The following is a 72,089-nucleotide window of genomic DNA, read 5'->3' on the forward strand; positions in this document are numbered from 1 at the left end:
GATTCACTCAGTCATCCAACCTGCTGTCACACCAGCGAGTTCACACTGATGAGAGACCTTTTAAATGTTCTGACTGTAAGAAGAGGTTTAAAAGCAAAATTGAACTGCTGATACACCAACGCACTCACACTGGGGAGAGACCGTTCTCCTGCTCCGTGTGTGGGAAGGGATTCACTCAGTCATCCAACCTGCTGACACACCAGCGAGTTCACACTGGGGAGAGACCTTTTAAATGTTCTGACTGTGAGAAGAGGTTTAAAAGCAAATTTAATCTGCTGACACACCAACGCACTCACCAGCGAGTTCACACTAGGGAGAGGCCGTTCTCCTGCTCTGTGTGAAAGAAGAGATTCACTCGGTCATCCCTCCTTCTGTCACACCAGCGAGTTCACACTGAAGAGAGACCTTTAAATGTTCTGACTGTGAGAAAAGATTTAAAATCAGAAATGATCTGCTGAGATATCGACGCACTCACACTGGGGAGAGACTGTTCACCTGCTCCGTGTGTGGGAAGGGATTCACTCAGTCATCACACGTGCTGAGACTCCAGCGAGTTCACATATGACTGCAGGGGTTGGATTCTGCTGTTAATCCCATCCTGGACTGAACCATGTTCATTCTGACAGTTGGGGTTTGTTTCTCCTGATGTTAATAACCCCTATAACTGGGCTGGAGTTTAATATTCTGGATATCTGTTAAATAAATCAGCTTTGTTTTAAACCCTTGTTGTAGATTTTGGTCTTTCCCACCTGAGTGTTTAGCATCACCTGACTGGAGCTCAGAAAGGACAATCAGGGGGGAGGATCGTCCGGAGGGAACAGAACTTCAGCCTGGACACAGTCCTTCAGGGCCACACTGAGAGGGGCAAACGGCACTTTGGTCTTTCTCGTCTCTCTTCACTGACAGCAAAGTCACCGTGCGGCGTCCAGTTTAAAAATGACTGTGGTAATTATTCTATGAAGATTTAACCTGTTTGTGTGACAGTCCTGAGTCTACCATTTAAGGCAGGCATTGACTCATTTAAAATAAACCCATTTAAAATAAATGATTTAAAGTCTGAATTAAAATAGCAGAGGGAGGAGTTCCCAGGAGCCTGTTAACTGCTGGTACAATTATACAACAGTCATTTGATCTCCAGATAAAGAAGGACCTGCAGTGTGTTTCCAGAATTCCCGGTTTTATTGATGTGCGCGTGTTAGACACCAGGATCACTAAAAATACACGATCTGGACCATCCACAGGGTGGGAGCGATCCCGACAGTTACTCTGGGATCACTCCCACTGCGGAACTCCACCACTGACCCTGCTGAAGGTTGTAGGCTCAGGGAGTGGGGCCTCCAGGAGTGGATTGTAAGATAGCTGACAAAGATATGCTGAGGTACCAGAGGAATCCTTACGAAGGAACCGTCTGGGGTTTTACCTCTCAGTGTGGGTCCAGCGGTGAATGATTCCTGACTCCCCGAACTGTCTTACATTTAACCCAGATCGGATCAGGATGAATTCAGTTTGCAGGAGAATTGGGTCAAATATCACCCACAATCGAGGGAGACAAAAGCAGCCATTAGAGAAGCTCAGAGATCTTTGGAAAAGAAGATGGTACACAATTCTGAGAATAATAGCAAATGTCTCTCCAGCTACGTCAGGAGTCAGAAGACCATTAAAGATGCTTTAGGGCCACTGAAAGACAGTTCAGGACAGATTCCCGGGCGATGGCAGAGCTGTTGAATGACTATTTCTCATCAGTCTACACTCCTGTGGATGATGTTCAGATTCCAGCTGTGGGATGTGCTGTCAACAATAACATCATAAATATTAAAATAGAATGGGATGTCACTTTGGATAAAATATGAACTCTCAAAATGCATTGTGCTCCAGGTCCAGATGATATCCACCCCTGGGTGTTTAAAGAGATGGGACGGGTGCTCTGTGAGCCCCTTGCCTGTATCTTCAACAGCTCAATAGAGTCAGGGATTGTCCCCTGAGATAGGAAGGGAGCTCATGTAGTTCCCATTTTCATTAAAGGGGACAAATCAGAGCCGGGGAATGACAGGCCCATCAGTGTGACCTCGATCAGAGGGAAGATGCTTGAAGGGATCCTAAGAGATGCTGTTTATGATCACGGGGAAAGAGAGGGAGCCATTGGAGATACTCAACACGGCTTCTGGGAAAGAAAATGGTGTCTTACAAACTTGCTTGAGTTTTTTAAAGAAGTTGCTGGGTTAGTGGATGAGGGTAATCCGGTTCACATTGTCTCTCTCAGGGATGTCAAACTCATTTCCTATGGTGAACCTGACCCGATATACTGGCACTTGGCCTGGGCCACATTCAGCAAAAGTTATTAAACTAGAAATAGATGAAGATGAACTGTATTGGTATTTACTTACATTTAGATTTTATTTACAGCGACTGCTGCTCCCGATACCTGGCACCTCTGAGCTTGAACTATTGCACCAACATTTAGAGTAAATGACTGGGCTGAGGCCTGTCTTGGATAAAAACATGAGGACCACTTGTCATTACAGAACTGTGTGCCCCAAACACTAACCGTGGAAGTGAATTCCACAGACTGCCTACTCCCTATGTAAAGAAGTTTCTCTTGACGACTGCTCTAAAACAGAGAGTGGGGTTAATTGTAGCGACTCACACTGTATAAGGTGGAAAGTGGGGCTCCACAAGGATTGGTTCTGGGACCACTGTTCACAATTCACATCAACGAATTGGACTCGGGAATCGGAAGTACAATTTCAAAATTTACAGATGACACCAGATTGGCGGGGTGGGGTGGAGTTTGGATAATATTGATGAAGATTGCGACCAAATACAAAATACATCAATAAACTTGCAAAATGGGTGTATAATTGGCCGATGAATTTTAATGCAGATGACAGTGAAGTGGAGCATTTTGGTAGCAAGAATTTGGAAATTGTGCCCTGTATCCCCAAGTCCAAGTCATTAATGTATATCAAGGAAAGCAGTGGTCCCAGCACCGACCCTTGGGGAACACCACTGTACACCTCCCTCCATTCCGAAAAACAACCGTTCACCACTACACTCTGTTTCCTGTTATTTAGCCAATTCTGTATCCATGCTGCTACTGCCCCTTTTATTCCATGGGCTTCAATCTTGATGACAAACCCATTATGCGGCACTTTATCTGACGCCTTTTCGAAGTCCATACACACCACATTAACTGCATTGCCCTCATCGACTCTCTGTTGCCTCATCAAAAAACTGTATCAATTTAATTAAACACGATTTGCCTTTATCAAATCCGTGCTGGCTTTCCCTAATCCTTGTCCAATTGACTGCTAATTCTGTCCCGGATTATCGTTGCTAGAACTTTCTCCACTACCGAGGTTAAACTGACTGGTCAGTCGTTGCTGGATTTTTTCTTTCACCCTTTCTTGAACAGGGGTGTAACATTTGCAATTCTCCAGTCCTCTGGCATCACCCCCATATCTAAGGATGTTTGGAGGTTTTTTGCCAGTACCTCTGCAATTTCCACCGTTACTTCCCTCAGCAACCGAGGATGCATCCCATCCGGACCAGATGACGGATCTACTTTAAGTACAGCCAGCCTTTCCAGTACCTCCTCTTTATAAATTTTTAGCCAATCCAGTATCTCTACAACATCTTCCTTTACTGACATTCTGGCAGCGTCTTCTTCCTTGGGAAAGACAGATGCAATGTATTTATTTAGTACCTCCGCCATGCCCACTGCCTCCCACTGCTACTAATTCGTTATAATCTGGGCCAGTGGTGCAATGGATAACGCATTAGGTTCGATTCCTACCTGGCTTGGATTTTTTTATGCAAAATTTTATGACCTTCAATACCTTGCAAGCTGTCCGACTTGGTGGTGCTGCCTGGCTCCACACCTGGTAAGTGCCTTCTCAGTGCAGCAAGCAGTGCATCAGTGTCATAATCTGAAGGTCCTGAATTCAATCTTCAGAGAAGGCATCAAGGATTACGAAGCTTTTTTTCCATCTCTCACCTCATCTTTCCATCTTTGCTGCATAGCAAAATCAAGAACTTTTGCTTACTGCAGCACATCAAAAGATTTGCTGCCCCTTGATCTCTCTGTACCCAAACACACAGTGAAGTTTCGGAAGTCCATGGGCGATGGACTCACTGACAACACTCTTGTTTCTGTATAATTGCCCCAAGACAAACGGTGAGTGGAGAATATAATCAACGATCCCGCTACTTCTCACAGGCCAAGTGAGCGCTCCACCAGTTGAGCTAATTCCTCGTTTGCTGTTTGTAAATCACCCCTCACAGTTCCTGCCTCTCACTCGCCTTCAAGCTGCTCGAAGACCATCAGAGAAATCTTGCCTTGGGTTGCCGCTCCCTGAATATATTAAATACTTTGCTCCAATCGGCGGTATCGAGCATCAGCAAGTGAGGAACAGCAGAACGGGAAGCCACAGTAATCATGAATGATGCTGAGAAGAGCCCGAGCCTGCGGAAGGAAGACGAGGTCACCGGAAAGCAACAGCCGCCCGAGCTCGAGGAGCAGCGAGAGCCCTGACTGACTGACTGATCGAAGACCATTTTGCCTGAAATTGAGGGCGATTTGAAGTGTTGCTGCTCAAAGGCACTCCCTGCTGGTGAGCAGAGGGAAATGCTCGAGTGAAACAGCCGTGCTCGGTCAGACACAGAAAGCTTTTCGGTTTTGGAAAGGAGAAGAGGTGTCCTGTGCCTGAGTGGCAACATGTTAATCTGTGAGCTGCCTGTGAAGTTCAGAGAGCGACCTTGAGGTAATTGCTGCTTGTTCCAAAATCACACTCACTCCTTCGAGCCGGAATTGAACCAGCGACCTAAGGATGACTTTATTTTGTTTTATTCACTACAGTCCTCCGCTCTACCAGCTGAGCTATCGAAGGGAAGTGATAAACAGTGCTGTCTTTGGTGATTGTTCACCGTGCGCCTGTTGACACGTTCAGACTCGTGGAGTCCGGTGCTGATCGAAGACTTCTTTTGCCTGAAAGCGAGAGCTGAGTGTTTTGAAGTATTGCTGCTCAAAAGCGCTCCCTGCTGGTGAGCAGAGGCAGAGCAGCCTTGTTTGGGCAGACACAGAAAGTTTTCAGGTTTGAGAAAGGAAAAGAGGCGTCCTGTGCCTTCATGGCAACATGTTAATCTGTGAGGTGCCTGTAAAGTTCAGAGAGCGACCTTGAACTTATTGCTGCTTATTGCAAAATCACACATTCTCCTTCGAGCAGGAATTGAACAAATGACGGAAGGATGACTTTGTCTTATTTTCCACGACAGTCTTGTCGCTCGACCAGCTGAGGTATCGAAGGGAAGCGGAAAAATGTTTCACTTTGGTGATTGTTCACCGTGCACCTTTGACACACCCGGACTCGTGGATTCCAGTGCTCATGACTGAGGCTAACTCGGTACCTGCTCATACCGCAGTGCTGTGGGAGTGGGAGCTGCTCCGTGTTCTCCACAGCCTGGGCCAGTGACACAATGAATAATGGGACTGATTATTGATCTGGAGATTGGGGGTTCAAGTTTACGGAGGGTGTAAAGTGGAAGGCCGGGCCTGGAGAGCATTGGAATAGTCGAGTCTGGAGGTAAACAAAGGCACGGATGAGGGTTTCAGCAGCAGAACATCATTCTGGAAGTTGGGATTTGTTTCTGCTGATGTTAATAACCGCTATAACTGGGCTGAAATTCAATATTCTGGATCGATGTCAAATAAATCAACTTTGTTTCAAACAGAATGGGTCAATTACTTGATGAATTCAAGATAAGAGACTAATTGATGTCCTCATTACCGATTATTTTGCCTTTTCTCCTTTCTCACTGTAGATTATTTCAGTTCTCATCCCTTCAATTACTCTCATGGCCAAGTCCCAGCTCCCCGGTCCTTCCCGAGTGCCTCTCCCAGCCTTGGGATCCAGGGAAGGTATCAGTAATGTACCCGGGATCACTAAACACAAAACCCAGTCTGTGAATCACTTTCAGCGACTGGACTTATCGTGTGTCCCACAGCATCTCTCTCACCTTCGATGTGTGAATAGAGCATCAGGCCTGGGAATCTTGTCTTCAATTTAAATACACTCAGCAAATGTATTTAACAAAATACAAACAAGTAAACACATCACGGCCCAATAATCCAGCACTAAATTCAAAGGAGTAAGTCTGTTATCAAACTCCTTGAGTGGACAGAATAAAGAAAAATCCCAACTCTAAGATCCCCTCGAATCCTTTGCAAATACCTTACAAATCTTGACAATAATCAACAAGTCTAATTGAATGTTGACCTTTATCTCGAGTGGGGTTGGAATACAGAAGTGATGCTTCAGTTGTAATGAACCTTGGTCAGACCCCACCTGGAGAACTGGGCACCGAACCGAGGGAGAGATAAATCGGCCTTAGAAAAGGTCCAGTGCAGATTCACCAGAATGATGCCGGGGTTAAAAGGGTTAAATTATGAGGATAGGTGGCATAAACTTGATTTTTATTCCCATGAGTTTAAAACATTGAGATGTGACCTCATCGAGGTGTTTAAAATAATAAAATGATTCAATAAGGTCAGGCTGGAGTCATACCTAGCACAAAGGAAGATGGTCGTGGTTGTTGGAGGCCAATCATCTCGGCCCCAGGACATTGCTGCAGGAGTTCCTCAGGGCAGTGTCCTAGGCCCAACCATCTTCAGCTGCTTCATCAATGACCTTCCCTCCATTATAAGGTCAGAAATGGGGATGTTCGCTGATGACTGCACAGTGTTCAGTTCCATTCGCAACCCTTCAAATAATGAAGCAGTCCGTGCCCACATGCAGCAAGACCTGGACAACATCCAGGCTTGGCTGATAAGGGGCAAGTAACCTTCGCGCCAGACAAACACCAGGCAATGACTATTTTCAAAAAGAAAGAGTCTAACCACCTCCCCTTGACATTCAACGTCATTACCATCGCTGAATCCCCCTCCATCAACATCCTGGGGGTCTTCATTGATCAGAAACTCAACTGGATCAGCCACAAAAATATTGTGGCTACAAGAGCAGATCAGAGGCTGGGTATTCTGCGGCGAGTAACTCGCCTCCTGACTCCCCAAAGCCTTTCCACCATCTACAAGGCACAAGTCAGGAGTTTGATGGAACACTCTCCACTTGCCTGGATGAGTGCAGCTCCAACAACACTCAAGAAGCTCGACACCATCCAGGACAAAGCAGCCCGCTTGATTGGCACCCCATCCACCACCCTAAACATTCACTCCCTTCACCACTGGTGCACTGTGGCTGCAGTGTGTATCACCCACAGGATGCACTGCAGCAACTCACCAAGGCTTCTTCGACAGCACCTCCCAAACCTGCGATCTCTACCACCTAGAAGGACAAGAGCAGCTGGCACATGGGAACAACACTACCTGCACGTTCCCCTCCAAGTCACACACCATCCCGACTTGGAAATATATCACCGTTCCTTCATCGTCGCTGTATCACAATCCTGGAACTCCCTTCCTAACTGCACTATGGGAGAACCGTCACCACACGGTCTGCAGCGGTTCAAGAAGGCGGCTCACCACCACTTTTTCAAGGGCAATTAGGAATGCGCAATAAAATGCTGGCCTTGCCAGCGTTGCTCACGTCCCATGAACGAATAAAAAAAATGCAGAAAAATGATTTCTTCTGGAGGGGGAATTCAGAACAAGAGGGAATAAGAAATAGGAGCAGGAGTGGGCCATATGGCCCCTCGAGCCTGCTCTGCCATTCAGTAAGAACATGGCTGATCTTCTACCTTGACTCCACTTTCCTGCCCGATTGTTTGATTCCCTCGGTGTCCAAAAATCTCTCGATCTCATTCTTGAATATATTTAATGACTGAGCATCCACAGCCCTCTGGGGTAGAGAATTCCAAATATTCACAACCCTCTGAGTGAAGAAATTTTTCCTCATCTCAGTCCTAAATGGCCGATCCCTTATCCCGAGACTATGTCCCCAAGTTCTAGATTCTCCAGCAAGGGGAAACAGCCTCTCAGCATCTACCCTGTCAAGCCCTCCAAGAATTTGAGACATTTCAATGAGATCACCTCTCATTCTTCTAAACTCCGGAGAATATAGGGCCATTCTGCTCACTCTCTCCTCATACAAGAACTCTCTCATCCCAGGAATCAATCTAGTGAACCTTCGTTGCACCCCTTCTAAGGCAAGTATATCCTTCCTCAGGTAAGGAGACCACAACTGTATACAGTGCTCCAGGTGTGGTCTCACCAAAGCCCGATATAATTGCAGCAAGACTTCCTTACTCTTAGACTCCAACACCATTGCAATAAAGGCCAACATGCCATTTGCTTTCCTAATTGTTTGCTGGACCTGCATATTAACTTTCTGTGATCTGTGTACAAGGACACCGAAATCTCTCTCAACAACAACATTTCTTAGTCTCTCACCTATTCAAAAACTATTCTGCTTTTCGATTCTTCCGACCAAAGTGAAAACATTCACATTTCCCCACATTATACTCCATCTGCAAACTTCTTGATGATGTTAAAATGAGAGCTGGGTCATTTAAGAGCAAAATAAGGCAGCAATTTTTGACACAAAGGGTGGTGGAAATTACAAACTCACTTCCCCGAAAGGCTGTGGATGCTGGGGCTCGATTGAAATGTTCAAGATTGAGATTGATAGATTTGTGTTGTGTGAGGGTTGAAAGGGACATGGAGCAAAGAAGAGTAAATGGAGTTGTGGCACAGATTAGTCCTGATCCAATTGAATGGCGGAGCAGAATTGAGGGGCTAAATTGTTAATTCCAGTTCCTGAACCCAGTCACTGACACCAATCTCCTCCACTCTGATATAAACCAACCCCACAGTCACTGACACCAATCTCACTGAATGGTGGAACAGGCTCGAGGGGCTGAATGGCCTACTCCTGTTCCTAATGTTCCGATGTCACACTGAAGTTTCTAACATTCCTCTTCACAGTTCTTAATGCTCCCTATCTTGGTGTTGTCAGGAAATGTTGATCTTATGCCCTTGTACCCAAGCCCAGGTCATTGCTCTGTATTGAGAAGAGCAATGGTCCCAACACTGCCCCTGGGGGACACCACTGTTTACATCCCCACAGTCTGAAAAACATCCATTAACCAATACTCTGCCCTTCATCAAACTTCCCATCCACACTGACCCACTCCCTGTAATACCGTGAGCTTTAATCTGATCAACAAGCCTCCTGTCCGGCATCTTATCAAACACTTTTTAACAATCCATCTTCAAAACATCCATTGCATTTTATCCGCACACTGTGTTATTTCCTCCAATAATCCCTGCTGTCTGTCCTGAATTAATCCATTTTATCCCTACACTGTGTTATTCCCTCCAATAATCCCTGCTGTCTGTCCTGAATTAATCCATTTTATCCCTACACTGTGTTATTCCCTCCAATAATCCCTGCTGTCTGTCCTGAATTAATCCATTTTCTCCCTACACTGTGTTATTCCCTCCAATATTCCCTGCTGTCAGTCCTGAATTAATCCATTTTATCCCTACACTGTGTTATTTCCTCCAATAATCCCTGCTGTCTGTCCTGAATTAATCCATTTTATCCCTACACTGTGTTATTTCCTCCAATAATCCCTGCTGTCTGTCCTGAATTAATCCATTTTATCCCTACACTGTGTTATTTCCTCCAATAATCCCTGCTGTCTGTCCTGAATTAATCAATTTTATCCCTACACTGTGTTATTTCCTCCAATAATCCCTGCTGTCTGTCCTGAATTAATCCATTTTATCCCTACACTGTGTTATTTCCTCCAATATTCCCTGCTGTCTGTCCTGAATTAATCCATTTTATCCCTACACTGTGTTATTTCCTCCAATATTCCCTGCTGTCAGTCCTGAATTAATCCATTTTATCCCTACACTGTGTTATTTCCTCCAATATTCCCTGCTGTCTGTCCTGAATTAATCCATTTTATCCCTAAACTGTGTTATTTCCTCCAATATTCCCTGCTGTCAGTCCTGAATTAATCCATTTTATCCCCACACTGTGTTATTGCCTCCAATATTCCCTGCTGTCTGTCCTGAATTAATCCATTTTATCCCTACACTGTGTTATTCCCTCCAATATTCCCTGCTGTCTGTCCTGAATTAATCCATTTTATCCCTACACTGTGTTATTTCCTCCAATATTCCCTGCTGTCTGTCCTGAATTAATCCATTTTATCCCTACACTGTGTTATTTCCTCCAATATTCCCTGCTGTCAGTCCTGAATTAATCCATTTTATCCCCACACTGTGTTATTGCCTCCAATAATCCCTGCTGTCTGTCCTGAATTAATCCATTTTATCCCTACACTGTGTTATTTCCTCCAATAATCCCTGCTGTCAGTCCTGAATTAATCCATTTTATCCCCACACTGTGTTATTGCCTCCAATAATCCCTGCTGTCTGTCCTGAATTAATCCATTTTATCCCTACACTGTGTTATTCCCTCCAATATTCCCTGCTGTCTGTCCTGAATTAATCCATTTTATCCCTACACTGTGTTATTCCCTCCAATATTCCCTGCTGTCTGTCCTGAATTAATCCATTTTATCCCTACACTGTGTTATTTCCTCCAATATTCCCTGCTGTCTGTCCTGAATTAATCCATTTTATCCCTACACTGTGTTATTCCCTCCAATATTCCCTGCTGTCTGTCCTGAATTAATCCATTTTATCCCTACACTGTGTTATTCCCTCCAATAATCCCTGCTGTCTGTCCTGAATTAATCCATTTTATCCCTACACTGTGTTATTTCCTCCAATAATCCCTGCTGTCTGTCCTGAATTAATCCATTTTATCCCTACACTGTTATTTCCTCCAATAATCCCTGCTGTCTGTCCTGAATTAATCAATTTTATCCCTACACTGTGTTATTCCCTCCAATAATCCCTGCTGTCTGTCCTGAATTAATCAATTTTATCCCTACACTGTGTTATTTCCTCCAATAATCCCTGCTGTCTGTCCTGAATTAATCCATTTTATCCCTACACTGTGTTATTTCCTCCAATAATCCCTGCTGTCTGTCCTGAATTAATCCATTTTATCCCCACACTTTGTTATTTCCTCCAATATTCCCTGCTGTCTGTCCTGAATTAATCCATTTTATCCCCACACTGTGTTATTTGCTGCAATAATCCCTGCTGTCTGTCCTGAATTAATCCATTTTATCCCTACACTGTGTTATTTCCTCCAATATTCCCTGCTGTCTGTCCTGAATTAATCCATTTTATCCCTACACTGTGTTATTCCCTCCAATATTCCCTGCTGTCTGTCCTGAATTAATCCATTTTATCCCTACACTGTGTTATTCCCTCCAATATTCCCTGCTGTCTGTCCTGAATTAATCCATTTTATCCCTACACTGTGTTATTTCCTCCAATATTCCCTGCTGTCTGTCCTGAATTAATCCATTTTATCCCTACACTGTGTTATTCCCTCCAATATTCCCTGCTGTCTGTCCTGAATTAATCCATTTTATCCCTACACTGTGTTATTCCCTCCAATAATCCCTGCTGTCTGTCCTGAATTAATTCATTTTATCCCTACACTGTGTTATTTCCTCCAATAATCCCTGCTGTCTGTCCTGAATTAATCCATTTTATCCCTACACTGTGTTATTTCCTCCAATAATCCCTGCTGTCTGTCCTGAATTAATCCATTTTATCCCTACACTGTGTTATTTCCTCCAATATTCCCTGCTGTCTGTCCTGAATTAATCCATTTTATCCCTACACTGTGTTATTTCCTCCAATATTCCCTGCTGTCTGTCCTGAATTAATCCATTTTATCCCTACACTGTGTTATTTCCTCCAATATTCCCTGCTGTCTGTCCTGAATTAATCCATTTTATCCCTACACTGTGTTATTCCCTCCAATAATCCCTGCTGTCTGTCCTGAATTAATTCATTTTATCCCTACACTGTGTTATTTCCTCCAATAATCCCTGCTGTCTGTCCTGAATTAATCCATTTTATCCCTACACTGTGTTATTTCCTCCAATAATCCCTGCTGTCTGTCCTGAATTAATCCATTTTATCCCTACACTGTGTTATTTCCTCCAATATTCCCTGCTGTCTGTCCTGAATTAATCCATTTTATCCCTACACTGTGTTATTTCCTCCAATATTCCCTGCTGTCTGTCCTGAATTAATCCATTTTATCCCTGCACTGTGTTATTTCCTCCAATATTCCCTGCTGTCTGTCCTGAATTAATCCATTTTATCCCTACACTGTGTTATTCCCTCCAATAATCCCTGCTGTCTGTCCTGAATTAATCCATTTTATCCCTACACTGTTTTATTTCCTCCAATATTCCCTGCTGTCTGTCCTGAATTAATCCATTTTATCCCTGCACTGTGTTATTCCCTCCAATAATCCCTGCTGTCTGTCCTGAATTAATCCATTTTATCCCTACACTGTGTTATTTCCTCCAATATTCCCTGCTGTCTGTCCTGAATTAATCCATTTTATCCCTACACTGTGTTATTCCCTCCAATAATCCCTGCTGTCTGTCCTGAATTAATCCATTTTATCCCTACACTGTGTTATTTCCTCCAATAATCCCTGCTGTCTGTCCTGAATTAATCCATTTTATCCCTACACTGTGTTATTTCCTCCAATAATCCCTGCTGTCTGTCCTGAATTAATCCATTTTATCCCTACACTGTGTTATTTCCTCCAATATTCCCTGCTGTCTGTCCTGAATTAATCCATTTTATCCCTACACTGTGTTATTTCCTCCAATATTCCCTGCTGTCTGTCCTGAATTAATCCATTTTATCCCTACACTGTGTTATTTCCTCCAATATTCCCTGCTGTCTGTCCTGAATTAATCCATTTTATCCCTACACTGTGTTATTTCCTCCAATATTCCCTGCTGTCTGTCCTGAATTAATCCATTTTATCCCTACACTGTGTTATTTCCTCCAATAATCCCTGCTGTCTGTCCTGAATTAATCCATTTTATCCCTACACTGTGTTATTTCCTCCAATATTCCCTGCTGTCTGTCCTGAATTAATCCATTTTATCCCTACACTGTGTTATTTCCTCCAATATTCCCTGCTGTCTGTCCTGAATTAATCCATTTTATCCCTACACTGTGTTATTCCCTCCAATATTCCCTGCTGTCTGTCCTGAATTAATCCATTTTATCCCTGCACTGTGTTATTCCCTCCAATAATCCCTGCTGTCTGTCCTGAATTAATCCATTTTATCCATACACTGTGTTATTCCCTCCAATAATCCCTGCTGTCTGTCCTGAATTAATCCATTTTATCCCTACACTGTGTTATTTCCTCCAATATTCCCTGCTGTCTGTCCTGAATTAATCCATTTTATCCCTACACTGTGTTATTTCCTCCAATATTCCCTGCTGTCTGTCCTGAATTAATCCATTTTATCCCTACACTGTGTTATTTCCTCCAATATTCCCTGCTGTCTGTCCTGAATTAATCCATTTTATCCCTACACTGTGTTATTTCCTCCAATATTCCCTGCTGTCTGTCCTGAATTAATCCATTTTATCCCTACACTGTGTTATTCCCTCCAATAATCCCTGCTGTCTGTCCTGAATTAATCCATTTTATCCCTACACTGTGTTATTCCCTCCAATAATCCCTGCTGTCTGTCCTGAATTAATCCATTTTATCCCTACACTGTGTTATTTCCTCCAATAATCCCTGCTGTCTGTCCTGAATTAATCCATTTTATCCCTACACTGTGTTATTTCCTCCAATAATCCCTGCTGTCTGTCCTGAATTAATCCATTTTATCCCTACACTGTGTTATTTCCTCCAATATTCCCTGCTGTCTGTCCTGAATTAATCCATTTTATCCCTACACTGTGTTATTTCCTCCAATATTCCCTGCTGTCTGTCCTGAATTAATCCATTTTATCCCTACACTGTGTTATTTCCTCCAATATTCCCTGCTGTCTGTCCTGAATTAATCCATTTTATCCCTACACTGTGTTATTTCCTCCAATATTCCCTGCTGTCTGTCCTGAATTAATCCATTTTATCCCTACACTGTGTTATTTCCTCCAATAATCCCTGCTGTCTGTCCTGAATTAATCCATTTTATCCCTACACTGTGTTATTTCCTCCAATATTCCCTGCTGTCTGTCCTGAATTAATCCATTTTATCCCTACACTGTGTTATTTCCTCCAATATTCCCTGCTGTCTGTCCTGAATTAATCCATTTTATCCCAACACTGTGTTATTCCCTCCAATATTCCCTGCTGTCTGTCCTGAATTAATCCATTTTATCCCTGCACTGTGTTATTCCCTCCAATAATCCCTGCTGTCTGTCCTGAATTAATCCATTTTATCCATACACTGTGTTATTCCCTCCAATAATCCCTGCTGTCTGTCCTGAATTAATCCATTTTATCCCTACACTGTGTTATTTCCTCCAATATTCCCTGCTGTCTGTCCTGAATTAATCCATTTTATCCCTACACTGTGTTATTTCCTCCAATAATCCCTGCTGTCTGTCCTGAATTAATCCATTTTATCCCTACACTGTGTTATTTCCTCCAATATTCCCGGCTGTCTGTCCTGAATTTATCCATTTTATCCCTACACTGTGTTATTTCCTCCAATATTCCCTGCTGTCTGTCCTGAATTAATCCATTTTATCCCTACACTGTGTTATTTCCTCCAATATTCCCTGCTGTCTGTCCTGAATTAATCCATTTTATCCCTACACTGTGTTATTCCCTCCAATAATCCCTGCTGTCTGTCCTGAATTAATCCATTTTATCCCTGCACTGTGTTATTTCCTCCAATATTCCCTGCTGTCTGTCCTGAATAAATCCATTTTATCCCTACACTGTGTTATTTCCTCCAATATTCCCTGCTGTCTGTCCTGAATTAATCCATTTTATCCCAACACTGTGTTATTTCCTCCAATAATCCCTGCTGTCTGTCCTGAATTAATCCATTTTATCCCTACACTGTGTTATTTCCTCCAATATTCCCTGCTGTCTGTCCTGAATTAATCCATTTTATCCCTACACTGTGTTATTCCCTCCAATAATCCCTGCTGTCTGTCCTGAATTAATCCATTTTATCACGAAACTGTGTTATTTCCTCCAATATTCCCTGCTGTCTGTCCTGAATAAATCCATTTTATCCCTACACTGTGTTATTTCCTCCAATATTCCCTGCTGTCTGTCCTGAATTAATCCATTTTATCCCTACACTGTGTTATTCCCTCCAATAATCCCTGCTGTCTGTCCTGAATTAATCCATTTTATCCCGACACTGTGTTATTCCCTCCAATAATCCCTGCTGTCTGTCCTGAATTAATCCATTTTATCCCCACACTGTGTTATTTCCTCCAATAATCCCTGCTGTCTGTCCTGAATTAATCCATTTTATCCCTACACTGTGTTATTTCCTCCAATAATCCCTGCTGTCTGTCCTGAATTAATCCATTTTATCCCTACACTGTGTTATTTCCTCCAATATTCCCTGCTGTCTGTCCTGAATTAATCCATTTTATCCCTACACTGTGTTATTCCCTCCAATATTCCCTGCTGTCTGTCCTGAATTAATCCATTTTATCCCAACACTGTGTTATTCCCTCCAATATTCCCTGCTGTCTGTCCTGAATTAATTCATTTTATCCCTACACTGTGTTATTTCCTCCAATATTCCCTGCTGTCTGTCCTGAATTAATCCATTTTATCCCTACACTGTGTTATTTCCTCCAATATTCCCTGCTGTCTGTCCTGAATTAATCCATTTTATCCCTACACTGTGTTATTCCCTCCAATAATCCCTGCTGTCTGTCCTGAATTAATCCATTTATCCCTACACTGTGTTATTCCCTCCAATATTCCCTGCTGTCTGTCCTGAATTAATCCATTTTATCCCGACACTGTGTTATTTCCTCCAATATTCCCTGCTGTCTGTCCTGAATTAATCCATTTTATCCCTACACTGTGTTATTTCCTCCAATATTCCCTGCTGTCTGTCCTGAATTAATCCATTTTATCCCTACACTGTGTTATTCCCTCCAATAATCCCTGCTGTCTGTCCTGAATTAATCCATTTTATCCCTGCACTGTGTTATTTCCTCCAATATTCCCTGCTGTCTGTCCTGAATAAATCCATTTTATCCCTACACTGTGTTATTTCCTCCAATATTCCCTGCTGTCTGTCCTGAATTAATTCATTTTATCCCTACACTGTGTTATTCCCTCCAATAATCCCTGCTGTCTGTCCTGAATTAATCCATTTTATCCCTACACTGTGTTATTCCCTCCAATAATCCCTGCTGTCTGTCCTGAATTAATCCATTTTATCCCCACACTGTGTTATTTCCTCCAATAATCCCTGCTGTCTGTCCTGAATTAATCCATTTTATCCCTACACTGTGTTATTCCCTCCAATATTCCCTGCTGTCTGTCCTGAATTAATCCATTTTATCCCTACACTGTGTTATTCCCTCCAATATTCCCTGCTGTCTGTCCTGAATTAATCCATTTTTTCCCTGCACTGTGTTATTCCCTCCAATATTCCCATCTGTCTGTCCTGAATTAATCCATTTTATCCCTACACTGTGTTATTCCCTCCAATAATCCCTGCTGTCTGTCCTGAATTAATCCATTTTATCCCTACACTGTGTTATTCCCTCCAATAATCCCTGCTGTCTGTCCTGAATTAATCCATTTTATCCCTACACTGTGTTATTCCCTCCAATAATCCCTGCTGTCTGTCCTGAATTAATCCATTTTATCCCTACACTGTGTTATTCCCTCCAATATTCCCTGCTGTCTGTCCTGAATTAATCCATTTTATCCCTACACTGTGTTATTCCCTCCAATATTCCCTGCTGTCTGTCCTGAATTAATCCATTTTATCCCTACACTGTGTTATTCCCTCCAATAATCCCTGCTGTCTGTCCTGAATTAATCCATTTTATCCCCACACTGTGTTATTCCCTCCAATAATCCCTGCTGTCTGTCCTGAATTAATCCATTTTATCCCTACACTGTGTTATTTCCTCCAATAATCCCTGCTGTCTGTCCTGAATTAATCCATTTTATCCCTACACTGTGTTATTCCCTCCAATATTCCCTGCTGTCTGTCCTGAATTAATCCATTTTATCCCCACACTGTGTTATTTCCTCCAATAATCCCTGCTGTCTGTCCTGAATTAATCCATTTTATCCCTACACTGTGTTATTCCCTCCAATATTCCCTGCTGTCTGTCCTGAATTAATCCATTTTATCCCTACACTGTGTTATTCCCTCCAATAATCCCTGCTGTCTGTCCTGAATTAATCCATTTTATCCCTACACTGTGTTATTCCCTCCAATATTCCCTGCTGTCTGTCCTGAATTAATCCATTTTATCCCTGCACTGTGTTATTTCCTCCAATATTCCCTGCTGTCTGTCCTGAATTAATCCATTTTATCCCTACACTGTGTTATTTCCTCCAATATTCCCTGCTGTCTGTCCTGAATTAATCCATTTTATCCCCACACTGTGTTATTTCCTCCAATAATCCCTGCTGTCTGTCCTGAATTAATCCATTTTATCCCTACACTGTGTTATTCCCTCCAATAATCCCTGCTGTCTGTCCTGAATAAATCCATTTTATCCCTGCACTGTGTTATTTCCTCCAATAATCCCTGCTGTCTGTCCTGAATTAATCCATTTTATCCCTACACTGTGTTATTTCCTCCAATAATCCCTGTTGTCTGTCCTGAATTAATCCATTTTATCCCTACACTGTGTTATTTCCTCCAATATTCCCTGCTGTCTGTCCTGAATTAATCCATTTTATCCCTACACTGTGTTATTTCCTCCAATAATCCCTGCTGTCTGTCCTGAATTAATCCATTTTATCCCTACACTGTGTTATTCCCTCCAATATTCCCTGCTGTCTGTCCTGAATTAATCCATTTTATCCCTACACTGTGTTATTTCCTCCAATATTCCCCGCTGTCTGTCCTGAATTAATCCATTTTATCCCTACACTGTGTTATTCCCTCCAATATTCCCTGCTGTCTGTCCTGAATTAATCCATTTTATCCCAACACTGTGTTATTCCCTCCAATATTCCCTGCTGTCTGTCCTGAATTAATCCATTTTATCCCTACAATGTGTTATTCCCTCCAATAATCCCTGCTGTCTGTCCTCAATTAATCCATTTTATCCCCACACTGTGTTATTCCCTCCAATATTCCCTGCTGTCTGTCCTGAATTAATCCATTTTATCCCTACACTGTGTTATTCCCTCCAATATTCCCTGCTGTCTGTCCTGAATTAATCCATTTTATCCCGACACTGTGTTATTCCCTCCAATAATCCCTGCTGTCTGTCCTGAATTAATCCATTTTATCCCTACACTGTGTTATTCCCTCCAATATTCCCTGCTGTCTGTCCTGAATTAATCCATTTTATCCCCACACTGTGTTATTCCCTCCAATATTCCCTGCTGTCTGTCCTGAATTAATCCATTTTATCCCTACACTGTGTTATTCCCTCCAATAATCCCTGCTGTCTGTCCTGAATTAATCCATTTTATCCCCACACTGTGTTATTCCCTCCAATAATCCCTGCTGTCTGTCCTGAATTAATCCATTTTATCCCTACACTGTGTTATTTCCTCCAATAATCCCTGCTGTCTGTCCTGAATTAATCCATTTTATCCCTACACTGTGTTATTCCCTCCAATATTCCCTGCTGTCTGTCCTGAATTAATCCATTTTATCCCCACACTGTGTTATTTCCTCCAATAATCCCTGCTGTCTGTCCTGAATTAATCCATTTTATCCCTACACTGTGTTATTCCCTCCAATAATCCCTGCTGTCTGTCCTGAATTAATCCATTTTATCCCTACACTGTGTTATTCCCTCCAATATTCCCTGCTGTCTGTCCTGAATTGATCCATTTTATCCCTGCACTGTGTTATTTCCTCCAATAATCCCTGCTGTCTGTCCTGAATTAATCCATTTTATCCCTACACTGTGTTATTTCCTCCAATATTCCCTGCTGTCTGTCCTGAATTAATCCATTTTATCCCCACACTGTGTTATTTCCTCCAATAATCCCTGCTGTCTGTCCTGAATTAATCCATTTTATCCCTACACTGTGTTATTCCCTCCAATAATCCCTGCTGTCTGTCCTGAATAAATCCATTTTATCCCTACACTGTGTTATTTCCTCCAATATTCCCTGCTGTCTGTCCTGAATTAATCCATTTTATCCCTACACTGTGTTATTCCCTCCAATAATCCCTGCTGTCTGTCCTGAATTAATCCATTTTATCCCTGCACTGTGTTATTTCCTCCAATAATCCCTGCTGTCTGTCCTGAATTAATCCATTTTATCCCTACACTGTGTTATTTCCTCCAATAATCCCTGTTGTCTGTCCTGAATTAATCCATTTTATCCCTACACTGTGTTATTTCCTCCAATATTCCCTGCTGTCTGTCCTGAATTAATCCATTTTATCCCTACACTGTGTTATTTCCTCCAATAATCCCTGCTGTCTGTCCTGAATTAATCCATTTTATCCCTACACTGTGTTATTCCCTCCAATATTCCCTGCTGTCTGTCCTGAATTAATCCATTTTATCCCTACACTGTGTTATTTCCTCCAATATTCCCTGCTGTCTGTCCTGAATTAATCCATTTTATCCCGACACTGTGTTATTTCCTCCAATATTCCCTGCTGTCTGTCCTGAATTAATCCATTTTATCCCTACACTGTGTTATTTCCTCCAATATTCCCTGCTGTCTGTCCTGAATTAATCCATTTTATCCCTACACTGTGTTATTTCCTCCAATATTCCCTGCTGTCTGTCCTGAATTAATCCATTTTATCCCTACACTGTGTTATTTCCTCCAATATTCCCTGCTGTCTGTCCTGAATTAATCCATTTTATCCCTACACTGTGTTATTCCCTCCAATAATCCCTGCTGTCTGTCCTGAATTAATCCATTTTATCCCTACACTGTGTTATTTCCTCCAATATTCCCTGCTGTCTGTCCTGAATTAATCCATTTTATCCCTACACTGTGTTATTTCCTCCAATAATCCCTGCTGTCTGTCCTGAATTAATCCATTTTATCCCTACACTGTGTTATTTCCTCCAATATTCCCTGCTGTCTGTCCTGAATTAATCCATTTTATCCCTACACTGTGTTATTCCCTCCAATAATCCCTGCTGTCTGTCCTGAATTAATCCATTTTATCCCTGCACTGTGTTATTTCCTCCAATATTCCCTGCTGTCTGTCCTGAATAAATCCATTTTATCCCTACACTGTGTTATTTCCTCCAATATTCCCTGCTGTCTGTCCTGAATTAATCCATTTTATCCCTACACTGTGTTATTCCCTCCAATATTCCCTGCTGTCTGTCCTGAATTAATCCATTTTATCCCTACACTGTGTTATTTCCTCCAATATTCCCTGCTGTCTGTCCTGAATTAATCCATTTTATCCCTACACTGTGTTATTCCCTCCAATATTCCCTGCTGTCTGTCCTGAATTAATCCATTTTATCCCTACACTGTGTTATTCCCTCCAATAATCCCTGCTGTCTGTCCTGAATTAATCCATTTTATCCCTACACTGTGTTATTTCCTCCAATATTCCCTGCTGTCTGTCCTGAATTAATCCATTTTATCCCTACACTGTGTTATTTCCTCCAATAATCCCTGCTGTCTGTCCTGAATTAATCCATTTTATCCCTACACTGTGTTATTTCCTCCAATATTCCCTGCTGTCTGTCCTGAATTAATCCATTTTATCCCTACACTGTGTTATTTCCTCCAATATTCCCTGCTGTCTGTCCTGAATTAATCCATTTTATCCCTACACTGTGTTATTTCCTCCAATATTCCCTGCTGTCTGTCCTGAATTAATCCATTTTATCCCTACACTGTGTTATTTCCTCCAATATTCCCTGCTGTCTGTCCTGAATTAATCCATTTTATCCCTACACTGTGTTATTTCCTCCAATAATCCCTGCTGTCTGTCCTGAATTAATCCATTTTATCCCTACACTGTGTTATTTCCTCCAATATTCCCTGCTGTCTGTCCTGAATTAATCCATTTTATCCCTACACTGTGTTATTTCCTCCAATATTCCCTGCTGTCTGTCCTGAATTAATCCATTTTATCCCTACACTGTGTTATTCCCTCCAATATTCCCTGCTGTCTGTCCTGAATTAATCCATTTTATCCCTGCACTGTGTTATTCCCTCCAATAATCCCTGCTGTCTGTCCTGAATTAATCCATTTTATCCATACACTGTGTTATTCCCTCCAATAATCCCTGCTGTCTGTCCTGAATTAATCCATTTTATCCCTACACTGTGTTATTTCCTCCAATATTCCCTGCTGTCTGTCCTGAATTAATCCATTTTATCCCTACACTGTGTTATTTCCTCCAATATTCCCTGCTGTCTGTCCTGAATTAATCCATTTTATCCCTACACTGTGTTATTTCCTCCAATATTCCCTGCTGTCTGTCCTGTATTAATCCATTTTATCCCTACACTGTGTTATTCCCTCCAATAATCCCTGCTGTCTGTCCTGAATTAATCCATTTTATCCCTGCACTGTGTTATTTCCTCCAATATTCCCTGCTGTCTGTCCTGAATAAATCCATTTTATCCCTACACTGTGTTATTTCCTCCAATATTCCCTGCTGTCTGTCCTGAATTAATCCATTTTATCCCAACACTGTGTTATTTCCTCCAATAATCCCTGCTGTCTGTCCTGAATTAATCCATTTTATCCCTACACTGTGTTATTTCCTCCAATATTCCCTGCTGTCTGTCCTGAATTAATCCATTTTATCCCTACACTGTGTTATTTCCTCCAATATTCCCTGCTGTCTGTCCTGAATTAATCCATTTTATCCCTACACTGTGTTATTCCCTCCAATAATCCCTGCTGTCTGTCCTGAATTAATCCATTTATCCCTACACTGTGTTATTCCCTCCAATATTCCCTGCTGTCTGTCCTGAATTAATCCATTTTATCCCGACACTGTGTTATTTCCTCCAATATTCCCTGCTGTCTGTCCTGAATTAATCCATTTTATCCCTACACTGTGTTATTTCCTCCAATATTCCCTGCTGTCTGTCCTGAATTAATCCATTTTATCCCTACACTGTGTTATTCCCTCCAATAATCCCTGCTGTCTGTCCTGAATTAATCCATTTTATCCCTGCACTGTGTTATTTCCTCCAATATTCCCTGCTGTCTGTCCTGAATAAATCCATTTTATCCCTACACTGTGTTATTTCCTCCAATATTCCCTGCTGTCTGTCCTGAATTAATTCATTTTATCCCTACACTGTGTTATTCCCTCCAATAATCCCTGCTGTCTGTCCTGAATTAATCCATTTTATCCCTACACTGTGTTATTCCCTCCAATAATCCCTGCTGTCTGTCCTGAATTAATCCATTTTATCCCCACACTGTGTTATTTCCTCCAATAATCCCTGCTGTCTGTCCTGAATTAATCCATTTTATCCCTACACTGTGTTATTTCCTCCAATATTCCCTGCTGTCTGTCCTGAATTAATCCATTTTATCCCTACACTGTGTTATTCCCTCCAATATTCCCTGCTGTCTGTCCTGAATTAATCCATTTTTTCCCTGCACTGTGTTATTCCCTCCAATATTCCCATCTGTCTGTCCTGAATTAATCCATTTTATCCCTACACTGTGTTATTCCCTCCAATAATCCCTGCTGTCTGTCCTGAATTAATCCATTTTATCCCTACACTGTGTTATTCCCTCCAATAATCCCTGCTGTCTGTCCTGAATTAATCCATTTTATCCCTACACTGTGTTATTCCCTCCAATAATCCCTGCTGTCTGTCCTGAATTAATCCATTTTATCCCTACACTGTGTTATTCCCTCCAATATTCCCTGCTGTCTGTCCTGAATTAATCCATTTTATCCCTACACTGTGTTATTCCCTCCAATATTCCCTGCTGTCTGTCCTGAATTAATCCATTTTATCCCTACACTGTGTTATTCCCTCCAATAATCCCTGCTGTCTGTCCTGAATTAATCCATTTTATCCCCACACTGTGTTATTCCCTCCAATAATCCCTGCTGTCTGTCCTGAATTAATCCATTTTATCCCTACACTGTGTTATTTCCTCCAATAATCCCTGCTGTCTGTCCTGAATTAATCCATTTTATCCCCACACTGTGTTATTTCCTCCAATAATCCCTGCTGTCTGTCCTGAATTAATCCATTTTATCCCTACACTGTGTTATTCCCTCCAATATTCCCTGCTGTCTGTCCTGAATTAATCCATTTTATCCCTGCACTGTGTTATTTCCTCCAATATTCCCTGCTGTCTGTCCTGAATTAATCCATTTTATCCCTACACTGTGTTATTTCCTCCAATATTCCCTGCTGTCTGTCCTGAATTAATCCATTTTATCCCCACACTGTGTTATTTCCTCCAATAATCCCTGCTGTCTGTCCTGAATTAATCCATTTTATCCCTACACTGTGTTATTCCCTCCAATAATCCCTGCTGTCTGTCCTGAATTAATCCATTTTATCCCTACACTGTGTTATTTCCTCCAATAATCCCTGCTGTCTGTCCTGAATTAATCCATTTTATCCCTACACTGTGTTATTTCCTCCAATAATCCCTGTTGTCTGTCCTGAATTAATCCATTTTATCCCTACACTGTGTTATTTCCTCCAATAATCCCTGCTGTCTGTCCTGAATTAATCCATTTTATCCCTACACTGTGTTATTCCCTCCAATATTCCCTGCTGTCTGTCCTGAATTAATCCATTTTATCCCTACACTGTGTTATTTCCTCCAATAATCCCTGCTGTCTGTCCTGAATTAATCCATTTTATCCCTACACTGTGTTATTCCCTCCAATATTCCCTGCTGTCTGTCCTGAATTAATCCATTTTATCCCTACACTGTGTTATTTCCTCCAATATTCCCTGCTGTCTGTCCTGAATTAATCCATTTTATCCCTACACTGTGTTATTGCCTCCAATATTCCCTGCTGTCTGTCCTGAATTAATCCATTTTATCCCTACACTGTGTTATTCCCTCCAATATTCCCTGCTGTCTGTCCTGAATTAATCCATTTTATCCCTACACTGTGTTATTCCCTCCAATAATCCCTGCTGTCTGTCCTCAATTAATCCATTTTATCCCCACACTGTGTTATTCCCTCCAATATTCCCTGCTGTCTGTCCTGAATTAATCCATTTTATCCATACACTGTGTTATTCCCTCCAATATTCCCTGCTGTCTGTCCTGAATTAATCCATTTTATCCCTACACTGTGTTATTCCCTCCAATAATCCCTGCTGTCTGTCCTGAATTAATCCATTTTATCCCTACACTGTGTTATTCCCTCCAATATTCCCTGCTGTCTGTCCTGAATTAATCCATTTTATCCCCACACTGTGTTATTCCCTCCAATATTCCCTGCTGTCTGTCCTGAATTAATCCATTTTATCCCTACACTGTGTTATTCCCTCCAATATTCCCTGCTGTCTGTCCTGAATTAATCCATTTTATCCCTACACTGTGTTATTCCCTCCAATAATCCCTGCTGTCTGTCCTGAATTAATCCATTTTATCCCTACACTGTGTTATTCCCTCCAATAATCCCTGCTGTCTGTCCTGAATTAATCCATTTTATCCCTACACTGTGTTATTCCCTCCAATATTCGCTGCTGTCTGTCCTGAATTAATCCATTTTATCCCTACACTGTGTTATTCCCTCCAATATTCCCTGCTGTCTGTCCTGAATTAATCCATTTTATCCCTACACTGTGTTATTCCCTCCAATAATCCCTGCTGTCTGTCCTGAATTAATCCATTTTATCCCCACACTGTGTTATTCCCTCCAATAATCCCTGCTGTCTGTCCTGAATTAATCCATTTTATCCCTACACTGTGTTATTTCCTCCAATAATCCCTGCTGTCTGTCCTGAATTAATCCATTTTATCCCTACACTGTGTTATTCCCTCCAATATTCCCTGCTGTCTGTCCTGAATTAATCCATTTTATCCCCACACTGTGTTATTTCCTCCAATAATCCCTGCTGTCTGTCCTGAATTAATCCATTTTATCCCTACACTGTGTTATTCCCTCCAATAATCCCTGCTGTCTGTCCTGAATTAATCCATTTTATCCCTACACTGTGTTATTCCCTCCAATATTCCCTGCTGTCTGTCCTGAATTAATCCATTTTATCCCTGCACTGTGTTATTTCCTCCAATAATCCCTGCTGTCTGTCCTGAATTAATCCATTTTATCCCTACACTGTGTTATTTCCTCCAATATTCCCTGCTGTCTGTCCTGAATTAATCCATTTTATCCCCACACTGTGTTATTTCCTCCAATAATCCCTGCTGTCTGTCCTGAATTAATCCATTTTATCCCTACACTGTGTTATTCCCTCCAATAATCCCTGCTGTCTGTCCTGAATAAATCCATTTTATCCCTACACTGTGTTATTTCCTCCAATATTCCCTGCTGTCTGTCCTGAATTAATCCATTTTATCCCTACACTGTGTTATTCCCTCCAATAATCCCTGCTGTCTGTCCTGAATTAATCCATTTTATCCCTGCACTGTGTTATTTCCTCCAATAATCCCTGCTGTCTGTCCTGAATTAATCCATTTTATCCCTACACTGTGTTATTTCCTCCAATAATCCCTGTTGTCTGTCCTGAATTAATCCATTTTATCCCTACACTGTGTTATTTCCTCCAATATTCCCTGCTGTCTGTCCTGAATTAATCCATTTTATCCCTACACTGTGTTATTTCCTCCAATAATCCCTGCTGTCTGTCCTGAATTAATCCATTTTATCCCTACACTGTGTTATTCCCTCCAATATTCTCTGCTGTCTGTCCTGAATTAATCCATTTTATCCCTACACTGTGTTATTTCCTCCAATATTCCCTGCTGTCTGTCCTGAATTAATCCATTTTATCCCTACACTGTGTTATTCCCTCCAATATTCCCTGCTGTCTGTCCTGAATTAATCCATTTTATCCCTACACTGTGTTATTCCGTCCAATATTCCCTGCTGTCTGTCCTGAATTAATCCATTTTATCCCTACACTGTGTTATTCCCTCCAATAATCCCTGCTGTCTGTCCTGAATTAATCCATTTTATCCCTACACTGTGTTATTCCCTCCAATATTCCCTGCTGTCTGTCCTGAATTAATCCATTTTATCCCCACACTGTGTTATTCCCTCCAATATTCCCTGCTGTCTGTCCTGAATTAATCCATTTTATCCCTACACTGTGTTATTCCCTCCAATATTCCCTGCTGTCTGTCCTGAATTAATCCATTTTATCCCTACACTGTGTTATTCCCTCCAATATTCCCTGCTGTCTGTCCTGAATTAATCCATTTTATCCCTACACTGTGTTATTTCCTCCAATATTCCCTGCTGTCTGTCCTGAATTAATCCATTTTATCCCTACACTGTGTTATTCCCTCCAATATTCCCTGCTGTCTGTCCTGAATTAATCCATGTTATCCCTACACTGTGTTATTCCCTCCAATATTCCCTGCTGTCTGTCCTGAATTAATCCATTTTATCCCTACACTGTGTTATTCCCTCCAATATTCCCTGCTATCTGTCCTGAATTAATCCATTTTATCCCTACACTGTGTTATTCCCTCCAATATTCCCTGCTCTCTGTCCTGAATTAATCCATTTTATCCCTACACTGTGTTATTCCCTCCAATATTCCCTGCTGTCTGTCCTGAATTAATCCATTTTATCCCTACACTGTGTTATTCCCTCCAATATTCCCTGCTGTCTGTCCTGAATTAATCCATTTTATCCCTACACTGTGTTATTCCCTCCAATATTCCCTGCTGTCTGTCCTGAATTAATCCATTTTATCCCTACACTGTGTTATTTCCTCCAATATTCCCTGCTGTCTGTCCTGAATTAATCCATTTTATCCCTACACTGTGTTATTCCCTCCAATATTCCCTGCTGTCTGTCCTGAATTAATCCATTTTATCCCTACACTGTGTTATTCCCTCCAATATTCCCTGCTGTCTGTCCTGAATTAATCCATTTTATCCCTACACTGTGTTATTCCCTCCAATATTCCCTGCTGTCTGTCCTGAATTAATCCATTTTATCCCTACACTGTGTTATTCCCTCCAATATTCCCTGCTGTCTGTCCTGAATTAATCCATTTTATCCCTACACTGTGTTATTCCCTCCAATATTCCCTGCTGTCTGTCCTGAATTAATCCATTTTATCCCTACACTGTGTTATTCCCTCCAATATTCCCTGCTGTCTGTCCTGAATTAATCCATTTTATCCCTACACTGTGTTATTTCCTCCAATATTCCCTGCTGTCTGTACTGAATTAATCCATTTTATCCCTACACTGTGTTATTCCCTCCAATAATCCCTGCTGTCTGTCCTGAATTAATCCATTTTATCCCTACACTGTGTTATTCCCTCCAATATTCCCTGCTGTCTGTCCTGAATTAATCCATTTTATCCCTACACTGTGTTATTTCCTCCAATATTCCCTGCTGTCTGTCCTGAATTAATCCATTTTATCCCTACACTGTGTTATTTCCTCCAATAATCCCTGCTGTCTGTCCTGAATTAATCCATTTTATCCCTACACTGTGTTATTTCCTCCAATAATCCCTGCTGTCTGTCCTGAATTAATCCATTTTATCCCTACACTGTGTTATTCCCTCCAATAATCCCTGCTGTCTGTCCTGAATTAATCCATTTTATCCCTACACTGTGTTATTCCCTCCAATATTCCCTGCTGTCTGTCCTGAATTAATCCATTTTATCCCTACACTGTGTTATTCCCTCCAATATTCCCTGCTGTCTGTCCTGAATTAATCCATTTTATCCCTACACTGTGTTATTTCCTCCAATATTCCCTGCTGTCTGTCCTGAATTAATCCATTTTATCCCTACACTGTGTTATTTCCTCCAATAATCCCTGCTGTCTGTCCTGAATTAATCCATTTTATCCCTACACTGTGTTATTCCCTCCAATAATCCCTGCTGTCTGTCCTGAATTAATCCATTTTATCCCTACACTGTGTTATTCCCTCCAATATTCCCTGCTGTCTGTCCTGAATTAATCCATTTTATCCCTACACTGTGTTATTCCCTCCAATATTCCCTGCTGTCTGTCCTGAATTAATCCATTTTATCCCTACACTGTGTTATTTCCTCCAATATTCCCTGCTGTCTGTCCTGAATTAATCCATTTTATCCCTACACTGTGTTATTTCCTCCAATAATCCCTGCTGTCTGTCCTGAATTAATCCATTTTATCCCTACACTGTGTTATTCCCTCCAATAATCCCTGCTGTCTGTCCTGAATTAATCCATTTTATCCCTACACTGTGTTATTCCCTCCAATATTCCCTGCTGTCTGTCCTGAATTAATCCATTTTATCCCTACACTGTGTTATTCCCTCCAATATTCCCTGCTGTCTGTCCTGAATTAATCCATTTTATCCCTACACTGTGTTATTCCCTCCAATAATCCCTGCTGTCTGTCCTGAATTAATCCATTTTATCCCTACACTGTGTTATTCCCTCCAATAATCCCTGCTGTCTGTCCTGAATTAATCCATTTTATCCCTACACTGTGTTATTCCCTCCAATATTCCCTGCTGTCTGTCCTGAATTAATCCATTTTATCCCTACACTGTGTTATTCCCTCCAATAATCCCTGCTGTCTGTCCTGAATTAATCCATTTTATCCCTACACTGTGTTATTCCCTCCAATAATCCCTGCTGTCTGTCCTGAATTAATCCATTTTATCCCTACACTGTGTTATTCCCTCCAATATTCCCTCCTCTTTGTCCTTTATTAAAGTCCAGTTTTTTCCCTCGAGTTTGACATCAATCAGGTTTAAAATTGATGCAGAGTTTCAGCCAATGAGGGAGATCCGGGCTCAGCCCCGCCCACTCGGTGCCGCAAGTCCCGCCCCTCACCCACTCCCATTGGTTGGAGGACCAACCGCCCGCTCGGTCCTCCAGCCCCTCTCCGCTCTTCCTATTGGTCCGGAGCTCCCGTCAATCACCCGGGCAGTGTGAGCTGAGCATGCGCGGCGGGCGGGGAGTGAGGCCGAGATCGTGTCGGCAACAGGTGAGAGATGGGCGGGGGGAGCGGGTTAATAAACCCCGGGGGAGGGGGCGGGGGCTTCACAAACCCCGAGTGCGGCCCCGGGCCCGAATATCAAACAGTGAACATTCTCCTCTCTCTCTCTACACTCCGGGGGCTCCGGTTTAGATCAGACCCGAAACTCAACACACGGCCCGCGGCCTCCGAGCATGCGCAGTGTCAGCGTCAAACCTCGTGACTCATCGAATCAGGGAGCGTCTGTAAATGAAGGAGAAATGGTGATCGGTCAGGGAGCGTCTGTAAATGAAGGAGAAATGGTGATCGGTCAGGGAGCGTCTGCAAATGAAGGAGAAATAGTGATCGGTCAGGGAGCGTCTGCAAATGAAGGAGAAATGGTGATCGGTCAGGGAGCGTCTGTAAATGAAGGAGAATTGGTGATCGGTCAGGGAGCGTCTGTAAATGAAGGAGAAATGGTGATCGGTCAGGGAGCGTCTGTCAATGGAGGAGAAATGGTGATCTCTATATCTTCAGTCATCCAGGGAGCTCGAGCTTTGGATGCCGTTGCTTTCCTCCTCGTGAGAATCTGTCTACTCTGTACCCAAACCAACTCCTCCTTGTTCAATAACTGTTCTGCCTGCCAATTTTTGATTCCAATCCACACGGACAAGATCCCTTTTTAACTCACTGGAATTAGCCCTCCTCCAGTTAAGAATTTTCACATTTGACTGTCCCCTGTCCTTTTCCATAAATATTCTAAACCTAATGAGATTATGATCACTGATGCCCCAATGAAATATGCTCCACCTGCCCCACTTCATTCTCGATGTGGAGATGCCGGTGATGGACTGGGGTTGACAATTGTAAACAATTTTACAACACCAAGTTATAGTCCAGCAATTTTATTTTAAATTCACAAGCTTTCGGAGGCTTCCTCCTTCCTCAGGGAAACATTTACCTGAGGAAGGAGGAAGCCTCCGAAAGCTTGTGAATTTAAAATAAAATTGCTGGACTATAACTTGGTGTTGTAAAATTGTTTACCACTTCATTCTCCACACCGAGCGCACTGCTGTACTCACACTCACTCTCTCACACTCATTCTCACACTCCCTCTCTCACACTCTCTCTCACCCTTTCACTCATGGTTTCGGGCCACTGAAAGATGATGCGATGGGTTTGGATTTCAGCACAGGGAGGAGGGAGAGTGTGTGGGATGGGGATTTTCAGCTTTGAGGAATGAGAGAGGAAATAATGTTCCATAGAAAGTAGAGCTATCTGATCTGAATTTCTATCCTGTACTTTCAGTGATAACTTTTATAAACTCCTTTTACAGGGGAGGATTTACAGAGGGAAACTCAAACCAAAGATCACGCCAAGATCTGACAGAGTCTCTCGATTCATCAGGACCTGAATATCATCGGCCTTTGAATGTGGAAGGAGAAATGTTTGTCTGTTCTATCTGTGGGAGAAGATTTCAAACATCAGTGTGAGTGGGAAAGCACCGAGACACAGACCGAGTGAGAGTGTTCCAGTGCACTGACTGTGGAAAGAGCTTTAACCAGTTACACAGCCTGAAAAAACATCACACCATTCACAGTGGGGAGAAACCGTACACGTGTTCTGTGTGTGGACGAGGCTTCAACTGATCGTCCAACCTGGAGAGACACAAGGACACCCGGACCACGGAGAAACCGTGGAAATGTGGGGACTGTGGGAAGGGATTCAATTACCCTTCAGAGCTGGAAACTCATCGACGCCGTCACACTGGGGAGAGGCCGTTCACCTGCTCCGTGTGTGGGAAGGGATTCGCTGAGTCATCCGGCCTCCTGACACACCAGCGAGTTCACACTGGGGAGAGACCTTTTAAATGTTCTGACTGTGAGAAGAGGTTTAACTGCAAAAGGAATCTGCTGGAACACCAACGTACCCACACTGGGGAGAGGCCATTCACCTGCTCCGTGTGTGGGAAGGGATTCACTCAGTCATCCAACCTGCTGACACACCAGCGAGTTCACTCTGATGAGAGACCTTTTAAATGTTCTGACTGTGAGAAGAGCTTTAAAAGCAAAATTGAACTGCTGAAACACCAACGCACTCACACTGCGGAGAGGCCGTTCACCTGCTCCGTGTGTGGGAAGGGATTCGCTCAGTCATCCAACCTGCTGACACACCAGCGAGTTCACACTGATGAGAGACCTTTTAAATGTTCTGACTGTGAGAAGAGCTTTAAAAGCAAAATTGAACTGCTGAAACACCAACGCACTCACACTGCGGAGAGGCCGTTCACCTGCTCCGTGTGTGGGAAGGGATTCACTCGGTCATCAAACTTTCTGTCACACCAGCGAGTTCACACTGGGAAGAGGCCGTTCACTTGCTCAGTGTGTGGGAAGGGATTCGCTCATTCATCCACCTTGCTGACACACCAGCGAGTTCACAATGGGGAGAGGCCGTTCTCCTGCTCCATGTGTGGGAAGGGATTTACTCAGTCATCCAACCTGCTGACACACCAGCGAGTTCACACCGATGAGAGACCTTTTAAATGTTCTGACTGTGAGAAGAGCTTTAAAAGCAAAATTGAACTGCTGAAACACCAACGCATTCACACTGGGGAGAGGCCGTTCACCTGCTCCGTGTGTGGGAAGGGATTCACTCAGTCATCACACTTTCTGTCACACCAGCGAGTTCACACTGGGAAGAAGCCGTTCACTTGCTCAGTGTGTGGGAAGGGATTCGCTCATTCATCCACCTTGCTGACACACCAGCGAGTTCACAATGGGGAGAGGCCGTTCTCCTGCTCCATGTGTGGGAAGGGATTTACTCAGTCATCCAACCTGCTGACACACCAGCGAGTTCACACTGATGAGAGACCTTTTAAATGTTCTGACTGTGAGAAGAGCTTTAAAAGCAAAATTGAACTGCTGAAACACCAACGCACTCACACTGGGGAGAGGCCGTTCTCCTGCTCCGTGTGTGGGAAGGGATTCACTCAGTCATCCACCCTGCTGAAACACCACCGAGTTCACACTGAGTGACCTTTAAATGTTCTGACTGTGGGAAGAGATTTAAAATCAGAAACGAACTGCTGAGACATCGACGCACTCACACTGGGGAGAGACTGTTCACCTGCTCCGTGTGTGGGAAGAGATTCACTCGATCATCCCACCTTCTGAAACATTAACTTGTTGACACTATTGAGTGACCTTTTCATGCAGTGACTGTGAGAAGAGCTTAAAAGTAGAAATGAACTGCTGACACATCAACGCATGCCCATTGGTTGAGAGACTGTTCACCTGCTCCGTGTGTGGGAAGGGATTCACTCAGTCATCACACGTGCTGAGACACCAGTGAGTTCACGAAATGAGCAGGTCCAACGAGCCGGTCTGTAACACAGGCCAATGACTCAGTGCAGCTCGTGACCCAGTCACTGGGCTCCGTTATAGCCTCTCCTGTCAGTAACACACAAAGAGAAATTGTAAATCTGAAACAGAAAGAGATAATGTATAACACTTCATATCAACCACCAGTTTTTCCCTCTTTCCGGCTTTTAAAACAATCTGTTTCACAGTTTGTCAAACCCGAAACAGCCTCTGGGATTTGCTGATTGAGAATTTCAGTGGAAATTGGGACCGTCATTAAGTATCGGAACAAAAATACCCGCTGAGGTTTCGGGATTGTTACTGGTTTATTTATATCAGTGAGTGACCAATTTTAAACTAGGTGAGGGTCTAAACCTAAGGTAAGAGCCTGGGATAGACAAGAGATTCTTCAATGTATCAAGTTAAATTACACTGATTCCACCAACACTGGACATCACATCCCTCAAACATTGTTACCTGTTACTGTATAAAACTGGTGAGGGTGGAAATGGGAAATAACTGCAAAAAACTTCATTGTATCAAAGTTAATTCTGATCATTATTATTGTACAAACATTCTACAGCCGGTCCCTTAAAAAGGACCCAATATCAAACCAGTCCCCAGTCCTTGGGCCTGTGCCTATGTTGTGATTTGCACCCGCTTCTGACTGACTTGGTATCAGACGCACTCCCGTCAACAGTAAACGGATGGAGCCGGATCCATAAGAGAAAAATGAGGACCGAGCTCCGCGGTTCTCCCAGAGTGCGGGAGGCGGAGTAACAGCAGCAGACAGAGAGATCTCTCTAAACCAGCCGCTGCTGCCGGAGAGAAGCGAGTCCCGTTCCGAGCCGTGTCTGTCAGGCGCCCGCTGACCCTCTCTTCACTGAAGGGGACCGATTCAGCACCAACTCACACACCCACCATTGGATCATTGAATCACCTTCAACACCTGAATTACATCACCACTTAATCCTCGATACACGAGGAAATACAAACCTTGTCCACGCAACTTGCCCTCATAATGTAACCATTTTAGCCCCGGTATCATTCTGGTCTTTCTGCGCTGCACCTCCTGCAAGGCCAATATATCCTTCCTGAGGTCTGGTGCCCAGGACTGAATGCCGTACTCTAAATGTGGCCTTAGCAGAGTTTATAGAATTCTAACATAACTTCCACCCTTTTGAATTCCAGTTCCCTTGAGATAAAGGCCGATATTCCATTAGCCATTTTAATTATTTTTTGCACCTGTCTGCCAACTCTTCGTGATTTCCCGAAGTATCTCTGCTCACCCACAGTTCCTGGCTTCTCACCATTTTGAAAATACTCTGATTTATCTTGCTTAGGGCCAAAGTGGATGGTCTCACACTTCCCCAGATTGAAACTTTGTACAGTCTGGGGCTCTTTTGTATCGAAAATAGAAGTCCTGATATGGGACTTTAAGATTATGCAAGGGTTTGATAGGTCAGATGTCGATAAGGTGTTTGTACTTTTGGGAGTGGGGACGTCAGAACTTAGGGCCATGAATATAATAGTCATCAATCAATCCAATCTGGCATTCAAGAGAAACATATTTATCCAGAAAGGCGTTAGAATGTGCAGCTCGCCACCACAAGGAGTAGTTAATGCGAATCGCATGGATGCATTTACGGTGAAGCTGGATAAACACATGGAGGAGAAAGGAATATTCGGGTTTGCTCATAGGGTTAGATGAAGAGGGGTTGGAGGAGGCTCGTCTGCAGCATAAACACCGGTATAGTCTAGTTGGGCCGAATTGCCTGTTTCTGTGATGTACATTCTATGTAATTCTATGTAAGCTCCATCTGACACAGTTTTACCAACTCACTGAATCTATCAATTTCCCTTTATAACTTTATGCTCCCATCTACACTGCTCACTGCGCCTCCTAACTTGGTGTCGTCAACAAACCTGGATATACCGCTCTCTATTCCTTTATCTGCCTCATTTATACAGATCCCTGGGGGACACCACTAATCAAATCCTGTCAATTTGAGTACATACCCATTAACCCTACTCTCTGTCTCCTACCTCCAAACCAACTCCCTCCCCATGTCAATGGGTTGCTATAAATTCCACGTGCTCTCATTTCTGTTCACAGTCTCTGATGTTAAACCTTATCGAATGCCTCTGGAAGTCAATATACACATAACCCCCAGAGACACTCCATCATTTACCACGTTAGTTACATCTTCAAAAAGTTCAACTAGTTTCGTTAGACTTGACTTACACTTTACAAATCCATGCTGACTCTCTCTGATCAATTCATGTTTATCCAAGTGCTCAGTCATTCCTTCCCCAATAACAGATTCTGGTAACTTCCCCACAACAGACGTCAGACTAATAGGTCTATAATTTCCTGTTTTATCTCTCCTACCCTTCATATAAAACGGAATGACATTGGCAATTTTTTCAATCCATGGAACAATTCCTGAATCAAGAGAGTTTTGAACGATCATGACAAAAGCATGTACAATTTCCTCACCTATTCCCCTTAGTCCCCTGGAATGGTAAACATCAGGCCCTGGAGATTTGTTTATCTTTAGTCTAATTGTTTTCTCCAATACCATTATTTTACTTACACTGAATCCCCTTGATTTATTTTCAGTTTTCCTCGTGTCTCTGGTATATTGTCCTCATGCTTTTCTGTGAGTATCAGCAACTCTGCCATTTCCTGATTTTCAATTACAATATCACCTCCATCTGTCTTTAAGGGCCCACGTTATTCTTAGTCACCCTTCTTTCTCTTAATGTACGTGTGAAAACCTTGAAAGTTGTCCTTAATTTCACTCACAAGTTTTTCTCGTTTTCCCTCTTTGCACCTTTTACGATTTTTTTAGTTTCAGCACCAAAATAAACAACACTTCACTGTGAAATTTGCTCAATTAGTTCTTCAGTGTCAGAGCGAGAATTGTCCATCCCGAATTTATTTAAAGTAACAAACAGAAGCACAAATATTCATTCGTGTATCAAAGCACTGATGGACACAGAAAGATAAACACAGCTTGAAATGCAGTCAGTATCGGGATTCACAGGGAAACGGGCAAGCGAAATAAACAAAGATAAAACAGTCTGAATCACCAACAGAATGTGACGTGGAGCTGATAGATATCAATGAGAGGAGGTGGGAAACGCTCCCATGAATTGGCTCCGTGGCTTAGTTGGTTAAAGCACCTGTCTCGTAAACAGGAGATTCTGGGTTCAACTCCCAGCGGTGCCTTTGTGTAATTCATGGTGTTTCGTGAATTTGAGAAGCACACAGTGCTGTGTTTTGTTCAGGATCCAACACGGAACTGATCAGGAGGTCTCTTCAAAAATGCCTTTTCATGAAACAGTCAGCCCTCTCATCGAATGTGTCCGTGATACGTTCTTGTTTCTGGGCTCGTTAAGGTCGGGGTATAATTCTCGATTCGAGGTTCATACCCTGGAGAAGCCCTAATTTGGAACTAGACTTTTGATCCTTGAACTGCGGTTCAGACTTTTGCAAAGAGAGAAAAGAAGTCCCCAAATCACTCCACCTGAATCTCACGCGGTCTCGGAAGAAGTTCAGTTCAAACAATCAGGACTTTAAAGGCACCTCAATGACCTGCACTTTCATTGATCGAGCTTTGCTTCCAATTGCATTCGACCTTGAAACCGCTCTGGGCTTTCATCTCACTGAAGCAGATTGTGGCCGCTCTGTATCTGTGAGCATGTCGGTGACGAGGTTAGCTCTGATATTGGTCGCTTTCAATTTTTAAGATCTCACCAAGCTCAGGGAAAAGAAACCGGGAATCGAATTGTCCCTGTAAGTGATGAATTGAAGGGATTGGTGCTCCAAGCAGATCTGGAAAATGCGCAGTGCGGTTGCTCAGGAATTCCAAATCCACCCTCTCACCACTCGGCGATCATATTAACTGAGCTTTCCTCTGGCCCAGTGTCACCGCGCTGAAATCGAGTATTTCTCCGGCACGTTTCTCTTAACTTCACAGTTGCTGGTTTAAGAGTGAAGACCGGCTCGTTGGATTTTCACTCCTGCAAGTTTCAACCATTCATTTTGCAAAAGTGAACTGATAGTCGACAGCTGTTATATGGGCTCCTGCAGTCTCAAGGTTTAGCTCATGGAATTACACATTTAGCATCGGGCTTTTCCGCTTGTCTCGGTGGTGTGAAAGTTTGATGATTCGAGTCCTTATTATATTTTTCCTCAGGATTCATCGCCTCAAAGTTCCAGGGTTTCAATGTGTGTTTTGTCTGCAAGAAAATGTACCGTGATCATTGCCGGCTGAGCAGGGCTGATATTTCACCATTTACCCTGTGGTCGGAAATCAGGCACATGAATCATATAAAGGAATGGAACATTGGCTTCACAGAAATCACAATTCATCTTGAGACAAGCCCCCGAAAGGCCCGAAGGGAGGTCACACTCGCAGTAGGAGAGCTGGTTCGCTGTGACAGAGAGATTTCTGCAGTGAGTGAGACCAGACTGTTTCTATTTTCAGAGGATAAATGTCACACCCTTTATTTTGGAAAAGCAAAACGGTGGGGATTTTTATCACAGCCCGATGCCTTTCGTGTTGGATCAGATGTTCCCCGTTGCGTTACTTTCATCTTCATCGGAGAACCGGTTCGGGCGTTCCTGTGATAAGCGGCAACAATTGCCTGTTAATGTTAAATTTAACAACGGCTACACTGAGCTTTCAATCCCACTCTTAAGATGCAGTCTGTAAAATGATGAAATTTCATCACATGCAAAGCACAAAAATCTTATTAAAGTTTTGACTGACTCTCGGTAACCACGTCAGCATCTCCTTCAGTCTGAAATAGAACGTTATTGGTTGATTAATGGTGATTAAAACAGTCATTCAACTACGAACAGGGTTTAATTAGCTTCATGTAATTATTTATTAAGTTCATAACTCTTGTTAAAGTTAATTCCCTGATTGGGAATGGAACCACTCGGCGGTGGGAGCACTGAATTTTCTCCGACAGGATTGCGCACGGGACACCTTGGGACACTGATTCTCTGATAGTTTACTGGGTAAAGGCCCTGATCCCTGGTCTGTGCTGATTCTCTGATAGTTTACTGGGTAAAGGCCCTGATCCCTGGTCTGTGCTGATTCTCTGATAGTTTACTGGGTAAAGGCCCTGATCCCTGGTCTGTGCTGATTCTCTGATAGTTTACTGGGTAAAGGCCCTGATCCCTGGTCTGTGCTGATTCTATGATAGTTTAGTGGGATTCATTCCGTATCTGTCAGTCTCTGGTACTGTGTGAGAGTGTGGGATTCATTCTGTATCTCTCAGTCTCTGGTACTGTGTGTGAGTGGGATTCATTCTGTATCTCTCAGTCTCTGGTACTGTATGTTAGTGTGTGATTCATTATGTATTTCTCAGTCTCTGGTACTGTGTGAGAGTGTGGGATTCATTCTGTATCTCTCAGTCTCTGGTACTGTGTGAGAGTGGGATTCATTCTGTATCTGTCAGTCTCTGGTACTGTGTGAGAGTGTGGGATTCATTCTGTATCTGTCAGTCTCTGGTACTGTGTGAGAGTGTGGGATTCATTCTGTATCTCTCAGTCTCTGGTACTGTGTGTGAGTGTGGGATTCATTCTGTATCTGTCAGTCTCTGGTACAGTGTGTGAGTGTGGGATTCATTCTGTATCTGTCAGTCTCTGGTACTGTGTGTGAGTGTGGGATTCATTCTGTATCTGTCAGTCTCTGGTACTGTGTGAGAGTGTGGGATTCATTCTGTATCTCTCAGTCTCTGGTACTGTGTGCGAGTGTGGGATTCATTCTGTATCTGTCAGTCTCTGATACTGTGTGTGAACTTGGGATTGATTCTCTATCTTGTCAGCAGTGTGTGTGAGAGTTTGTGATTCATTCTTTATATGCAGTCTCTCATACTGTGTGTTAGTGTGGGATTCTTTCGGTATCTGTCAGTCTCTGTTTCTCCATGTGAGTGTAGGACTCATTCTTTATATACAGTCCCCAGTACTGTATGTGGGAGTTGAATTCATCCTAAATATGCAGTTACTCATACTGCATGTTAGTGTGGGATTCATACTGTACCTATCAGTCCCTGGTACTTGATGAGAGTGTGGGATTAACTCTGTGTCTGTCAGTCTCTAGTACTGTATGTGAGTTTGGGATTCCTTCTGTATCTGTGAGTGTTGGATTCATTCTGTGTCTGTGTGTCTCTGGTACTGTATCTGAATGTGAGTTTCATTCTGTATCTGTACGTAATTATTCTCTCAGATTACATTATTGCGTTCAATACTTTAGCTTTAATATCTTAATGTTTGAAGAGTTTTACTCCTTATTTAATTTGTAAATATGGACGAACTTTAGGATTTAATGTTGGAGGTTTTAATCAGATAATTTGTGTGCTTTTTGGACTACTATTAAATCTGCATCTCTGTGAGTAATATTGTGGATGATAATGACTCTTTCAAACTGATAAGGTGACATTTTTGAATTGGTTTGTAATGTGTAGATCAGTCTGTAGAAATGGAATACTGTATCCTTCAGTCTAATATTGTATGAGATTTTTGGACTGGTATATAATGTGTATCTCAGTCTGCACTAATAGAATTGATACTCTATCTTTAAATTTCATTCAACGAGTGCATTCTGAACAGGTATCTAATTTGCTTCTCAGGTTTGCTATCTTTCAGTATTTCTCAATCGATACTGTACGTGAGGTTTGGATTTGTCTGCAATTTGTAGCAAATGGTTCACTTTTCGAATGGATATTGCATGTATTAAAGTCATATGTGAGAGAGTTCTGGGATAGTATTCAATTGGAATCTCGGGTACATTATTGGGATTCATTCTGTCCCTTTCAATCGGATACCATGTGTGATTTCTCTCTGGTATTTAATTCGTAGCTATGTTGCCCGATTGTGAGATTGACACAGTGCCTTTCAATCTGAGAGTGTGATTTTGGACTGGGATTTTTGTATCTGCCTGTCAGCGGGACAGAGTTCGGGGCAAATGGAACAGTGTCTGCCTCACCCGCTCTGTTTGAATGTTGGATTGAAATTGTGTCTCTGGAACTTGGGATCAGTGTGGGACTGACTACTTCTACTGTCTGAGACTGTGGAACTGATGACCTGTCTGTGTCTCTGTGCTCTGTGGGTGATAATGTACCTCCTGTGTGTGAGAAGGAGCTGGCTGCACTCCTCCTTGTGCCTCGGGTGGAGGAAACATCACATTCATTCTGGATCATTCAAGGATTCGCCTGTGGAAAGAAAATGATCTCTTGTAACTCAAGAAACGGTGAGGTTGAAAATGGAAAAGTGATCAGTTTAATATCTCTGCTAATGATCATTTTGAATATCCACAAATGAAAACCAGTGATACAAACAGTGTCAGTGTCTGACTCCACTGCAGCACTCAGCTTCTGCACACCAGGTGTGTTGGGCTGTTTTACAACAATTTAGTGACATCCAGACACAACCCAACCCCTGCACTGATCCATGAATGGGACCACCCGATGGGGCAGGGACCTTTGTCCAGGTCAGGTTTCTCATCCCCTCTCCCATGGGACTAACCGTTCAACCGAAACCAAACAGCCGCTGTTTAAATTGTGTCCTTCACACTTCTCACCTGGTGCCTGCAATAGATGCTCTTTGTATAACTCCCCACTTCCTTACTGTCCGGCTCTGTTTCCACTCTTCACTGTCCAATAACAATAAACAGGGTGAGACTGGAACTAAACCAGGACCATTCACTCCTGGTTTGGGGAGTGAAAGCAGCAATGGTTTTAATAGCAGGTTCTTCCCATTCTCTCTCCCTTCCCCTGGACACACCCTGTCCACACACAGCCCGAGAATGACCTCTCCCTTCCCCCCTCTCACTCCATGTTCCGGGACCAGTTCCTGATCCACTCCGCCTCTTACAAACAGCCCCCGGACTCCCCCTGCCCTTCCCCCGGACTCAATGCCGATCTCTGAGCCCATCTGCGGACACGGTCCCGGAGCGATGAGCTGCTGTAACGAGGCTGCTCTTTGCTCCCTTCCCCCGGGGGCCGTGATCTCTCCATTCCCGCCTGTCTGAGCAAAGGAAGTGGGTCTGGGGGAAAGGTCAGAGGGAATGGGCTCCACAGGCAGTGCAGGAACAGGCACCAGAATGGGAAACAGATGGGATTCCACCAGTGCCTAACGCTGGAATCCAGACTGACTTTACAATCTCCAACTATTAAACTCGAGGTTTCCATCCCTGCTGTTTCTCTCGGGCTCTTTTGATGGTAAAGAGTCTTTCAGAGATAAAGTGAGCGGCTGTGGAATGAGCCAATGGGTTCTGTTCATTCTTGGCTCCCTTACTGATAAAGTAACGTTTGACTCCGAAACTGGAGGGAGGATTCCTCAAACCAATCCTGGAGAAACGGGGGAGGAAAGTGGGAGTCGGTGGATTTGCTGGGACCGTGTAGGATTAATATCAGGCAGCAACAGTCCCAGTTTATTTCAATCGGAGTGAAACTCTCGGTCATTGAGAGTAATACAGAGCGGCCCTGAGCTGCAAGATTGCAGAGGGGACAACATGCAAGACAGGGTTAAATGTGTGACACTGTCCCTGAGAGTGGGATTAATAATGTGTCTGTCTCTGAAATAATATCAGTGAGAGATGAGACTGCATCTTCTGTCACTCCACCTTGGAATAGAAATTGGAATGGAATATTTTCCAATTTGTTCCTGGGTGAAAACGGGACATTACAGGTCAGTTTCTCTCACTCTTTTGAACAGCATATGAAGGTGGGAGACTGTTACTGAGAGTGATACAGAGACACTGATAGGAAGTGTAATTCTGATACTGTGCCTGTCTGTTTTTATCTCTCTCTAGCGCTGTACATGAAGGTGGAATATTGTTACTGAGTGTGAACCGGACACACTGATGGGAAGTGTGAGACTGATACTGTGTCTGTTTGTCTGTGTGTCTCTCTCTGTCTGTCTGTCTTTCTCTCTCCCTAGTGCTGTACAAGGAGGCGGGATACTGTTACTGAGCGTAATATAGACACACTGATAGAAAGGGAAAGACTGATTCTGTGTCTGTGAACAGACCTCCGGTGCTATTGGTGAGACGGTCACTGTCCCTTTTACTGTATATCAACCGGTCTGACGGGGCATTCATCATTCGCCAGTCCTGTAAGGAAAGGTGGAGAGAAACCGTCTGTAACTGTCTGACACTGGACTGTCTGTGAGCGTTGAATTTATTCAGTCACTAGTCGTGTCTGGGTGTTGAGAACGGGATGGAGACGACACCAGTTACTATTATCTGACAGTCAGTCAGTTTAGCAGGAGAGAGAAACACAGAGAGACTGGAGGAGCCCAGAACGGATAATTTGTATTTTCATCTTAACCAAACATATCACTGTGTGCGGACAATATAATAATGTAAAAGGAGGAGGACAAGGTGAGGCCCAGACAGCATTGAGTCTCATTTCACTATAGACGGACGCAGGACTGGGCACAGGTGAGGGTTTTGTGTTTAAAGATCACTTCACTAAAAACACCTTGACGATCTGGGGTAACAGACGGACATGACGGGCAGGAAAAGACCAGCTCGTTCATCAATCCTGCCCCAAATGCCTGGAGCATCGTGACTGGACACTTCCAACACACACCACCAGCCCCACCCGCCGGGAACATGGAATCTCCTGGGAGCGGTTACAAACCAGAAAAAAACAGAAAAAAGGTGGAGAGAGAGTCAGCACCCACCGCACCAGAGAGGGTCAGCACCCACCGCACCAGAGAGGGTCAGCGCCCACCGCACCAGAGAGGGTCGGCACCGACCCCACCAGAGAGAGTCAGCGCCCACCGCACCAGAGAGGGTCGGCACCGACCCCACCAGAGAGAGTCAGCGCCCACCGCACCAGAGAGAGTCAGCACCCACCGCACCAGAGAGAGTCAGCACCCACCGCACCAGAGAGGGTCAGCATCCACCCCACCAGAGAGGGTCAGCGCCCACCCCACCAGAGAGAGTCGGCGCCCACCGCACCAGAGAGGGTCGGCACCGACCCCACCAGAGAGAGTCAGCACCCACCACACCAGAGAGAGTCAGCGCCCACCGCACCAGAGAGAGTCGGCGCCCACCGCACCAGAGAGGGTCGGCACCGACCCCACCAGAGAGAGTCAGCACCCACCACACCAGAGAGAGTCAGCGCCCACCGCACCAGAGAGAGTCAGCGCCCACCGCACCAGAGAGAGTCAGCGCCCACCGCACCAGAGAGGGTCAGCGCCCACCGCACCAGAGAGGGTCAGCGCCCACCGCACCAGAGAGGGTCAGCGCCCACCGCACCAGAGAGAGTCAGCACCCACCGCACCAGAGAGAGTCAGCACCCACCGCACCAGAGAGGGTCAGCGCCCACCACACCAGAGAGAGTCAGCGCCCACCGCACCAGAGAGAGTCAGCACCCACCGCACCAGAGAGAGTCAGCGCCCACCGCACCAGAGAGAGTCAGCACCCACCGCACCAGAGAGAGTCAGCACCCACCGCACCAGAGAGGGTCAGCACCCACCGCACCAGAGAGGGTCAGCACCCACCGCACCAGAGAGGGTCAGCACCCACCGCACCAGAGAGAGTCAGCACCCACCGCACCGGAGAGAGTCAGAGTCAGCACCCACCGCACCAGAGAGGGTCAGCACCCACCGCACCAGAGAGGGTCAGCACCCACCGCACCAGAGAGAGTCAGCACCCACCGCACCAGAGAGAGTCAGCACTCACCGCACCGGAGAGAGTCAGCACCCACCGCACCAGAGAGAGTCAGCACTCACCGCACCAGAGAGGGTCGGCACCCACCGCACCAGAGGGAGTCGGCACCCACCGCACCAGAGAGTGTCAGCACCCACCACACGAGCCGGGAATGCATTCCAGATGCTCAGTACTCTGTGGGAAAAGAAGCTCCCAACATCCAGACTATTCTTCCCTCTTTGTGGTCGGAACGCCGGTCCGCTGCTTCCCCCCAATCTGTGAAACTGGAAATAATCTTTCACTGGGCAAGCTGTTCAACCTTGAGATGGGAGCCATTCAAACATCGTGGGCGCTCTCCCATTGAATTATATTCTGTGCGGAGCGTTCGGTTTTTCGCGAGGTGAAGAAACTCTTGTCTCTCCTTGTGTGTAAATGTGAGGCGAATCTCAGATGATATTCTCACAGTTGAATCCAAAATTTGAAATGTAACTTGTTTGGAGATGCCGGGGATTGAACCCGGGACCTCATACATGCAAAGCATGCGCTCTTCCACTGAGCGACATCCTCACGGGTCAAAAAATACCTGAGAAATAAACAAGCAGACACTTTCGAAGTGAAGCCGTGAGCTTTCTGCTCCGTCTCTCCAGGACATCGAGATGCCCAGCGGTCCCGCGTGTTCACAATGTTCAACCTCTGCTTCAGTTCACGGGGTTTCTGCTCCTCTTTACTTTGAACTTTCCAAAAAAAATCTGCGGAAATAAAAAAAACCCAATCGCTAATGGTCAGTGACAAGGCTGAAATCCAACCTCTGAATCATAAAGTGAGATGGAAGAATGACAGAGCGTCAAACAGGAACAAGAGCTGGGACTGCTCGCTCGATATTGCACCGTCACACATTCCCCTCAGTCGGCGGCTGCTTTGAGTTGAGCTGTTGAGGGGACCGAGAGATGAAGTCCCGCTCCGGGACAATTTAATGCTTGTGGAGCCTCAGAAGTTGGAACTCGCTGAGCTCAAAAAACGTCATTCAACTTTCCGTGGGTAATTCTGGTGGAAAATTAATTAGGAAGATGCTGGGAGTTGAACCCAGGACCTCAACACATGCGAAACATGCGCTCGACCACTGAACAAAACCCCCAGATTGCATAAAACTCGAACCAAGGAAAGAACTGATTGTCCTCATTTTATGAGACCACCCGTGGTGGGTGTGCACTCCGCTCACTGCATTTTACTGGAAAAATAATCAATTTATATTATGTAACTATCGCCCACTCACTGCATTTTACTGGAAAAATAATCAATTTATATTGTGTAACTATCGCCCACTCTGCATTTTACTGGAGAAATAATCAATTTATATTATGTAACTATCCCCCACTCACTGCATTTTACTGGAGAAATAATCAATTTATATTATGTAACTATCTCCCACTCACTGCATTTTACTGGAGAAATAATCAATTTATATTATGTAACTATCCTCCACTCACTGCATTTTACTGGAGAAATAATCAATTTATATTATGTAACTATCCTCCACTCACTGCATTTTACTGGAGAAATAATCAATTTATATTATGTAACTATCCCCCACTCACTGCATTTTACTGGAGAAATAATCAATTTATATTATGTAACTATCCTCCACTCACTGCATTTTACTGGAGAAATAATCAATTTATATTATGTAACTATCCCCCACTCACTGCATTTTACTGGAGAAATAATCAATTTATATTATGTCACTATCCCCCACTCACTGCATTTTAATGGAGAAATAATCAATTTATATTATGTCACTATCCCCCACTCACTGCATTTTAATGGAGAAATAATCAATTTATATTCTGTAACTATCCCCCACCAGGTTTTAGCTGTTGTCAGAAATAGTCCCTTCCTGGTCGCCAATTGTAGGATTTAAACCACTATTTTCAGGATTATAATCTAATCCAATCGAAGGACTGGTTCCTGACAACAACAAGATCACCACTGGTACTGGTATTACGGTTAAAGGCAAAACCGATTTATTAATCACATCACAATTAGTGCAAAAAGGTGATACTTAACAAAGAGAAATAGTCAGTGTTCCTTGAAACCTCGGGAGTGTCCCTCCAAGTGACGACGGTGCGGTCTCTCTCTCTCTCTCTCTCTGTCCCTCCAAGTGACTACGGTGCGGTGTCTCTCTCTCTCTCTCTCTCTGTCCCTCCAAGTGACTACGGTGCGGTCTCTCTCTCTCTCTCTATCCCTCCAAGTGACTACGGTGCGGTCTCTCTCTCTCTCTCTCTCTATCCCTCCAAGTGACTACGGTGCGGTCTCTCTCTCTCTATCCCTCCAAGTGACTACGGTGCGGTCTCTCTCTCTCTCTCTCTCTCTATCCCTCCAAGTGACTACGGTGCGGTCTCTCTCTCTCTCTCTCTCTATCCCTCCAAGTGACTACGGTGCGGTCTCTCTCTCTCTCTCTCTGTCCCTCCAAGTGACTACGGTGCGGTCTCTCTCTCTCTCTCTCTATCCCTCCAAGTGACTACAGTGCGGTCTCTCTCTCTCTCTCTCTATCCCTCCAAGTGACTACAGTGCGGTCTCTCTCTCTCTCTCTCTCTATCCCTCCAAGTGACTACAGTGCGGTCTCTCTCTCTCTCTCTCTATCCCTCCAAGTGACTACGGTGCGGTCTCCCTCTCTCTATCTCTATCCCTCCAAGTGACTACAGTGCAGTCTCTCTCTCTCTCTCTCTCTATCCCTCCAAGTGACTACAGTGCGGTCTCTCTCTCTCTCTCTCTCTATCCCTCCAAGTGACTACGGTGCGGTCTCTCTCTCTCCCTCTCTCTATCCCTCCAAGTGACTACGGTGCGGTCTCTCTCTCTCTCTCTCTCTATCCCTCCAAGTGACTACGGTGCGGTCTCTGTCTCTCTCTCTCTATCCCTCCAAGTGACTACGGTGCGGTCTCTGTCTCTCTCTCTCGATCCCTCCAAGTGACTACAGTGCGGTCTCTCTCTCTCTCTCTCTATCCCTCCAAGTGACTACGGTGCGGTCTCTCTCTCTCTCTCTCTGTCCCTCCAAGTGACTATGGTGCGGTCTCTCTCTCTCTCTCTCTCTCTATCCCTCCAAGTGACTACGGTGCGGTCTCTCTCTCTCTCTCTCTATCCCTCCAAGTGACTACGGTGCGGTCTCTCTCTCTCTCTGTCCCTCCAAGTGACTGCGGTGCGGTCTCTCTCTCTCTCTCTCTATCCCTCCAAGTGACTACGCTGCGGTCTCTCTCTCTCTCTCTCTCTGTCCCTCCAAGTGACTACGGTGCGGTCTCTCTCTCTCTCTCTCTCTATCCCTCCAAGTGACTACGGTGCGGTCTCTCTCTCTCTCTCTCTATCCCTCCAAGTGACTACGGTGCGGTCTCTCTCTCTCTCTCTCTCTCTGTCCCTCCAAGTGACTACGGTGCGGTCTCTCTCTCTCTCTCCCTCTATCCCTCCAAGTGACTACGGTGTGGTCTCTCTCTCTCTCTCTCTCTATCCCTCCAAGTGACTACGGTGCGGTCTCTCTCTCTCTCGCTCTATCCCTGCAAGTGACTACGGTGCGGTCTCTGTCTCTCTCTCTCTATCCCTCCAAGTGACTACAGTGCGGTCTCTCTCTCTCTCTCTCTATCCCTCCAAGTGACTACGGTGCGGTCTCTCTCTCTCTCTCTCTGTCCCTCCAAGTGACTACGGTGCGGTCTCTCTCTCTCTCTCTATCCCTCCAAGTGACTACGGTGCGGTCTCTCTCTCTCTCTCTCTATCCCTCCAAGTGACTACGATGCGGTCTCTCTCTCTCTCTGTCCCTCCAAGTGACTGCGGTGCGGTCTCTCTCTCTCTCTCTCTCTATCCCTCCAAGTGACTACGCTGCGGTCTCTCTCTCTCTCTCTCTCTGTCCCTCCAAGTGACTACGGTGCGGTCTCTCTCTCTCTCTCTCTCTATCCCTCCAAGTGACTACGGTGCGGTCTCTCTCTCTCTCTCTCTATCCCTCCAAGTGACTACGGTGCGGTCTCTCTCTCTCTCTCTATCCCTCCAAGTGACTACGGTGCGGTCTCTCTCTCTCTCTCTCTCTATCCGTCCAAGTGACTACGGTGCGGTCTCTCTCTCTATCCCTCCAAGTGACTACGGTGCGGTCTCTCTCTCTCTCTCTCTATCCCTCCAAGTGACTACGGTGCGGTCTCTCTCTCTCTCTCTCTGTCCCTCCAAGTGACTACGGTGCGGTCTCTCTCTCTCTCTCTCTCCCTCTATCCCTCCAAGTGACTACGGTGCGGTCTCTCTCTCTCTCTCTCTATCCGTCCAAGTGACTACGGTGCGGTCTCTCTCTCTCTCTCTCTATTCCTCCAAGTGACTACGCTGCGGTCTCTCTCTCTCTCTCTGTCCCTCCAAGTGACTACGGAGCGGTCTCTCTCTCTCTCTCTCTATCCCTCCAAGTGACTACGGTGCGGTCTCTCTCTCTCTCTATCCCTCCAAGTGACTACGGTGCGGTCTCTCTCTGTCTCTCTATCCCTCCAAGTGACTACGGTGCGGTCTCTCTCTCTCTCTCTCTCTATCCCTCCAAGTGACTACGGTGCGGTCTCTCTCTCTCTCTCTCTCTATCCCTCCAAGTGACTACGGTGTGGTCTCTCTCTCTCTCTGTCCCTCCAAGTGACTACGGTGCGGTCTCTCTCTCTCTCTGTCCCTCCAAGTGACTGCGGTGCGGTCTCTCTCTCTCTCTCTCTCTATCCCTCCAAGTGACTACGCTGCGGTCTCTCTCTCTCTCTCTCTCTGTCCCTCCAAGTGACTACGGTGCGGTCTCTCTCTCTCTCTCTCTCTGTCCCTCCAAGTGACTACGGAGCGGTCTCTCTCTCTCTCTCTCTATCCCTCCAAGTGACTACGGTGCGATCTCTCTCTCTCTCTCTCTCTCTATCCCTCCAAGTGACTACGCTGCGGTCTCTCTCTCTCTCTCTGTCCCTCCAAGTGACTACGGAGCGGTCTCTCTCTCTCTCTCTCTATCCCTCCAAGTGACTACGGTGCGATCTCTCTCTCTCTCTCTCTCTATCCCTCCAAGTGACTACGGTGCGGTCTCTCTCTCTCTGTCTCTCTATCCCTCCAAGTGACTACGGTGCGGTCTCTCTCTCTCTCTCTCTCTATCCCTCCAAGTGACTACGGTGCGGTCTCTCTCTCTCTCTCTCTCTATCCCTCCAAGTGACTACGGTGTGGTCTCTCTCTCTCTCTGTCCCTCCAAGTGACTACGGTGCGGTGTCTCTCTCTCTCTCTCTCTATCCCTCCAAGTGACTACGGTGCGGTCTCTCTCTCTCTCTCTCTATCCCTCCAAGTGACTACGGTGCGGTCTCTCTCTCTCTCTCTCTATCCCTCCAAGTGACTACGCTGCGGTCTCTCTCTCTCTCTCTATCCCTCCAAGTGACTACGGTGCGGTCTCTCTCTCTCTCTCTCTCTATCCCTCCAAGTGACTACGGTGCGGTCTTTCTCTCTCTCTCTCTCTATCCCTCCAAGTGACTACGGTGCGGTCTCTCTCTCTCTCTCTCTCTATCCCTCCAAGTGACTACGGTGCGGTCTCTCTCGCTCTCTCTCTATCCCTCCAAGTGACTACGGTGCGGTCTCTCTCTCTCTCTCTCTATCCCTCCAAGTGACTACGCTGCGGTCTCTCTCTCTCTCTCTCTCTATCCCTCCAAGTGACTACGGTGCGGTCTCTCTCTCTCTCTCTCTATCCCTCCAAGTGACTACGGTGCGGTCTCTCTCTCTCTCTCCCTCTATCCCTCCAAGTGACTGTGGTGCGGTCTCTCTCTCTCTCTCTCTCTCTATCCCTCCAAGTGACTACGGTGCGGTCTCTCTCTCTCTCTCTATCCCTCCAAGTGACTACGGTGCGGTCTCTCTCTCTCTCTCTCTCTATCCCTCCAAATGACTACGGTGCGGTCTCTCTCTCTCTCTCTATCCCTCCAAGTGACTATGGTGCGGTCTCTCTCTCTCTCTCTCTATCCCTCCAAGTGACTATGGTGCGGTCTCTCTCTCTCTCTCTCTATCCCTCCAAGTGATTACGGTGCGGTCTCTCTCTCTCTCTCTCTCTGTCCCTCCAAGTGACTACGGTGCGGTCTCTCTCTCTCTCTCTCTCTATCCCTCCAAGTGACTATGGTGCGGTCTCTCTCTCTCTCTCTCTGTCCCTCCAAGTGACTACGGTGCGGTCTCTCTCTCTCTCTATCCCTCCAAGTGACTATGGTGCGGTCTCTCTCTCTATCCCTCCAAGTGACTACGGTGCGGTCTCTCTCTCTCTCTCTCTATCCCTCCAAGTGACTACGGTGCGGTCTCTCTCTCTCTCTCTCTGTCCCTCCAAGTGACTACGGTGCGGTCTCTCTCTCTCTCTCTCCCTCGATCCCTCCAAGTGACTACGGTGCGGTCTCTCTCTCTCTCTCTCTCTATCCATCCAAGTGACTACGGTGCGGTCTCTCTCTCTCTCTCTCTATTCCTCCAAGTGACTACGCTGCGGTCTCTCTCTCTCTCTCTGTCCCTCCAAGTGACTACGGAGCGGTCTCTCTCTCTCTCTCTCTATCCCTCCAAGTGACTACTGTGCGGTCTCTCTCTCTCTCTATCCCTCCAAGTGACTACGGTGCGGTCTCTCTCTCTCTGTCTCTCTATCCCTCCAAGTGACTACGGTGCGGTCTCTCTCTCTCTCTCTCTCTATCCCTCCAAGTGACTACGGTGCGGTCTCTCTCTCTCTCTCTCTCTATCCCTCCAAGTGACTACGGTGTGGTCTCTCTCTCTCTCTGTCCCTCCAAGTGACTACGGTGCGGTCTCTCTCTCTCTCTGTCCCTCCAAGTGACTGCGGTGCGGTCTCTCTCTCTCTCTCTCTCTATCCCTCCAAGTGACTACGCTGCGGTCTCTCTCTCTCTCTCTCTCTGTCCCTCCAAGTGACTACGGTGCGGTCTCTCTCTCTCTCTCTCTCTATCCCTCCAAGTGACTACGGTGCGGTCTCTCTCTCTCTCTCTCTATCCCTCCAAGTGACTACGGTGCGGTCTCTCTCTCTCTCTCTCTGTCCCTCCAAGTCACTATGGTGCGGTCTCTCTCTCTCTCTCCCTCTATCCCTCCAAGTGACTACGGTGCGGTCTCTCTCTCTCTCTCTCTATCCCTCCAAGTGACTACGGTGCGGTCTCTGTCTCTCTCTCTCCATCCCTCCAAGTGACTGCAGTGCGGTCTCTCTCTCTCTCTCTCTATCCCTCCAAGTGACTACGGTGCGGTCTCTCTCTCTCTCTCTCTGTCCCTCCAAGTGACTACGGTGCGGTCTCTCTCTCTCTCTCTATCCCTCCAAGTGACTACGGTGCGGTCTCTCTCTCTCTCTCTCTATCCCTCCAAGTGACTACGGTGCGGTCTCTCTCTCTCTCTGTCCCTCCAAGTGACTGCGGTGCAGTCTCTCTCTCTCTCTCTCTCTATCCAAGTGACTACGCTGCGGTCTCTCTCTCTCTCTCTCTCTGTCCCTCCAAGTGACTACGGTGCGGTCTCTCTCTCTCTCTCTCTCTATCCCTCCAAGTGACTACGGTGCGGTCTCTCTCTCTCTCTCTCTATCCCTCCAAGTGACTACGGTGCGGTCTCTCTCTCTCTCTCTCTATCCCTCCAAGTGACTACGGTGCGGTCTCTCTCTCTCTCTCTCTCTATCCCTCCAAGTTACTACGGTGCGGTCTCTCTCTCTATCCCTCCAAGTGACTACGGTGCGGTCTCTCTCTCTCTCTCTCCCTCTATCCCTCCAAGTGACTACGGTGCGGTATCTCTCTCTCTCTCTCTCTCTATCCCTCCAAGTGACTACGGTGCGGTCTCTCTCTCTCTCTCTCTATTCCTCCAAGTGACTACGCTGCGGTCTCTCTCTCTCTCTCTGTCCCTCCAAGTGACAACGGAGCGGTCTCTCTCTCTCTCTCTCTATCCCTCCAAGTGACTACGGTGCGGCCTCTCTCTCTCTCTCTCTCTCTATCCCTCCAAGTGACTACGGTGCGGTCTCTCTCTCTCTGTCTCTCTATCCCTCCAAGTGACTACGGTGCGGTCTCTCTCTCTCTCTCTCTCTATCCCTCCAAGTGACTACGGTGCGGTCTCTCTCTCTCTCTCTCTCTATCCCTCCAAGTGACTACGGTGTGGTCTCTCTCTCTCTCTGTCCCTCCAAGTGACTACGGTGCGGTGTCTCTCTCTCTCTCTCTCTATCCCTCCAAGTGACTACGGTGCGGTCTCTCTCTCTCTCTCTCTATCCCTCCAAGTGACTACGCTGCGGTCTCTCTCTCTCTCTCTATCCCTCCAAGTGACTACGGTGCGGTCTCTCTCTCTCTCTCTCTCTATCCCTCCAAGTGACTACGGTGCGGTCTCTCTCTCTCTCTCTCTATCCCTCCAAGTGACTATGGTGCGGTCTTTCTCTCTCTCTCTCTCTATCCCTCCAAGTGACTACGGTGCGGTCTCTCTCTCTCTCTCTCTCTATCCCTCCAAGTGACTACGGTGCGGTCTCTCTCGCTCTCTCTCTATCCCTCCAAGTGACTACGGTGCGGTCTCTCTCTCTCTCTCTCTATCCCTCCAAGTGACTACGCTGCGGTCTCTCTCTCTCTCTCTCTCTATCCCTCCAAGTGACTACGGTGCGGTCTCTCTCTCTCTCTCTCTATCCCTCCAAGTGACTACGGTGCGGTCTCTCTCTCTCTCTCCCTCTATCCCTCCAAGTGACTGTGGTGCGGTCTCTCTCTCTCTCTCTCTCTCTATCCCTCCAAGTGACTACGGTGCAGTCTCTCTCTCTCTCTCTATCCCTCCAAGTGACTACGGTGCGGTCTCTCTCTCTCTCTCTCTCTCTATCCCTCCAAATGACTACGGTGCGGTCTCTCTCTCTCTCTCTATCCCTCCAAGTGACTATGGTGCGGTCTCTCTCTCTCTCTCTCTATCCCTCCAAGTGACTATGGTGCGGTCTCTCTCTCTCTCTCTCTATGCCTCCAAGTGACTACGGTGCGGTCTCTCTCTCTCTCTCTCTCTGTCCCTCCAAGTGACTACGGTGCGGTCTCTCTCTCTCTCTCTCTCTATCCCTCCAAGTGACTATGGTGCGGTCTCTCTCTCTCTCTATCCCTCCAAGTGACTACGGTGCGGTCTCTCTCTCTCTCTATCCCTCCAAGTGACTATGGTGCGGTCTCTCTCTCTCTCTCTCTATCCCTCCAAGTGACTACGGTGCGGTCTCTCTCTCTCTCTCTCTATCCCTCCAAGTGACTACGGTGCGGTCTGTCTCTCTCTCTCTCCCTCCAAGTGACTATGGTGCGGTCTCTCTCTCTCCCTCTATCCCTCCAAGTGACTACGGTACGGTCTCTCTCTCTCTCTCTCTATCCCTCCAAGTGACTATGGTGCGGTCTCCCTCTCTCTCTCTCTATCCCTCCAAGTGACTACGGTGCGGTCTGTCTCTCTCTCTCTCCCTCCAAGTGACTATGGTGAGGTCTCTCTCTCTCTCTCTATCCCTCCAAGTGACTACGCTGCGGTCTCTCTCTCTCTCTCTCTCTCTGTCCCTCCAAGTGACTATGGTGCGGTCTCTCTCTCTCTCTCTATCCCTCCAAGTGACTACAGTGCGGTCTCTCTCTCTCTCTCTCTATCCCTCCAAGTGACTACGGTGCGGTCTCTCTCTCTCTCTCGATCCCTCCAAGTGACTATGGTGCGGTCTCTCTCTCTCTCTCTATCCCTCCAAGTGACTACGGTGCAGTCTCTCTCTCTCTCTCTATCCCTCCAAGTGACTACGGTGCGGTCTATCTCTCTCTCTCTCTCTATCCCTCCAAGTGACTACGGTGCGGTCTATCTCTCTCTCTCTCTCTATCCCTCCAAATGACTACGGTGCGGTCTCTCTCTCTCTCTATCCCTCCAAGTGACTATGGTGCGGTCTCTCTCTCTCTCTCTCTATCCCTCCAAGTGACTACGGTGCGGTCTCTCTCTCTCTCTCTCTCTGTCCCTCCAAGTGACTACGGTGCGGTCTCTCTCTCTCTCTCTCTATCCCTCCAAGTGACTATGGTGCGGTCTCTCTCTCTCTCTCTCTGTCCCTCCAAGTGACTACGGTGCGGTCTCTCTCTCTCTCTCTCTATCCCTCCAAGTGACTATGGTGCGGTCTCTCTCTCTCTCTCTCTATCCCTCCAAGTGACTACGGTGCGGTCTCTCTCTCTCTCTCTCTATCCCTTCAAGTGACTACGGTGCGGTCTGTCTCTCTCTCTCTCCCTCCAAGTGACTATGGTGCGGTCTCTCTCTCTCCCTCTATCCCTCCAAGTGACTGCGGTGCGGTCTCTCTCTCTCTATCCCTCCAAGTGACTACGGTGCGGTCTCTCTCTCTCTCTATCCCTCCAAGTGACTACGGTGCGGTCTGTCTCTCTCTCTCTCCCTCCAAGTGACTATGGTGCGGTCTCTCTCTCTCTCTCTATCCCTCCAAGTGACTACGGTGCGGTCTCTCTCTCTCTCTCTCCATCCCTCCAAGTGACTACGGTGCGGTCTCTCTCTCTCTCTCTCTATCCCTCCAAGTGACTACAGTGCGGTCTCTCTCTCTCTCTCTCTATCCCTCCAAGTGACTATGGTGCGGTCTCTCTCTCTCTCTCTCTATCCCTCCAAGTGACTACGGTGCGGTGTCTCTCTCTCTCTCTCTCTATCCCTCCAAGTGACTACGGTGCGGTCTGTCTCTCTCTCTCTCTCCCTCCAAGTGACTATGGTGCGGTCTCTCTCTCTCTCCCTCCAAGTGACTACGGTGCGGTCTCTCTCTCTCTCTCTCCATCCCTCCAAGTGACTACGGTGCGGTCTCTCTCTCTCTCTCTCTATCCCTCCAAGTGACTACAGTGCGGTCTCTCTCTCTCTCTCTCTATCCCTCCAAGTGACTACGGTGCGGTCTCTCTCTCTCTCTTGCTGTGATCTGTTGACTGAAAAGTTCTCTTCTTCCTTGCCAGAATCTTGTGCGCCTTCCTCAGCTTTTGAGGTCTCTTCTTATTCCCTTTTTCAGTTTATGAGCAGTTCACTCTCACATCCACATCTCTCAGCCTGACCATTATTCATGTCTCTCAACCTTCAGAAGTTACATTCCAAGCATAACTCCTGGTCCCATCCGTGCATTGTTGTTACAGACTTAACAGAACCTTATTTAGAGTTTACATTGCCAGCCTTCACAGAACCGTTTGTATAAACAGACTTCTACTGACTGGCTTGTGGAGGCTCGAGATGGAGAGGCCTGAGCCTGAGTGACTCCTTGATTTAATGAACCTTCAGTCCCTTTATCTGCATGTCTTTTAGACATTATGCTATTACAGCACATTCCTCCCTTACGTCTGTTCATTCCCACTTTACTGTTGTCAGCATCCTTTTAGTTTTAACTGCAAACTTGACTATAATAACCATCATGCATCCTTCTCGGCCCACCAGCACTTTCTTATTGAATACACGTTACATGGTTCATTCTATATTAATACACAGTACAGTTTACATTTATAGATACATAGATTCACAGCACATTTTGTTCTACTTCTACTATTGATTATAATTATACTAAATTCTATCTGTTAATGGGTTAATCCTTACACGTTGTTCTTCCTGACTCTAAACACCGTAGTTCAGTCCTGGATGTGATTAACTGCAGAATCCAACCCCTGCAGTCACTTGTGAACTCGCTGGTGTCTCAGCACATGTGATGACTGAGTGAATCCCTTCCCACACACGGAGCAGGTGAACAGTCTCTGCACAATGTGCGTGAGTTGATGTGTCAGCAGTTCATTTCTGCTTTTAAAGCTGTTCTCAAAGTTACTGCATTAAAAGGTCACTCAATAGTGTGAACAAGTTGATATCTCAGAAGGTGGGATGAATTCGTGAATCCCTTCCCACACACGGAGCAGGTGAACAGTCTCTCCCCAGTGTCAGTGTGTTGGTGTTTCAGATCATTTGTTTTAAAGCCCTTCTCACAGTCAGAATATTTCAGAGGTCTCTTGTCAGTGTGAACTCACTGGTGTCTCAGTAGGTGTGATGACCGAGTAAATCTCTTCTTACACAGGGAGCAGGTGAACGGCCTCTCCCTGGCGGGAGTGTGTCGATGTCTTCACAATTTGTATCTGTATTTAGAGCTCTTCGTGCAGTCAGAACATTAAAAAGGTCTCTCCCCAGTGTGAACAAGTTGGTGTGTCAGCAGTTTGGATGAAATAGTGAATCCCTTCCCTCACACGGAGCAGGTGAGCGGCCTCTCCCCAGTGTGAGTGCGTTGGTGTGTCAGCAGATTCCTTTTGCTTTTAAACCTCTTCTCACAGTCAGAACATTTAAACGGTCTCTCATCGGAGTGAACTCGCTGGTGTCTCAGCAGGGTGGAAGAATGAGTGAATTTCTTCCCACACACGGAGCAGGAGAACGGCCTCTCCCCAGTGTGAACTCGCTGGTGTATCAGCAGGTGGGATGACCGAGTGAATCTCTTATTACACACAGAGCAGGAGAATGGTCTCTCCCCAGTGTGAGTGCGTCGATGAATTTCCAGCTCTGAAGGGTAATTGAATCCCTTCCCACAGTCCCCACATTTCCACGGTTTCTCCATGGTCCGGGTGTCCTTGTGTCTCTCCAGGTTTGATGATCAGTTGAAGCCTCGTCCACACACAGAACACGTGTATGATTTCTCCCCGCTGTGAACGGTGCGATGTTTTTTCTGGCTGTGTAACTGGTTAAAGCTCTTTCCACAGTCAGTGCACTGGAACACTCTCACTCGGGTGTGTGTGTCTCGGTGCTTTCCCACTCACACTGATGTTTGAAATCTTCTCCCACAGTTAGAACAGACAAACATTTCTCCTTCCACATTCAAAGGCCGATGATATTCAGGTCCTGATGAATCGAGTGACTCTGTCAGATCTTGGCGTGCTGTTTGGTTTGAGTTTCCCTCTGCAAATCCTCCCCATCTAATACCCTGTAAAGGAGTTTATAAAAGTCATCACTGTAAGTACAGGGTAGAAATTCAGAACAGACAATTCTAGTTTCTACAAAACCTTCTTTCCTCTCTTGTGCCTCAAAGCTGTAAATCCCCGTCCCACACAATCTCCCTCTTCCCTGTGCTGAAATCCAAACTCATCACATCATCTTTCAGTGGCCCGAAACCATGAGTGAAAGGGTGAGAGAGTGAGTGTGAGAGAGTGAATGTGAGAGAGTGAGTGTGAGAGAGTGAATGTGAGAGAGTGAATGTGAGAGAGTGAATGTGAGTGTGAGAGAGAGAGTGTGAGTGAATGTGAGAGTGTGAATGTGAGAGTGAGAGTGAGAGTGTGAATGTGAGAGAGTGAGTGTGAGTGAGTGTGTGAGTGAATGTGAGAGTGAATGTGAGTGAATGTGAGTGAGTGAGAGAGTGTGAGATAGTGAATGTGAGAGTGAATGTGTGTGAATGTGAGTGAGTATGAAAGAGTGAACGTGAGGGAGGGAGTGAGTGTGAGAGAGTGAGTGAGAGAGTGTGAGTACAGCAGTGGGCTCGGTGTGGAGAATGAAGTGGGGCAGGTGGAGCATGTTTCAGTGGGGCAGCAGTGATCATAATCTCATTAGGTTTAGAATATTTATGGAAAAGGACAGGGGACAGTCAAATGTGAAAATTCTGAACTGGAGGAGGGCTAATTCCAGTGAGTTAAAAAGGGATCTTGTCCAGGTGAATTGGAATCAAAAATTGTCAGGCAGAACAGTAATTGAACAGTGGGAGGCCTTCAAGGAGGAGTTGGTTTGGGTACAGAGTAGACAGATTCCCACGAGGAGGAAAGGAACAGCATCCAAAGCTCGAGCTCGGATGAATAAAGATATAGAGATCACCATTTCTCCTTCATTTACAGACGATCACTGACCGATCATCATTTCTCCTTCATTTACAGAAGTTTCCTGACTGATCACCATTTCTCCTTAATTTACAGACATTCCCTGACCGATTACCGTTTCTCCTTCATTTAAAGACGTTCCCTGACTGATCATCATTTCTGCTTCATTTGTAGACGCTCCCTGACCAATCACATATCGCCTTCATTTACAGATGCTCCCTGACCAAAAACATTTCTCCGTCATTTGCAGACGCTCCCTGACCGATCACCAGTCCTTCAATTACAGACACTCCCTGACCGATCGCCATTTCTCCTTCAATTACAGACGCTCCCTGACCGATCGCCATTTCTCCTTCAATTACAGATGCTCCCTGACTGATCACCATTTCTCCTTCATTTACAGATGCTCCCTGACTGATCACTATTTCTCCTTCATTTACAGACGCTCCCTGACCGATCACCATTTCTCCTTCATTTACAGACGCTCCCTGACCGATCACCATTTCTCCTTCATCTGCACACTCCCTGACCGATCTCCATTTCTCCTTCAATTACAGATGCTCCCTGACCGATCTCCATTTCTCCTTTAATTACAGACGCTCCCTGACTGATCACCATTTCTCCTTCATTTACAGACGCTCCCTGACCGATCACCATTTCTCCTTCATTTACAGACACTCCCTGACCGATCTCCATTTCTCCTTCAATTACAGATGCTCCCTGACCGATCACCATTTCTGCTTCATTTACAGACGCTCCCTGACCGATCCCCATTTCCCCTTCATTTACAAACGCTCCCTGACCGATCACCATTTCTCCTTCATTTACAGACGCTCCCTGACCGATCACCATTTCTCCTTCATTTACAGACGCTCCCTGACCGATCCCCATTTCCCCTTCATTTACAGACGCTCCCTGACCGATCCCCATTTCCCCTTCATTTCCCGGCGGGGAGTGAGGGGGGGGATAATGTTCACTGTTTTATATTCGGGTCTGGGGCCGCACTCGGGGTTTGTAAAGCCTGAGCCTGGGCCTGAGCCCGGACCCGGGCCCCGGGGTTTATTGAGCCTCTTGCTCCGATCCTCTGACCTGCACCGAACGCGCTCCTCCCGCAGCCTCGACTGGCCGCGCATGCTCAGGACACACTGACCGATAATGAGTCACTACTGCGCCTGCGTGCTGGGCTCCACAGATTCAGATAGGGCACAATCTGAACCGCGCTGCATGCTGGGTGATACATCCGCCATTGATGATCGTAATATCAGGCCGAAAAACAAAGACATCAGAAGCAGGGAGAGCGCGTTTGGACCAAGGATAATAAAATAAACTGAAACCCCAGCGCTTCGAGCCATTAAAACCGGCACAAACACACAGCATAGAAGCCCCCCCTCCACCCCGAATTTGGTGAACTCCAGAAAAAAAATTTTCAGTGACTTTTATTAATTTCGTTTTATTAAATGTTGCAACTGAAGGGTTCAATTAATTTTTATTTTCCAAATGCACCTCGGGACCGCCAGTCTCACAATTAATCCCGCCTGGCGATTAAGGAGAGTTCCGGACCAATAGGAGGAGCGGAAATTTATAGGCATTTCATCTCACTCGTGGGGTGTTGCAGGGATCAGTACTGTGGCCTCAATTATTTACAATGTATATCAATGATGTGGATGAAGGAACAAAGTGTCTTGTGGCCAGATTTGCTGATGGTACAAAGATAGGTGGAAAAGCAAGTTGCAATGAGGACACAACGTGTCTGCGAAGGGATATTGACAGGTTAAGCGAATGGGCAAAAAATTGGCAGATGGAATATAATGTGGGAAAATGTGAAGTCATTCACTTTGGGAGGAAAAAAATATTTTGCTTTTTTATTTGAATGGAGAAATACTACAAAATGCTGCAGTACGGAGGGATTTGGGTTTCCTCGTGCAAGAAAGACAAAATTCAACATACAGGTGCAGCAGGTAATCCGGAAGGCAAACGGAATATTGGCTTTAATGTCTAGGGGGATGGAGCACAAAAGCAGTGAAGTCATGCTACAAATGTGCAGGGTGCTGGAAATGTACAGGAACCTAAAGCAATTAAGATTAGTAAAGAAAAAGTACTGGAGGAATTAATGGGACTAAAAGCTGACAAATTCTTTGGACCTGATGGCCGACATCCTTGGGTTTAAAAAGAGGTGGCTGCAGAGAAAGTGGATGCACTGGTTTTATCTTCCAGAGTTCCCATGATACGAGAAAGGTCCCCATGGATTGGAAGGTACCAAATGTAACCCCGTTATTCAATAAAGAGGGAGAGAGAAAACAGGGAGCTGCAGAACCTTTAGCCTGACAATAGTAGGAGGGAAATTGCGAGAATCTATTACTAGGGACGTGGTAACAGGGCACTTAGAAAATCATAATATGATTAGGCACATGCAACACGGTTTTATGAAAGGGAAATCGTGTTTGACAAATCTATTTGAGGTTTTGAGGGTGTTGATAGCAGGGTAGATAAGGGAGAACCAGTGGATGTAGAATATTTGGATTTTCAAAAGGCATTCGATAAGGTGCCACACAAAAGTTTGTTGAACAAGATTAGGGTTCATGGGATTGTGGGTAATATATTAACATGGATTGGGGATTTGATGACGTAGAGAAAACAGAAAGTTGGAATAAACAGTTCATTTTCGGGTTGGCAGGTTGTAACTAGTGGGGTGCCGTGAAGATCAGTGCTTGGGCCTCAGATATTTACAATCTATATTAATGACTTAGATGAGGAACCGAGTGTAATGTATCCAAGTTTGCTGACGATACAAAACTGGGTGGGAAAGTAAGCTGTGAGGAGGACGCAAAGAGGATGCAAAGTGATACAGACAGGTTAAGTGAGTGGGCTAGAAGTTGGCAAATGAAGTATAAAGTGGGGAAATGTGAGGTTATTAACTTTGGTAGGAAGAATAGAAAAGCAGAATATCTTTTAAAAGGTGAGAGAGTATGAAATGTTGGTGTTCAGAGGGATTTGTGTGTCCTTGTACACGGATCACAGAAAGTTAACATGCAGATGCAGCAAGCAATTAGGAAAGCAAATGGTGTGTTGGCCTTTATTGCGAGGTGGTTGGAGTACAAGGAAAATGAAGTCTTGCTGTAATTATATAGGGCTTTGGTGAGACCACATCTGGAGTACTGTGTACAGTTTTGATCTCCTTACCTGCGGAACGATACACTTGCCTTAGAGTGGGTGCAACAAAGGTTCACTAGATTGATTCCTGGGATAAGAGGGTTGTCCTGTGAGGAGAGATTGAGCAGAATGGGCCTATATTCTCTGGAGTTTACAATAATGAGGTGTTCTCATTGAAACATGTAAAATTCTTAGAGGGCTCGACAGGGTAGATGCTGGGATGCTGTTTCCCCGAGCTGGAGAGTCCACAACTAATGGTTATAATCTCAAGATAAGGGGCCGGCCATTTGGTACAGAGATGAGGAATAATTTCTTCACTGAGAGGGTTGTGAACCATTGCAATTCTCCACCCCAGAGGGCTGTGGATGCTGAGCCATTGAATAGATTCAAAACTGAGGTAGATAGAATTTTGGACACGAAGGAACTCAAGGGATATGGGGATAGGTCGGGAAAGTGGATTTGAGGCCGAAGATCAGCGATGACGTTATCAAATGGCGGAGCAGGCTCGAGGGACTGAATGGCCAATTCTTGCTCCTTTCGCTGATGTTGGTCCGCTGGAAAAGCAGAACTTGCCAGCTGTTTTAAAACTTTTAGCCTGAACAGGGACTTGAACCCTGGATCCTCAGATCACCACCTGTTTTAAAAGTCTGATGCTCTACCGACTGAGCTATCCAGGCTCGCTGTTGGATTGGTTTCCATCATACAGATTCATGGTGGGACTCTGAATTATCCCTGTCGATGGAGAAGAAGGGGAGAATTCCTTTTTACAATTTTCAGCAACGTGTTGAGGAGAATCCTTGTTTCTGTTGAACATGATGTAAGAAACATGGACAGAGAACTCGTGATTTTACAATTCTTCTTGTTTGTACAAAATTTCTTGTCATTCGTTCGCAGCAATTAAAAAAAACACTTTACCCAATGGCTCAAAAGCTAAACTTGTTCCACACGGAAGCTGGAAAAGGCCTCTCGACATTTCAGCCGATCAACAATTGAAAGCTGAATAATTTCACCCGTTACACCGTGACACCAGGCAGCAGGTTTGCCTCCCGAATTTTCCCTACACGACACTTCAAACCGATGAATCCCTGCTTCACGGAAAGAAGAATTGTGTGTTTGGTTCTTCAGATTTAAAGATGTCGTGCCGGCCGCTTTACCATTTCAGCTCTCGCCAATCGCCCCCTCTCCCTCCTATAAACAAATAAACTCTCACCTGCTATTGCAAGACGGGAGGCCAGAGGAGCCTCAGTGCCCACATGGGGACATGAAGAAGTCGACGTGTTATGGAACCGGTTGTACCTTGAACTCCAGTCAAAATGTTTAGAAGGTTCAACTACTTTAGATGGCGCTGGAGCTCACAACCCCAGCATTTCTCGAGTGTATAATTATTGTCGAAATAACGCGCGCTGACCGATTGCTCCACTGGAGCCGCGCACGGTCTGTGTCCCCAGTGCTCCCATCAAACAGCTTCATCCTCGGTCTCTCAATTATCGCTTCCTGATCTTTCCCACACAGAAGCCTCCAACCAAGAGGCGATTCGTTAAACATCAGCAGATCTTTAAAAGCCGTGGAATCTGAAACAAAACCCCAGACAATAAAAGTTCTTAATTATATTATTAGTGACTTAAGGACAATTATTTTCATGCTACTTTAAGGAGGATTTGGGCAAAGTGGGAGCTGAAATTATGAAACTCTCTCTGGGCTGTCGGTGATTGGAGAGATGGGCGTTATTTCATTTGAAAACCGAGGTTCGGAACTTCCTGATGGAGAAGTGTGAGAGAAGATTGTGGTTAGTGGCAGTTGCCGGGGAGATCGAGAGGAGAGGGAGAAAAGTCAAAGTCACAGCTGTGACAGCTCAAGTGCTCTGCTTATCTGTAATATTTAGACAGTAATGTACAGGACAGGACAAACCAGTTTAGAATGTGACCGTGACACGTAAATGTGACGACACGTTCTTGTTTCTGGGCTCATTGAGGTCGGGGTATAATTCTCGATTCGAGGTTCATATCCCGGCGAATCCCTAATTTAGCCCGGGACTATTGATCTTGATCTGCGGTTCAAACTTTTGCAAAGAGGGAAAGGAAGTCCCCAAATCACTCGACCTGAATCTGAAGCGCTTTCGGAAGAAATTCAGTTCAAACAATCAGGACTTTAAAGGCACCTCAATGACCTGCACTTTCATTGATCGAGCTTTGCTTACAATTGCATTCGACCTTGAAACCGCTCTGGGTTTTCATCTCACTGAAGCAGAGTGTGGCCGCTCTGTATCTGTGAGCATGTCGGTGACGAGGTTCGCTCTGATATTGGTCGCTTTCAATTTTTAAAATTTCACGAAGCCTCAGGGAAAAGAAACCAAGAATCGAATTGTCCCTGTAAGTGATGAATTGAAGGGATTGGTGCTCCAAGCAGATCTGGAAAATGCGCAGTGCAGTCGCTCAGGAATTCCAAATCCACCCTCTCACCACTCGGCGATCATATTAACTGAGCTTTACTCTGGCCCAGTGTCACCGCGCTGAAATCGAGTATTTCTCCGGCACGTTTCTCTTAACTTCACAGTTGCTGGTTTAAGAGTGAAGACCGGCTCGTTGGATTTTCACTCCTGCAAGTTTCAACCATTCATTTTGGAAAAGTAAACTGACAGTGGACAGCTGTTCTATTGGTCACTGCAATCAAAAAGTTCAGCTCAATGAGATACTGGTTCAGTGGGTGAATTCTTCACCTGTCTCGGTGGTGCTATCTGTTAGTGCGAAAGTTTGATGGTTCGAGCCCTAATTTTATTTTCCCTAAAGATTCATCGCCTCAAAGTTCCAGGGTTTCAATGTGTGTTTTGTCTGCAAGAAAATGTACCGTGATCATTGCCGGCTGAGCAGGGCTGATATTCCACCATTTCCCCTGTTGTCGGAGAGCAGGCACATGAATCATATAAAGGAATGGAACATTGGCTTCACGGAAATCACAATTCATAACCCATTTATTTCAAGCGGGTTTATTTTAAATGAGTCAACGCCTGCCTTAAATGGTAGACTCAGGACTGTCACACAAACAGGTTAAATCTTCATAGAATAATTACCACAGTCATTTTTAGACTGGACGCCGCACAGTGACTTTGCTGTCAGTGAAGAGAGACGAGAAAGACCAAAGTGCCGACCACCCTGTCCGCTTCTGTGTATCCTCGAACTTTATCACTGTTATCCGGAGGTCGAGGAGACAACCATTCGCTCCTCAATGACATAAATCGTGAATTATACCCTGACCCCGACGAGCCCAGAAACAAGAACGTGTCCTTAAATTAAAGTGTTACAGACACATTCTATGAGAGGTCTGTCTGAGCGATGAAATGGTGTTTTTGAACAGTCATTCTGATATCGGTTTCCTCCTCAAACCTGAACAAATACCAATTCCAAAGTGTGACTTTGTCACTTAATTCCACAAATTAGGTAAAAATAATAAGTGACACAAGGCACTGCTGGGAGTTGAACCCAGGATCGCCTGTTTACAAGACAGATGCTTTAACCAACTAAACCACAGCACCAATTCACAGCACCTGTTCCCCACCTCGTCTCACTAATATCGATCAGTGACACGTTACTGTCTGTTCGAGGCACAGACCGTTTTATCTTTGTCTGTTTCCCTTGTCCGTTTCCCTGTGCATCCTGATACTGCCTGCATTTCTCGCTGTGTTTATCTTTGTGTATCCATCAGTGTGTTGATACACGGATGATTAAGTGTGCTTGTGTTTGTTACATTAAATAAATTCGGGGTTCAGACAATTCTCGCTCTGACATTGGAGAACTATTGAGCTGAACTTTACAGCGAAGTCTTGTTTATTGTGGTGCTGAAACGAAAAACCCGAAGAGGTCCAAAAAGGGAAAAGGAGAAAAAACTTGTGAAGGAAAATAACGACAACAATCAAGGTATTTACAGGTATATTAAGAGAAAGAAGGGTGACTAAGAGTAATGTGGGACCCTTAAAGACAGATGGAGGTGATATTGTAATTGAAAATCAGGAAATGGCAGAGTTGCTAAATATTTACTTTGCATCGGTCTTCATAGAAAAGGATGAGGCGAACATAGCAGAGACATGAGGAAAACCGTAAAGAAATCAAGGGGATTCAGTGTAAATAAAATAATGGCAATGGAGAAAATAATGAGATTGAAGATTGTCAAATCTCCAGGACCTGATGTTTACCATCCCAGGGGAATAAGAGGAATAGGTAAGGAACTTGTACGTGCTTACTCATGATCGATCAAAACTCTCTTGATTCAGGAATTGTTGCTTTAATTGAAACATTGTCAATGTCACTCCATTATTTCGGATGGGTCGGAGAGATAAAGTTGGAAATTCTAGGCCTATCAGTCTGACGCCTGTTGTGGGGAAGTTACCAGTATCCGTTATTGGGGAAAGAATGACTGAGCACTTGGATAAATATGGAGTAATCAGAGAGAGCCAGCATGGATTTGTAAAGGGGAAGTCAAGTCTAACAAAGCTCGTTGAACTTTTTGAAGATGTAACTAACGTGCTCGATAATGGAGTGTCTCTGGGTGTTAGATGGACATTGACTTCCAAAGGCATCCAATAAGGGACCACATAAGAGACTGTCAACAAAAATTAGAGTGCGTGGAATTTAAGGCAACCTATTGAAATGGGTCGGGAGTTGGTTAGAAGGTGGGAGGCAGAGGCCCGGGATAATAAGGGATGTACTCAAATTGGCCGGATGTGATTAGTTCTGGGGCATCAGCTTTTTCCGATATGTATAAATGACGGAGATGAAGGAATAGAGAGCCGAACACTCACGTTTGTCGCTGACATCGAGTTAGGAGGCGCAGTGAGTAGTGTAGATGGGAGCATAAAGTTACAAAGGGAAATTGATAGATTCAGTGAGTTGGTAAAACTGTGTCAGATGGAGCTTACAGAGAATTACATCGAATGTACATCACAGAAACAGGCAATTCGGCCCAACTAGACTATACCGGTGTTTATGCTGCAGACGAGCCTCCTCCAACCCCTCTTCATCGAACCCTATGAGCAAACTCTAATATTCCCTTCTCCTCTATGTGCTTATCCAGCTTCCCCGTAAATGCATCCATTCTATTCGCCTTAACTACTCCTTGTGGTGGCGAGTTGAACATTCTAACGCATCTCTGGGGAAGTCTGTTTCTCTTGAATGCCAGATTGGATACATTAGTGACTGGATGATATTCATGGGCCCAATGTTTTGGAGTCCCCACTCCCAAAAGAGCGAACGCCTTGTCTATGCCTCACCTATAAAGCCCTCACATAATCTTAAAGCCCGATATCAGGTCACCCTCAGCCTCCTCTTTTCTATACAGAAGAGCCCCAGCCTGTTCAAACTTTCAATATGGGGAAGTATAAGGTCATCTACTTTGGACGGAAGCAATATAGATCAGAGTATTTTCTAAATGGTGAGAAGCTCGGAACTATGGAGGAGCAGAGAGATTTAGGGATCGAAGTACAGAAATCACTAAAAGCCAGTGGACTGCTGAAAAAATGATCTGAAAGTCTAATGTGATGTTGGCCTTTATCTCAAGGGAGCTGGAATTCAAAGACGTGGAAATATGTTCCAGATAGAAAGCTCTGGTGAGACCCCATTTAAAGTATTGCATTCAGTTCTGGGCACACCCCTCAGGAAAGACATATTGGCCGTGGAGGGGATGCAGCGCAGTTTCACCAGAATGATACCGGGGCTAAAATGGTTACATTATGAGGGCAAGTTGCGTGGACAAGGTTTGTATTTCCTCGTGTACAGAGGATTAAGTGGTGATGTAATTCAGGTGTTGAAGGTGATTCAATGATCCAATGGTGGGTGTGTGAGTTGGTGCTGAATCGGTCCCCTTCAGTGAAGAGAGGGTCAGCGGGCGCCTGACAGACACGGCTCGGAACGGGACTCGCTTCTCTCCGGCGGCAGCGGCTGGTTCAGAGAGATCTCTCTGTCTGCTGCTGTTACTCCGCCTCCCGCACTCTGGGAGAACCGCGGAGGTCGGTCCTCATTTTTCTCTTATGGATCCGGCTCCATCCGTTTACTGTTGACGGGAGTGCGTCTGATACCAAGTCAGTCAGAAGCGGGTGCAAATCACAACATAGGCACAGGCCCAAGGACTGGGGACTGGTTTGATATTGGGTCCTTTTTAAGGGATAGGCTCTAGAATGTTTGTATAATAATAATGATCAGAATTAACTTTGAAACAATGAATTTTTTTTCAGTTATTTCCCATTTCCACCCTCATCAGTTTTATACAGTAACAGGTAACAATGTTTGAGGGATGTGATGTCCAGTGTTGGTGGAATCAGTGTAATTTAACTTGATACATTGAAGAATCTCTTGTCTATCCCAGGCTCTGACCTGAGGTTTAGACCCTCACCTGGTTTAAAATCGGTCACTCACTGATATAAATAAACCAGTAACAATCCCGAAACCTCAGCGGGGATATTTGTTCCGATACTTAATGACGGTCCCAATTTCCACTGAAATTCTCAATCAGCAAATCCCAGAGGCTGTTTCGGGTTTGACAAACTGTGAAACAGATTGTTTTAAAAGCCGGAAAGAGGGAAAAACTGGTGGTTGATATGAAGTGTTATACATTATCTCTTTCTGTTTCAGATTTACAATTTCTCTTTGTGTGTTACTGACAGGAGAGGCTATAACGGAGCCCAGTGACTGGGTAACAAGCTGCACTGAGTCATTGGCCTGTGTTACAGACCGGCTCGTTGGACCTGCTCATTTCGTGAACTCGCTGGTGTCTCAGCACGTGTGATGACTGAGTGAATCCCTTCCCACACACGGAGCAGGTGAACAGTCTCTCAACCAATGGGCATGCGTTGATGTGTCAGCAGTTCATTTCTGCTTTTAAAGCTCTTCTCACAGTCACTGCATGAAAAGGTCACTCAATAGTGTGAACAAGTTAATGTTTCAGAAGGTGGGATGATCGAGTGAATCTCTTCCCACACACAGAGCAGGTGAAAAGTCTCTCCCCAGTGTGAGTGCGTCGATGTCTCAGCAGTTCGTTTCTGATTTTAAATCTCTTCCCACAGTCAGAACATTTAAAGGTCTCTCAGTGTGAACTTGCTGGTGTTTCAGCAGGGTGGATGACTGAGTGAATCCCTTCCCTCACACGGAGCAGGTGAACGGCCTCTCCCCAGTGTGAGTGCGTTGGTGTGTCAGCAGATTAAATTTGCTTTTATACCTCTTCTCACAGTCAGAACATTTAAAAGGTCTCTCATCGGTGTGAACTCGCTGGTGTCTCTGCAGGATGAAAGACTGAGTGAATCTCTTCCCACACACGGAGCAGGTGAACGGCCTCTCCCCAGTGTGAACTCGCTGGTGTGTCAGCAGGTTGGATGACTGAGTGAATCTCTTCTTACACACGGAGCAGATGAACGGCCTCTCCCCAGTGTGAACTCGCTGGTGTGTCAGAAGCTCAGATGACCGAGTGAATCTCTTCCTACACACGGAGCAGGTGAACGGCCTCTCCCCAGTGTGAACTCGCTGGTGTGTCAGGAGGACGGACGACTGAGTGAATCCCTTCCCACACACGGAGCAGGTGAACGGGCTCTCCCCAGTGTGAACTCGCCGGTGTGTCAGCAGGGTGGATGACTGAGTGAATCCCTTCCCACACACGGAGCAGGAGAACGGCCTCTCCCCAGTGTGGGTACATTGGTGTGTCAGCAGATTCCTTTTGCATTTAAACCTTTTCTCACAGTCAGAACATTTAAAAGGCCTCTCCCCAGTGTGAACTCGCTGGTGTGTCTGGAGGCTGGATGAAATAGTGAATCCCTTCCCACACACGGAGCAGGTGAATGGCCTCTCCCCAGTGTGAGTGCATTGGTGTATCAGCAGATTAATTTTGCTTTTAAACCTCATCTCACAGTCAGAACATTTAAAAGGTCTCTCATCAGAGTGAACTCGCTGGTGTGTCAGCAGGGTGGATGACTGAGCGAATCCCTTCCCACACACGGAGCAGGTGAACGGCCTCTCCCCGGTGTGACTGTATCGATGAGTTTCCAGCTCTGAAGGGTAATTGAATCCCTTCCCACAGTCCCCACATTTCCACGGTTTCTCCATGGTCCGGGTGTCCTTGTGTCTCTCCAGGTTGGACGATCAGTTGAAACCTCATCCACACACAGAACACGTGTACGGTTTCTCCCCGCTGTGAACGGTGCGATGTTTTTTCAGGCTGTGTAACTGGTTAAAGCTCTTTCCACAGTCAGTGCACTGGAACACTCTCACTCGGGTGTGTGTGTCTCGGTGCTTTTCCACTCACACTGATGTTTGAAATCTTCTCCCACGGATAGAACAGACAAACATTTCTCCTTCAACATTCAAAGGCCGATGATATTCAGGTCCTGATGAATCGAGTGACTCTGTCAGATCTTGACGTGATCTTTGGTTTGAGTTTCCCTCTGCAAATCCTCCCCTGTAAAAGGAGTTTATAAAAGTTATCACTGTAATTACAGGATAGAAATTCAGATCAGATAGCTCTACTTTCTATGGAACATTATTTCCTCTCTCATTCCTCAAAGCTGTAAATCCCCGTCCCACACACTCTCCCTCCTCCCTGTGCTGAAATCCAAACCCATCGCATCATCTTTCAGTGGCCCGAAACCATGAGTGAAAGGGTGAGAGAGTGAGTGAGTGTGAGAGAGTGAGTGAGTGTGAGAGAGTGAGTGAGTGTGAGAGCAGTAGTGGGCTCGGTGTGGAGAATGAAGTGGGGCAGGTGGAGCATGTTTCAGTGGGGCAGCAATGATCATAATCTCATTAGGTTTAGAACAGTTATGGAAAAGGACAGGGGACAGTCAAATGTGAAAATTCTTCACTGGAGGAGGGCTAATTCCAGTGAGTTAAAAAGGGATCTTGTCCAGGTGGATTGGAATCAAAAATTGTCAGGCAGAACAGTAATTGAACAGTGGGAGGCCTTCAAGGAGGAGTTGGTTTGGGTACAGAGTGGACAGATTCCCACGAGGAGGAAACGAAAAGCATCCAAAGCTAGAGCTCCCTGGATGACTGAAGATATCGAGATCACCATTTCTCCTTCATTGACAGACGCTCCCTGACCGATCCCCATTTCTCCTTCATTTACATACGCTCCCTGACCAATCACAATTTCTCCTTCATTTACAGACGCTCCCTCACCGATCCCCATTTCTCCTTCATTTACAGACGCTCCCTGACCAATCACCATTTCTCCATCATTTACAGACGCTCCCTGACCGATCCCCATTTCTCCATCATTTGCAGACGCTCCCTGACCGATCCCCATTACTCCATCATTTACAGACGCTCCCTGACCGATCACCATTTCTCCATCATTTGCAGACGCTCCCTGACCGATCCCCATTACTCCATCATTTACAGACGCTCCCTGACCGATCACCATTTCTCCTTCATTTACAGACGCTCCCTGACCGATCACCATTTCTCCTTCATTTACAGACGCTCCCTGACCGATCCCCATTACTCCATCATTTACAGACGCTCCCTGACCGATCACCATTTCTCCATCATTTACAGACGCTCCCTGACCGATCCCCATTTCTCCTTCATTTACAGACGCTCCCTGACCGATCCCCATTTCTCCTTCATTTACAGACGCTCCCTGACCGATCACCATTTCTCCTTCATTTACAGACGCTCCCTGACCGATCACCATTTCTCCTTCATTTACAGACGCTCCCTGACCGATCCCCATTTCCCCTTCATTTCCCGGCGGGTAGTGAGGGGGGGATAATGTTCACTGTTTTATATTCGGGTCTGGGGCCGCACTCGGGGTTTGTAAAGCCTGAGCCTGGGCCTGAGCCCGGACCCGGGCCCCGGGGTTTATTGAGCCTCTTGCTCCGATCCTCTGACCTGCACCGAACGCGCTCCTCCCGCAGCCTCGACTGGCCGCGCATGCTCAGGACACACTGACCGATAATGAGTCACTACTGCGCCTGCGCACTGGGCTCCATTGATTCAGATAGGGCACAATCTGAACCGCGCTGCATGCTGGGTGATGCAGCCGCCATTGATGCTCTTAATATCAGGCCGAAAAACAAAAACATTGGAAGCAGATAATTCAAGTGTTTAATTTATTTTCTAAATAATTCAATCGTTCAATTCATTTCATAAATAATTGAATAGTTCAATTCATTAAATAATCAATTGTTTAATTTATTACATAAACAATTAGTGTTTCATTTATCATAGAAATAATTCAATGAATTATTTATAATAAATGAAACACTTGATTATTTATATAAATGAAACACTTGATTATTTATATAATAAATGAAACACTTGATTATTTATATAATAAATAACGTTTTGAATTTCTTCATTCAATAAATTAAATAATGGAATATTAATATGATTAAATAAACAATTGAATCTTTGTATGATAAGTTAAACCTGTGAATTAATTATATAATTTAAACACGACCTCTTTATATAATAATTTTAACACTTGGATTATTTATATAATAAATTAAACAATTGATTTTTTATATAATAAATTAGACATGCATTATTATATAATAAATTAAACTATTGAATTATTTTCATAATAAATTAAGTATCCAAATAATTCAATAGTTTAATTTATTATGTAATAATGCATGTCTAATTTATTATATAAAAAATCAATTGTTTAATTTATTATATAAATAATCCAAGTGTTAAACTATTGAATTATTTGGATACTTAATTTATTATGAAAATAATTCAATAGTTTAATTTAACAACTGACGTAGTTATGTAAGAAATTAAACAATTGATTATTTATATAATGAATTAAACTATTGAATTATTTATATAATAAATGAAACAGTTGAATTATTTAGATAATAAATGAAACAGTTGAATTATTTAAATAATAAATTAAACAAATGAAGTATTTACGTAATAAATTATACACTTGAATGCTTCATATAATAAATTAAACACTTGTTTATTTGTATAATAAATTCACAAATTGAATTATTTATACAATAAATTAAACAACGGAGCTATTTATTTCGTAAATTATACACTTCAATTATTATATAATTAAACTACTGAATTATTTATCAAATATATCAATTTAATTATTCATATAATAAATTAAACAATTCAATAATTTACATAAAAATTAAACACTTGAATTATTTATAAAATATTAAACAATTGAACTATTTACATAATAAATTTAGCTATTGAATTTTTTATACAATAAATTAAACTCTTGGTTATTTACAGAATAAATTAATCAATCAAATAATTTAAACTATTGAATTCTCTTTATAATAAATGAAACATTTGAAGTATTCATATAATAAATTAAACACTTGAAAACAATTTAATTATTGATATAATAAAATAAGCAATTCATTTTTTATTTAACGAATTAAACTATTGAGTTATTTATATTACATTTTAAACTTTTCAATTATTTATATAATAAATGAAGCCAGCTTGGACAAAATGGAGGCAAGCGCAGAGTCCGTCTTGGACAAAATGGCGGCAGGCGCGGCCACCATCTTGGAAAAAATGGCAGCAAGCACGGCCGCCATCTTGGAAAACATGGCGGCAGGCGCAGCCGCCATCTTGGATAATATGGCGGCAAGCACGGCCACCATCTGGGGAAAAATGGCCGCCGCCGCCATCTTATCAGATGGCGGCAAGCGGCCGACAGAGTGTCGCCAGTGATCCCGCAGTGACCCCAGAATGTCCCAGTGACCCCAGAGTGATGCCAGGGATCCCAGCGTGCACCCAGTCAGCCCAGAGTGAGGCCAGGGTGCAGCCGGGGATCCCAGAGCGATGCCAGAGCGGCGGCCTTTGCGTTTGGGCCACCACAACAACCACCACCACAACTGTACTGTACGTGTACAGCACACGGTGGGTAAAAGGGAACGATTCACTCCTGTCTGGTACTGTACGGCCCGTGTGTGTCTCAGTGTCAGCTCCTGTTCATGTACAGCACACAGTGGGTAAAAGGGAACGATTCACTCCTGTCTGGTACTGTACGGCCCGTGTGTG

At 44.9% G+C, this 72,089-nt stretch overlaps 1 protein-coding gene and 5 non-coding genes across 6 annotated transcripts in view; 1 reads left to right on the forward strand and 5 right to left on the reverse strand.

Annotated features, from left to right (window-relative positions):
* Window positions 1-4,792: 4,792 nt before the first annotated feature.
* Window positions 4,793-4,886, reverse strand: trnay-gua (transfer RNA tyrosine (anticodon GUA)). The gene is made up of 2 exons: window positions 4,850-4,886; window positions 4,793-4,828 (listed from the first exon to the last, which is right to left on the reverse strand). It is a non-coding gene; the product is annotated as a tRNA-Tyr (tRNA).
* A 30,764-nt stretch (window positions 4,887-35,650) lies between these two features.
* trnat-cgu (transfer RNA threonine (anticodon CGU)) lies at window positions 35,651-35,724 on the forward strand. Its single transcript has one exon. It is a non-coding gene; the product is annotated as a tRNA-Thr (tRNA).
* A 7,942-nt stretch (window positions 35,725-43,666) lies between these two features.
* On the reverse strand, window positions 43,667-43,738 carry trnaa-ugc (transfer RNA alanine (anticodon UGC)). The gene has a single exon. It is a non-coding gene; the product is annotated as a tRNA-Ala (tRNA).
* Window positions 43,739-60,676: 16,938 nt separating this feature from the next.
* On the reverse strand, window positions 60,677-60,761 carry trnak-uuu (transfer RNA lysine (anticodon UUU)). Its single transcript is given in 2 exon segments — window positions 60,677-60,712; window positions 60,725-60,761. It is a non-coding gene; the product is annotated as a tRNA-Lys (tRNA).
* A 2,778-nt stretch (window positions 60,762-63,539) lies between these two features.
* trnat-ugu (transfer RNA threonine (anticodon UGU)) lies at window positions 63,540-63,613 on the reverse strand. Its single transcript has one exon. It is a non-coding gene; the product is annotated as a tRNA-Thr (tRNA).
* A 4,581-nt stretch (window positions 63,614-68,194) lies between these two features.
* The window catches only part of LOC137312273 (zinc finger protein 268-like), a 93,107-nt gene continuing 89,212 nt past the window's right edge, over window positions 68,195-72,089 (reverse strand). Inside the window, exon 5 of the transcript XR_010960688.1 lies at window positions 68,195-68,514. The gene's annotated coding sequence lies outside the window, so the exon portion shown is untranslated. The remainder of the gene's footprint in view (window positions 68,515-72,089) is intronic.

The sequence above is a fragment of the Heptranchias perlo genome, unplaced genomic scaffold, assembly GCF_035084215.1.
Source record: "Heptranchias perlo isolate sHepPer1 unplaced genomic scaffold, sHepPer1.hap1 HAP1_SCAFFOLD_414, whole genome shotgun sequence".
Lineage (NCBI taxonomy): Eukaryota > Metazoa > Chordata > Chondrichthyes > Hexanchiformes > Hexanchidae > Heptranchias > Heptranchias perlo.